Source organism: Styela clava, chromosome 10, assembly GCF_964204865.1.
Source record: "Styela clava chromosome 10, kaStyClav1.hap1.2, whole genome shotgun sequence".
Classification (NCBI taxonomy): Eukaryota; Metazoa; Chordata; class Ascidiacea; order Stolidobranchia; family Styelidae; genus Styela; species Styela clava.
Window position 1 is genome coordinate 17,282,930 of NC_135259.1, and position 72,089 is coordinate 17,355,018.

The window sequence follows — 72,089 nt, forward strand, 5'->3', positions numbered from 1 at the left end:
GCACATTCTCGTGTGAATATTCCCGAACGCTCACAAAAAATTACTCAAGATTATGCAGTATTTCGCTTCAGGCATATTTCATTTAAAAGAATGTAAGTTTACTACAAAAACGCATTGAAAAATATTGAAAAATAAATGGCTTTTTAATAGTTAGTCTTTGCTTCATTCTAGTAATTTGAAGAGTTCATCAAAATGCGGTGGTTCATTCTATTTTACACACAAATCAAGGGGATATTTTTGAAGTATCAGTACATTCTTTATATCACTGAAAAATATCAAAACAAGATATTTTTGAAGTAAAATGCGATCTCTACGCCTACGTTTATAAAGTGCTAAACTAATTAGTAAAATTTGAAGCGAAAGACATTTTGCGTTTAGAAAATACGCCTACATAGCCATTGTACAACATAATTGACTGATTAGAAATGATTAGAATTTGAATAACATCTTTACGACGATAATTTTCAGGTGTATTTGGTAAACACGTTCTATCAATAATTCAAACTATAAAAAGCAATATACATTATAGAGTATCAGTAGAGATTACGCGAGACTAACTCCCAATCCTTCCTCAATGCCTTTACGCTGATAGATCCGTATGCCTATAATGCAAGGATGCTATAGCAGAAATAAACATACCATACTATGCAATTCAATAGTCATGTAGCACACTAGCGCATATGTATTCTTGTACATTTGTGTTAGAGTGCAGCAGGACTCTTGAATAATATTATAGGGCGGTGCTATTTCACGTTTGATGCAATTTCCCGCGCTCGGTCCAGTAGTGCAGTTCCGGCCTTCTGGGTCGAGCGAAGTGCAGAATTCCATATAACATTCTAAATCGTTTATTTCGCAAACGAATTACTGAATCTGATAAACGATCTTACTATTTCATCATTTTAGACTCAATTCAAATCTTTAAATAAATAAATATGCTTATTCGTCCGGACCAGACTGGGTTTTGCTAATCGATTCCGCTCGCTCGTTTTGCTTCGTTTCGTCTTGTATTGTCAATGGAGGCTTTTTGTAATTTCATTTAAATTTTTACATTTAGTTGTATATTTTTGTCATTGTTTGTTACAGAGGCAGCCATTCACCAATAGCTATTTTTTAATTTAGCAGGTCTCGTTGACCCAGGTGATCTCTTTCAAAAATTTCCAAGTCTATCTTAACTATGAATGCGTTTTTTGCAAGCCGCATTTTGCAAAGCTTTGATTGTTGTCTTCACGGAATTGAATGCCGTGTCCAAGTTCATTTATCGCGTGCAAATCGGTTCCAGCGTTGAGTGGAATTTGGCACACTTTAAATCGTGTTAAAAGTGTTATCATCACCCAAAATAAAAACCTTGTGCAATATCGAGTCAAACAGGACTTGAATAGAAAAAATAAAACTAATTGCCTTTTAGCATCTTGTTTAAATTAATAACAGATAGAAGCGACTTTTCCCCCTAAAACACAACAACAACAATAATTTGACTAAACGACCAGTATTTACTCTTCGTTTCAAATAAACCTTTACATTTTCAAACTAACAATATGTATGCGCGCAGACTTCTGCTTCGACGAGCATGTGTATTCACATTTAGTTGTAGTACAACTATGCAATCGAGTACAATTTGCTACTTTTAGGAATTCGGCGGTAAAATGCACGACTGCGTTGTAATTCTGCGTATAAAATTGTATTAAATTACCGTTAAATAAAAGTTATTTTTTCAATTAGCCGTTTATTTTATAAGATGTAATTATACATATAACACCCTACTCCACCGTAGTCGATAGTTTTGGATCAGTTTTTGTATTAAAATAAAACGTTTTAAGTTGCATCAGCGTTTAATACAAAAGTCGTCTTATTGTTGTAACCAGTGAATAGTAAAAACTTACAAACAGTGCCCTTATTTTGCGATCCAGCCGGCCATCGATTAGAATATGACGTTACGACAAATCCTATAATGTAAGCAATTTATCGAAGAAATCCAAGTCGCAAGTACGTTTGTTCCATATAAAAAATGGGTCACGTGGTTATCGCATACTAAGCATGTCGTACTGGAAAATACATTCAATATCTTCGGCACACGATCGATCAATAGTGATCACGAGACACAAAAATGGCGCTCACTTGTAAGAGACGATCAAATTCCAAACTCGTTCGCGCACACGAAGTGTTAGGTTACGTCTAAATGGTGCTTCATTGACCGATAATTTGACAAGTGCTTGTAATAGTTATATAACTGCGCCGAAGCGTATAAAGCAAAAGTTTTGCAAACAAGGCAAATTTTAACCGAATGCTTCCGTTTCAGCAAATTAGGACAATGTACTTGTATGTATAGTGTTCAGTGCGCAGTTAGAACGTTATTTAATTAACACGCGAGGCTGTTCCGATCAACAATTTTATCGTTCAAAAAGTCTTTATATTTATACTGTCGTATCATCATTTCTGTAGAAGTATATTTACTCCATATTTTATGTGAAGTTTTCGTCGACTCGATATCGCCTGTCTGCAAAAATCATGCAACAGGAGCATAAAACAAAGTTTTGCGTACGAGGCAAATTTTATCAAACCTTTTCAGCAAGTTAACACAATGTTCTGGTGTTTAGTACGCAATTAGAGCAGTTATATAACTGCGAATAACTAACATGCGAGGCTGTTCCGATCAACATTTATTGCTCAAAAAGTGTTTATATTTATACTGTCGTATCATCATACCTGTAGCAAGTAGCCTACATTTATTGTATATTTTATGTAAAGTAAAGATTGTGTCGACACGATATTGCCTATCTGCACAAAGATCCGAGATAAGTCGTATTCTGATCCGTGAAAAGAATGAAAAGAAAAAGAAAATAAAAAATGCGAAGAATTCAAGACAAAGATTGCAAACGTGTTTTTTACTATCTGGGATATTTATCATCAACACACAGGCATGTATCGTGAATAGAGTTATTAAAATGATTTGCAGTATTGCAGACGGAAGGAGAAAATCATTATATCATACCTCTGTCACAATAGTGTCAAATGCGGACGCGTAGTTTATTACGCAACATCAAAATATAATGAACTTTCAACAACAAGCTACAGTCGTGAGATTAGTCAGTCAGGGCATTTGTTCTCATCCTTCAACTATAGGAATAGATTTAGGAGTGATCGCCTGTTATTTCTTTGTTCCAGGTAGCGTATTTTGTTACCAGTTCCTGGTCGTTCGTAATTATTCACACGCTCTGAGTCCTACTCTACTCCAAGTTTCGTATGTCGAGGTCACATTGTAGTTGCGGTTGTGAAAATGCGCATTAATTATGGTTCAGAAACATGCTCAAATGTACGTTCAAACTTAATTTATATTTATTGTTAAAAATTCTTACCTGTATTTTTTATTCTGGTTTCCATGTTCGGTTTTAAGCACTAAGCTTCAAGCCCCCTGTTCCAGGTAGTGCATTTTGTTACCAGTTCCTGGTCGTTCGTAATTATTCACACGCTCTGAGTCCTACTCTACTCCAAGTTTCGTATGTCGAGGTCACATTGTAGTTGCGGTTGTGAAAATGCGCATTAATTATGGTTCAGAAACATGCTCAAATGTACGTTCTTACTTAATTTATATTTATTGTTAAAAATTCTTACCTGTATTTTTTATTCTGGTTTCCATGTTCGCTTTTAAGCACTAAGCTTTAAGCCTCCTGTTCCAGGTAGCGCATTTTGTTACCAGTTCCTGGGGGACTGCCGTTCATAATCCCCAAATATTCCAACTGCTTGTTTGCTGTAGGTAAAGCAATTTAAATCACGAAAAGAATTTGAGAAGTTATTCAACCTGAAAACTACCTGGAGTTGTTAGTCGTACTATCTACGATTTACATGTCGTTGTCAGATTTGAGTTGCAGTTGTGAACTTGAAAGAAATTTGAAATGTATTTGACTTAACTTACGATGGGTTGGGAGATTTCATCAAATTCAATGCATCAGTCTGCAGAACAGCAATCAAAGAAGACTGCGCTCTTCAATTATTGTTTAGCAACATGCTTGAATGGACGTTCATGCTTTAAATTATATTTATTGTATAAAATTCTGTCTTGTATTTTGTATTCTGGTTTCCATGTTCGGTTTTGTGCCCTAAGCTTCAAGCCCCCTGTTCCATGTAACGCATTTTGTTACCAGTTCCTGAGGACCGTCGTTCGTAATCCCCAAATATTCCAACTGCTTGTTTGCTGTAGTTAAAGCGATTTGAATTACGGAAAGAAGTCATTCAACCTGAAAAGCGCCCGAAGTTGTTGATCGTACTATCTACGATTTATATGTTGATGTCAGATTCGGGTTGCAGTTGTGAATTTGAAAGATATTTGAAATGTGCAATTCAAGAGTCTTGCTGCATGCTAACACAAATGTATTTCTGTAACGTTTCGTCTGACCAAAATCAGACTTCCTCGGACAAGTGTGAGTTTGGTCAGACGAAACGTTACACTAATACATTTGTGTTATTGTGCAGCAGGACTCTTGAAATGCATTGTATGGTATGTTTATTTCTGCTATAGCATCCTTGCATTATACGCATACGGATCCACTAGCGCAAAGGCATTAAGAAAGGATTGGGAGTTGGTTTCGCGCAAACTCTACTGATAATTATATTTGAAATTACCTACGATGGATTGGGAGATTTCATAAAGTCTAATGCATCAGGCTGTTGAGCAGCAATCCAAGAATACAACGCTCTTTAATTATGCTTCATATTTTAAAATATATTTATTGTTGAAGATTCTTACCTTTATTGTGTATTCTGGAATCCATGTTCGGTTCTAAGCACTAAGCACTTGACAAAAAAAACGAGTTACGAAAAAATACGAACATTAGTGTATTAAGATTTCACGGTGTATATGCAACCATTGGAGTTATATAAAACGTGACATTCTTCAATATTTGCCATGTGTAATTTCATGACATTTATTAGAATATATATTTTTTATTGTAGATGTAGAGTATATTATATTCGTTGAGATATCAGAAATATCAAGAGCATATATATAACAATCTAATTTGTGGCATCTAGCGCTGTAATTTTGGCAATCCTGCGAACTATTATTACAGAAGGGGGCAGACAGATAATCGTAAATTCGTAATTGATACAAGTGTCGCCCAGCTTACTATAGTAGATGGTGATTCCGCACATTTGTGTTTTAGGCCAGTAGGTCTTGTGCATGCATCCCGTCTTAAATAATAATAATTATCTATTTATTCATTTCTCACTATTACGAGACGAATAAACATACATACATCTGTAAAACAATCATTAACCTATTTCCTGAATGTGATGAAGTGTTAAATTGGAAATCAAATTATCATTTTTGATTCCTGTGCGCCCATGTTTGATTCAACTTGAAACCTCCAAATGTGTCTAGAAGAAGACCGTTTCAGTGGATCAAACGTCGTTCCGGTCTATTTGGATATGGTAATTTTGGGCGGTTCCGGTATTTATGGGAATCGCTGAATTTGAACAAAAATCGAGTCTGCTTAACTAAGGTAAAATTCGTGCTTATCCTGGGAACGAAAGAACGGGCCAACTAGCTGAAATAAAATGAAAAGTCTGCGGGTCATTTTTATTTTGTATCGGCTTGTTTTGCTATTAGCTGAAATAAGTTTGATTTTGTTAATACCCTCATCTTTAACTCTCATCTTACTTCTGAACGGCTCAAAAATTGGCATATTTTGTTATTTTAGAATTTCTATGACGTTTCAAGTAATACGAAAATATGTCTGGTACAAGGTTTTACTAATGGAATTAGTCCAATAATTTGTCATAAGTATATATTTTTATTCGGAGTGATTCCCAAAAAAATCAGGTAATACGATAATTCAGAATTAGTCAAAACTTTTGAAAGTATGATAATATATTTTATCATTTCTGCGTATATTCAGCATGGAATGGAATTAATCAAGTAAAATCTCGGAATACATTTCTTAAAATAAGTTATGGGCACAACTCTTCTCGCGAATATAATATTAGAAGAAAATGATATTCACACATTTCGTCCAATGCCAAATACATAAATGACATGGAAATAACTTGGAATAAACTTGAATATTGATTAGAGATGATTGCTACTTGCATGCATACACTATTACAAGTGCGACTATTTTGCATACTTTTTAAGTTAACGAGCGCTAATCGCGAAATCTAATTCTGGGTGAATATTGTATTCAGAGACAGGACCTTGTCGGACATTTCACAGGCGTGGTATATGCAAATAAACCTACTAAAGGTTGTTGACGAAAAAATGTATTTCACGGAGATTTCAAGTCTAGCCATTAAAATAGTTCAACAAATATTTGTTGAAGCGAATTTTTTTTTGAAAAGAAGTGGTGGAACAACAAGTTTGTCCGTGACGGGTTTAAACGTCAAGGATTTGTCTACGCTCTACAGAATTAGTTTTTATACAAGATGTAGTGATATGTTTTTATCTTATGTAACGTATCTATCTTATTTGCCGTTTTCGTGAAAAAAATGATGTAATCTGTATAGCTTGCTATGAACGATTTGATAAATATAAACCTATGCAGCTTGTCTTGCAAGTTCATCGAGCTTTTTAATTCGTAGAAGTTTTGAGTTTTGGTCTCCTGGTGTAACTTAGTGGGCTTACCCTGGTTTAACTTATGAAATAAAAGAAGTCTGAGCTTTAAATCTTGGTTTATTTTTGTACAAACACGGACTATTTAAAAGTTGTTACCACTAATGTTAAACATAATCAAAGACAAAAAGGGAACTTCACTTCTAATCTCTAAATGTGGTTTTATTTTCATCCAAATAAGAATTCTTTTTAACTTATAAACTACAATAGTTTATAATTTGGTATCGTAATAAAAAGTATTTAGGTATTAGTTTTATATTTAGATCAGGTTTTGGTTCCTGAATTTTCTGAACATATCAAACCATGGTGAATAACCCGTGTATTTTAAGGAATTTTCCCGGATAAAAATTGTGATTTGCTAAGTGCTCCTATTGTATTTTTGTACAGCGCTTTTGGGAACAATAAGTAACGAGTTTAAGCTGATTTTTTCTTTATTAGGAACACTGTTTCAAACGAATGCAAGATACATACATTCGTGAATTCGATACCAAGAGGTTATTTTTACCCTAAATTAGTTCTCAGAAATAGTTTTGTTTTTTAATTTTCGTTTGATATAACATACTTCTGTATCAGTATTTCTTTTTTCATAAAGTTATATAAGTACAAAGTTATAAAAGGAACCTCATCATGACGAAAACTCTATTTCGTCAGAGATCATTGCCACAAAGTGTAATTGCTTATATTTTGTGTCTTCTGACTTGCGAGCATATTTGTAAGTAAGAGTATGTTATATGGTAGGCATGTTTAATAATATTACACTCCAAATAAATATCAACAAATACAGGTGCAGATAAATCCCAGTGCAGATATCGTATTATCGTATATTGTTAGGAGGTAAAACGAATATAACAATATCATTTCACCCATTTAAAAACGCCTTCGCAAAAAAACTAATAGTTTACTCGATCTGGTGCCACAGATGGAACAAAGAATAAGATATAGAAAGACTATAGTTACTTTATACTACGTTATTTTAAATGAGTTAATTTTGTAAAGTTTGATGTTTAGGCCAGGGCAGCAGATTATTTTCTTTGGCACGTTCGACTAAGCTGCTTTGTTTATATCGTTACTCTATGCGGCAACGTGAATTGCTGCCTCTTGCATTCCATGGCAGAATATAGTTTTATATGTCTCACTTTCTCTTTCCTGAAATTGTCTGCAAAAACGACTTACTAGATTTGCATATTTTAACTATATTTTCCCACGAATGCCATTGCTGCATACGTAAAACTACAAAATCTCCATAAATAGACATAAAATTATCGTGTCCATGGACCTCGTGCGTTTACGTATAGCTACGTTGTTGCGTCAAAATAGAATTTTTAAGTTATTTTTTAATCTCGTGACTAAATAACGTGATGTTTTCATCATTTTTAATTCGTCTGTATTTTTTGAACGTAGACCTGCATTGTCTATACGGCCGTGTTTAAAAATCAATGAATTCGACAAAAATTTCAAAGTAAATGCAATCAGTCATCAAAAGTAATAATTATCTAAGTATTTCCATCGCAATTCTCATTCTGAACGATTACTGAGAAATAAAACAGGTTTGCTTGGATACGATATAATTACGGCGTTTTATCAGCTGAATACACAGTAAAATTCAAGTTATATATGCGTTTTTTTAATAAGTATATTGACAAATGACAAATCGGTAATAAACCAGAGTAACAAACTATTTTTATTCTTACTTTGGCAATAGTTCTTGTTTCTCCCGCCTAAAGAGATTGCGAAAAAGAGGCAGTATAAATCTAGCGGTAATGAAGTATGCAGATAACTTGTGAAAGGATGTCATGTAGTAGGTAGAAAACGAGATTTATAATGCTGTGTTTTGTTCATGGTAATCGTATGTTTGAGCTTTTAACTGCAAGGTGGGATTGGGTAAAGACAGAATCTCGATTTGCTATGTATTGAGTACTCATCAATTGAAAAATCAAGGTTTCGTATATCCGCTGCATAGATTTATGAGGATATATTCTAATGCGCAGAATAATATTATAACAAATTAAACTATGGGACCTGATTCTCAGCTCAGTTAATTTAAAGGTTGTATTATAATTGTATGTGAATTGAGGTATTGTATGTGCAATTTGAAAGAGGCGATTGCGAGATCTTTGAATAAATATCATCAAAATATTTTAAACATATCCCATATCACCGCATAAGTTTAAAAAAAATTATTTGACTTGCTTTTCAATTCTCTGTTCAAACTTCTTCATATTAATGGTTTCGATCCCGCATTGGGCTTGTAGTTTCACATTCGGGACGGTGTGGTGTGGTGTGGGTTCGTGCCCACAAAACCGAGTCCGTCTACAATTTCAATTTGGTTACCTGATGGTTTTGTTCTTAACGTGTTAGCAATGAGGCATGTTCTATCTTTCTGAAATTTCCTGTTCAATTCCAAGTACTTCCTTTGTTCTAACAATCATCATTCATTAAGGTTCATTGACACTCAATTGATTGGTATTTATAAAGGTCACGAAATTCCGCGAATTGCACAAGCATTTGTACTGATATAGAACAAAGCAAGACTGCAGATCGCTTGCACTGTAATTCTGATTCCCTTCACCAACCTTACACAATATATAAAGTCTTTCTCATTTCTTACTCTACTCATAGGATACGATTTTGTATATACAGACAATACTGAGATAAAAAAGTTTGACTGTAAATAGTTCTAGTAAAACAATTGTTTGGCAATGTGTATATGGGGTGCATTAGGTTTCGACTCGTTCTCAACTTGTGATTGATTGTCTGTATTGTACAGGGGAGTCGCTAAAAAACAGATTATTGTCAAAAAACTCTTTATTTTTAATGAGAATAACTTTTACATTTTTTCAAGTCATATATTATATCACGCTCGAAAATTATCAAAATGCAGTCTGTGCATGTCAAAGCAGTGGGTTAATATGGAAGTCTAAGCTCGTGTAGCGTTTTGAAGCTTAACTTGTGGGATATCGTTCTAATTCAACCTATACCTATACGCATTTTATTCATTATCTCATCTGACTTGCAAATCTTCCGCTTTTGTTGCGACCACCCCGTATTTATTAGAATTGTTACTTTGACCAAAGTGTCTGCGTGAGGTCTACGCGTGCTTGTACTTGAATACATTTATCGAGTATCTCACAGGCAACTTACTGCGTATGTTGTGTGTGTTCAAATTCGCAATGTTTTACATAACTGTGCAGATTAGTCGTATCTTCAAACCCCCAAGTCGGAGTACAAATTTGGAATTCTTTTGAAAGAGAAGAGTAGATAATTTTAGACTTGTAAATGGTGATAATCGAATTCAATATCTTCTACAGAAATTCAAGAAGCTTTGGGCTTTTTAAATGTTCATAATAGTATAATAAAGACGGTCCGCACACTCAGTATCGTTTGTTTCATTATCGATTGTATTTTTGATATTTTTAATCTAATACGAGTTACAACTATGATCTCCCTTCTTTCTAGTGGCCGAAAACAGGTGCTCTTGCAAAAGGTCACCCTTGGGTATATACAGTTTCGAATGTCTTGTCTGTACAGACTTTCAATTTTGATAAATCACACGTCCGGTGTTCAATTTATTCAGTGACAAATATATTTGTTTAAGATAGCAGATAGTTCGATCGACAGATGAAAAGCTTGAGTTAGATAAAATGCAACTAATACGTTACTTAAAATCGATACTTCATTTCTACGTGACGTGCGGAAAACTAAAAAAAAGCATTGATTGATGCAAATGTAAACATTTCAATCTTTCTTGTCTAACATAACCATGGACATCAATTTTTGCATAAAATCATTTCTTGATGTGATTGCTAATACATCTAATTTCAAATATTTAGATTATATCTAACATTGCCTCTTCTGTCGTGTAAATAAGAGATCCACTTAATTTAACTAAACTTGATTTACATTTTAAATTTTTGTTCTAGTCTGAATGAATGCAGTGTGAAATTTTTAAACTCTAATGAAAAAACCGAAAGGTCCTGTCCACAGACACGATTTTATCCCAAACCTGCGTGGGTTCACCTGTTACTCTAAAAACTTACTGCAAATATTTTGCAAAACCCACTTTTTAAACAGAAAGGTAAATTTGGAATTAAATTCACAAAATGGTTGTATAATATATAGCAATGGCTGGTGTGTGTATTCTTATTACATGCGAGTACGGATCCATAGTTTTAATAGCTGTTTGCCGTACAATATTCTGCGTTGGTATAATATATTAAACCTTGAATGCTACTCTTTACTTTTAGAACCCGCAAAGAGCGCCCTGGTTTAACACCAATAAAGTCTACATTTGTTGGTTCTAAGTACGTTTAAATCGAACGAGATTTACAACATCCGTCTCTTCAAGTTTGCTTCATAACTTAAAATATTTACGAAGGATACGCCCTTAATGTACAATTATACTACACTAAATCTTTTCTCTGAGATTTTACACTCCCGCCTTTTATTCCATGAAATTGGCAGCAACTTCTCGTTACACAATGCTTGAACCTAATAAATACGTTCATTGTCAACTGAAGATATTTAATTTCATATTTGCAGTTTTATACAAGCTAATTTTTTAGGACTCGATTTCAAATAACTAGATAAACTTCATGAAGCATTAGCAACCAACCTAACAACAAAAGTTGTATTTGGCCGATCCTGTTTAAAAAGCGTCAGGCCTGTCTTTTTTTCGGGCCTAGCTTCTCCCTCTGATTTGATACTCAACAATATTAACTATTCCCATTCTTAAAATGGATGGAAGGCAAAAAAATTAATTTTAACAAATCTTCAATGACGACCACTGTGAACCCATCCATTTGTAGTTTTCAAAACTTAAGAACCAAAACTTAAAACTAAATAATGTTGCATTTCATGGAAGCGAAGTCTCAAATTCGTTGTCAAAATAGAAATATGTTACAACAATAACAATAGATGAACTGATGTCGAATTTATTTAAAAAATGTTTCATTCACTGATTTTACACGTTTTTGTTTGCTGATCATTATACGCCCCGTCGTTGCCCATCCCATCGCAGTAAAGACTGGTTATATAGCAAACACAAAGGTTTTTTAAATACAAAATTTTCAGACTATTCAGCTATTTCTATGCCTGTCATTATGAACAGTGCTATGATTTGTATGTAACTTGAAATTCTTTTCGATAGTCGAGAAAGGTTGAAGTAGTAGTACGCGAACGCGAGATTTATTGAAATGGCTGACATACTTTTAAATTATTTTAAATCATCAAGATTTTAGGGGATTTAAAGTTTATTTTGGGTCCGTAGTGGGTATACCGCAAAGTTGCTTGAACGACATTATATTACTGTGAATATCTTTTATTTATGTAAAGTGTGAATATTATTTGCTCTGCACGAAATGCATTCATTGAGAAGTGCCAACAACAATAAAAAATTAAGTCAAGTCAGGTTTATTTTTTCCAACCAGTATGAAAAGATTATCTTGGTAAATTTTAATAACCCTTACAAATTTGCTAGATCTACCTCATATTGTACCCTATTTTCATAATTAATCATATGGAGAACTACGGCCTCTCGTCCGGTTACCAGTCCATGTCGGGTATGGGTCTAGTTAGCCAGTTGTTTGTTTTCGGAAGCATGGACTTGATGGTGGAGGAAGCCGTGGCCGACCAGCGGTCACGTGAACCACCCTACGACGGCGAGGGGTCCAGAAATCTTCTCTCGCGTAAGGTTCTGCAATGAACGTAAGGTTCTCAACCAATAATACTACATTCACAGAATAGGTATTCAAAACATTCTTTGAAAAGACTTCTTAAACTAATAAAAATTTGGGGTAGTCACGGATTGTATAGTAATTCGAAATTTGCGTACAATAACAAGTTTAGAACGATAAACGTATGCCAGTCATGAGTTTATAATTTAAACAGGTAAAAGAGTAGCATAGAGTCCATCGGTTCCCAACCGCCGGTCCGCGGACCGGTGCCGGTCCGCGAAGCTTTTTTGCCGGTCCGCGAGAAAATTTCGGTGTTTTGTTGTTTATGCCGTCTAAATCGCTTTACCGAGGACGAGGTTGCGTTGGTTTATTACGCAATTTCTCTTCCGCCGTCATATTGCGACATCTTGGCGCCGAGTAATCATATTTTTAGCTTTTTCGGCTCCGTTTCATCTCGAATGCGCTCCCATCTCTTTACCGAAGACTAGGTTAATTTATTACGCAATTTCTCTTCCGCCGTCATATTGCGACGTCTTTCGCGACATCTTGGTGCCAAGGAATCACACTTTTTGCTTTTTCGGCTACGATTCATCGTGAATGCGCTCCATCATCATCTCGCAAGATTCAGAAACCTAAAAATTGGCACGCGTGCTTTTTCTGTACTGCATGCTTTTCCTGATTAATATGACCCTCCAAATAAAACGCTATGCATATTTCTTTGTTCAAATCAAAAAACAGTCGAGAAAAGTATAATGCTCCAGTAAAATATGGCAGGTGGTCACGAGGAGCGCAAAAAAGCATTGCCGCTGAGATTTTCTCCAGTATCTTGAGCAGACAAAGTAGGATTTTGAGCCTGGTGCCAAATTACCGACGACTTTGTCATTGTAATGCAAATTCATCCTGTTTGAAGCATGTATCAACTGCAGAGGGATTAATATGATAAACCCAATGAAAAAGCTTGATTCAAATTGTGATTCTACTTTACAGTCCAGATTTAAAAAAGAATCAATGTCACTATTTTGGATATCTCTTGATTACGAATACCCATCGTTAAGTAATCGAGATATCAAACTGTTGTCCGTATTTTCAACGAGTTACTTATATTTTTATTACTTATATATAAAAATATTTTCATCACTAGCTTTAATTAAAGCGGAGCAGGGAAATTGGCTGCACGCCGCTGCAGGGCTACGTGTTGCAGAAACTTCTTTGAGGCATCGTTTGCAATCCTATATTGGAAACTAAACAGCAGCAAAATTTTCACTAGAGTTAATAGCGTTTGTACATGATTTGGCATGTACATGTTTTTTATGTGAGATGTTTTATGTGTGCCTTTCTTACGCATAATGGGTAACCAGCACTGCATTTCATTACGCAAATATTTTTGGTCGGCACATTATTTGATAGTTTTTCTTCGTGTGAGCTGTTTTTGAGTGTGCCTTTTTTGTCTAGATGCATATTGAGTGCCCGACATTGCATTGTATTACGCAAATATATGTTATTCTTATATGTTCCGGTCATTTCAATTTTTGCCGGTCCGCGAGTACATTTAATTTAATTTTACCGGTCCGCCAGGGTAGAAAGGTTGGGAACCACTGGATAGACGATGACAAATGTACAAATACAATTAGCTAATCAATTAAATACAACCATGTCTAATCTAATTAATGTATTATTTTTCAGATGACAAACTTTGTTTCATTGATTACTACATATAGTTCATAACGACTGTCAGTTTTGTCATGACTATAGACTAGATTTATATTCAACATGACCGTCCTCACTATCGCTGTATACTTATCTTTATCACTGTGTATTACGTCAGCAACTTGGTCAGAACCTACGTCATATTATCAAAATGGTGACGTCATCATAGCGGGGATGTTCCCTCTCCATTTCAGCATTCATAGAGAAGATGATTACAGGTACTGCCGTCAGAATTGTTCTTTTTTTAAATCTTGGGGCAGAAGGAAATAATTTCACCAATTTAAATTGAATAATATTATGAGATACCTGGTTGTAAATTTCATTCTGATTCAAAAAGTGAAAATTGACAAATATGGGATTTCAAAAACAATCATTTTATAAGATTTCGCCCACGCTGCGCTCAGTCAATTTTCTAAACCACAAATATCTTGTTACTGCGATGGCCGCGAAATTACTGTTCCATTATCATTCTTTCAAATTGTGACCGTTTATTACAGTGTATTGCGTGTAACTGCCCTAAAAAAATCTGCTGTCTATTTGGTATCCCAGTAGCTTTTCTTGAAAGAGGTTCAAAATAGCAATTGGGACTACTCAACCATTTATATTCTTAACCCTTTTAATTTCAGTCTCCAATCAGAACCTACAGTTCCAGTTTGCACGAATTATTTCTTCCGCGGATTCAGATGGATGCAAGCTTTATTGTTTGCCATTGATGAAATAAACAACAGGTTAGAAGCTGAATCTAAACTATTTTCGGAAAAAAGTCCATCGCTGCGAATAAATAATCTCACAAATGCGATGCAGGTTTTTACGATTTATGCTAGAAGCAAGATCACATCACTCAAAAGAAAGCAAAACTGTTGGCGAAGCTGTATGGTAATTTTGTGGAAATTGGCTAATGTAATATATCCTGTGGGGTTCAAGAGATTTGCGCAAATCCGTTCTTGAAATGTTGTGACACTGAGCCAACCCATCATGAGCTGAAGACTAACGTTATATTTGGCGTTTCGTCGAGGTTTATACAAGGTGTTCATACGATCCCTTTAGCCTTTACAATTTCAAATTTGTTATGGAGTCAGTTCTTATATCTTATTCTTAACCGAGTTTGTTGTTTTTAATCAGTAATTGTTTAAGTATTTTCACTTCATTTAATACATCTATGAGAGCCAAAACAATATATATATATATGGTATCGATAAATTTTCTTTGCAATTTTGAATATTTTCATGCACGCCCTATATATATTTTAGATTGATTTAAAGCGTGCCATGGTAATGTAGCTTACATAGTAACATAGATTAGTAAATATGGTGGGTACTTCTGAAGTATGTGAACCAAAATGGCGGACACCAGAACGTAGTATGGGTACCGGATTAGGATTAGGGCATGGCTTCAGGTACAAATACGGGAGTCACTTGGCTAGACCCCGAACTCGTAATAGAACTAAAATAAAGAAAATTGGAATAAAATTATGGCCCAACCTTAACCTGGTACACATACTACGTTCCGGTGTCCGCCATCTTGGTTCACATACTTCGGAAGTACCATGTGGTGTATAGTTACAAGGCCATAATCGGCATGGTTTTCTGAAAATGCGCGAACGTGTTGTTTGTGAATTCTATAAAAAAAAAAAATTTCCCAAAATTTCGAATCCAACCATCACTGCATGTACAGTTATGATATGTTACAGATATGTTTACTAACTACTTCTCCGTCTTCTATGTTTTAGTTGAATTATGTATGTGTGTATGTGTATGTATGTGTGGTCAGACAAAAAGTTACAGAAATATATTTGTGTTAGTGTGCAGCTTGAATCATTTAGTGTTGTTGGATTAGTTGAAAAATCAAAATTAACAATCCTTGTTAATATATTTCAGTACGGATTTACTTAATGGAATAAATCTCGGATGGAAACTCTTTGACACTTGTGACACAACATCAAGGGCTGTCACACAAGCAATGACAATCGCCAGAGATCATGCAGGGAATACTACGTCTGGTGAGTATGAGTAAGGGAAATAAAATGTGCTTGACAGAAAATGATGCAATAAAAACACTCACAATTTTTTCGTTGAAATGTATTCCATTCCAATAACTTCGAGCTGTTCTTTTACATGCCGTGAGGATTGGGGTTCCATATAAAATATATGAAAACAGAAGCCAAAACAAAGTAGTATCGACTCTTTAACAGTACCGGTATTCTGACCACCATATCGCGGGAACATGTCACTTTATTTTAATTTTGATGACGTCATCACACAAAACTTCGAAGTAAAAAACAAATTTTATAGAGCCCACAGATATTTTTGAAATAAATAAGAGCGATCGCCTTCTAGCGACAACAACACGCTTTAGCCCAGGGGTTCTCAACCTGGGGTTCACGAGAATATTTCCAGGGGTACTTGGAGGGTAGTCGAGTTTTTGTGTGTTGCTGTTTTTTAATATCCTTTATTACTACCAGGGGAAAATGCGTGCCACTTGAAACGTAGATTTTCTTCGATCTTGCGTTGTTGTGATTGTGACGCAACAATGTGAAATTCACCGCTTTGCAGACAAACTGAAATCTCTGAGACAGCGTTCTTAGAGCACTGGAGAAAGCTAATATGCTTATTGAAACTTGGGAAAGATTTTAAGAATTCATTAGTTAGGCAGACGACAAGGGCAATAATACCAATGCGACGATTTAATTTGGTCAATAAATTGTTGTTGCAACAAATTGTTAGTCAATATATCACGATTGTTCGCTGCCTGATTACGGGATTTCGCGTTGATTGTTTCGTCGCTCTGGGGGGTACTTGACAGAAAAAAGGTCGAGAACCCCTGCTTTAGCCACTCAGAGCAATTGGTTCAGTAGTTAAAAAGAAAAGCAATTTATTCAAAACAACAATATAATAAAAACAAGGTCCATAGCTTCACTTCTTGTCCAAAAACAAAACATTGTAAAAACACTGAATTCGTGTCTTTATATTTTCAGGTGTAAACGTTGTCGTAGGACCCACAAGTTCAGATAATTCAGTCGCAGTTGCGAATATTTTAGGCGTTTTCGATATTCCACAGATAAGTTACGGATCAACCAGCAGAACACTGAGCGACAAAGTAAATTACAAGTAAGCCTTCCCAGCAAAATTGTATCATAGAATTCAACATATTGAGCAGAATATGGGTAAATTTCACTCAACTCTACTTGCCACGTTATTATGGGATTTGTGATACTTGTGTTGGGAAAAGTTTTGCATTTATGGTATATGCAATATGGAGCGCATTTGAGCGTATAATAATGGAAAAAGCGATGGAATAATATCTAAATTATTTAGGTTATATTTTCAAATTTTAAATCAAGATTTGGAATTCCATTTCATAAAGGGTAAATTCGAGATTATATTATATATTATTATATTCTACATATCTCCAGATATACTGATAATTTTGGACATGCTACATTTGATTAAAGTCTACTTTCTACCTCGCCTGTGATTTTGTCGTTACGACATAATATTTGGTATATTTCCAATTCTGAACACACACGACGTTAAAAATGACTACATATATGAAAGGGTACATGTGGTTAAAGTAAATTGTATGGCTTTACAACCGATTCATAATACTACCAATTCGCAATTTTTTATCGACTTTATCGCATGCTCCGCAAATATCCTTGTTTGTGCGAATATAATAATTCTACAATATTTGAACATTTATTTCAGCTCTTTTCTCCGAACCATACCCAATGATAACGAACAAGCAACGGCGATTGCCGACTTATTGGCGTACTATAACTGGACTTGGGTCGGTGCTATTGCTGGTGACGATGAATACGGGAGACCTGGAATTACAAAGTTCAAAGAGGAAGCCGGAAACAGAGGAATCTGCGTAGAGTTTGTCGAGTATATTAGTAAGGTAGGGTGATATTTATTGAACACATTATCAATTTATAATGATTCCAAAAAACGCATTATTCAACAAATAAAATAATTTAAAAAAAACATTTTTGATGCAAGTTTTTACTAGACTGAATTGATATTGATACCATTTAATATAATCAAGAAAAATACAGACAATAATATGAATAACCAATTCCTTCATTTTATTCAAATGAAATTTATTTTTAATTTATTTTATGACTAAGTACTTTTTCATTTGTCCAATAAACGGCTTTTCGTACTGATGGCCCCATAGCTTAATTGCCGAAACGAGTTATCAACAAAATTTAGACTCACGACTAAAAGTAACAATGTTACTATCAAATTAGAAATATTAGAAATCATTTCTAAGACCAATTTTCTTTTTAGGGAATGAAAGACCACGAGATACATGAAGTTGCTGAAAAAATTCAAAATTTCAATGCGACCGTGTTCGTCCTGTTTAGCAGTGGAGGCCATCTTACAAGGCTTGTCGCCAAATTAAAAGAACTTGGAGTCCGTGATAAAATTTGGGTCGCAAGTGAGGCTTGGGCAACGTCAAGAAAAATGTTGGAGACTGGAGGTAAGCTTCAATGATCAACAGACATAATATTGTAAAAATTTTTCCATATTCTATCTTTTGTATTACACACTCAAAAAATGTTTTCTAGTATATAAAAAACAATTGAACTGAATAGTTAAGTCATTGTGAAATTTTCAGTGAACTCAAGTGAAATAGCGATACAACTATTCGTAAATACCAAAGGCTTAGCCCGCGACATGGTGCCGCTGACCTAAGACTTATTAAGATGGAAAACGGTCGCAGTAATTTTCATATGTTAATATTTAAGCACAGCAACATATCAAATTTTTTTTTTGACGAAATAAATTACTACGTCTGCTAAATATACGTTTAAAAAAGTATTTACATTACTGCACTAAAAGCGCATAATAAATCGCGTATTCCCCCTTTTGAAGTGCGGGCAATTTCGATGTGACTGGAGCTGTTAATAGGGGTTGGTGTATTGGTTGGCTATTTACTGTTGGAATTCCCCGTTTTCAGGTTCAATTATGCACGGAACTCTTGGCATTACAACAAGAGGCGGACCGATGAAAGGATTTCGGGAATTCTTGGAATCGGTAAAGTAACGTATATTTTCTTTATCTGTTATATTGTTATTGTTTGTTTTAGAAAATCCATTCAAGGCTTTATAAAAATGTTTTCGTTACGATAAAACTCACTACAAAGTTTAATCAGAAATGGACGTTGGAAAGAAATGGACAGAAGTAAATAATTTTTGAACACTAACTTAATTATTGTTGTTGTAATAGGATTGTTGTTATTGGAAAAAAATACTTTTGTATATTTAACTATATATTGGACTAATCGATTTTAAATTTTTATTACTCAAAATCTTAAACTTACTTAAAAGTCAGTATATAGCAACTCGTAGTTCGCAGGCCTTACTGTACCGATAACGGTGGACACCTTTCGTGTCCACATATTTGTGCATCGTTCTCATGTTCGATTTATCATATCAAAATAGGATTAATTTTGAAAGTTTATAAATTGAATTATAAATTAATAAAACACCAATATCTTTAAAGCTGTTATGATCTATGAATACTGATGGGACATTCTTTAATTTTCGTGAACAAACAATATATGTAAAACATTGTCTGGTTTGAATATTACAGGTATCGCCATCAACTCAGCCAACGAATCCCTTCATTACGGAATTTTGGGAGAAAACGTTTCACTGTGCTTGCATGTCTGATGTTTGTACTGCACCAAAAGCTTCGAGAAAAAAGAGGGAAATTGGTAAGTAGGCCTATCCAGTAGTGGGATTCAGTCGGTTCGCACCGGTTCTATAGAACCGTCTCACGGAATTTTATGAGATCAGCGAACCGGTCAGCATTACTGGTTTATTACTATAAAAATATAACTTTTTGTAATAGAACCGACTGAAAAATATGACTTTCGTGATGGAACCGGCTGACAAAAAATTTGAATCCCACCACTGGGCATATCCTATATAGTCCATTTGGTCGAGGTGTTCCCTTAAAGCAGTCGACATTTCTCGACATTTCCGTTAAATTTATGCAAAAACGTGTGATGAACGTAATGACATACATTAGTAAATATTACGTACAGTGATATGACTATAAGTTCGGTATAAGTAGTTTTCCGAAATTAGGTGGTTAGCGCGTTTTTAGAATGTTGTAATATTAGGCGAAACGTTTTTTTGTTGTAGGCGTTGGACGACCGCCCCAAATAGGTAACGTGCATCGCACCTGACGACTAATATTTTTCGTTTTGAAAGTTATGTATTAAATTTATGTAAAGCATGCCATGTTAATGCAGCTTACGCATCGACATAACACATTTCCTCAAATGACGGAACCTGTTGTTCGTGGATTCGATACAAAAGGGAACCCGTTCCTAAAATTTTGAATCCCACCACTTTATTGAAATTATAAAATTATATTCAAACAGAAGTTACAACATCCCTGCCACCATGTACTGGCGATGAGGACTTCTCATCGGTGCCTGATAATCCGTATCTGCAATGGACAGAGAGTGAGTTGGAGAAGAGTTACACTGCTTATCTTGCAGTGTATGCAATTGCACATGCTCTTCAGAACATTAGATCTTGCATTAATGGATCTGGTTTAATGAAGGTGAATTTTTACAATCTGCTTGCATAACAGATGAATATACAGGGTGGTCGCTAGAAAAACAGAAAATTTGAATGTCAGACAATATCCCGAATGGATTGCGTATATATTTATAGATATAGTTTGAACGATATCTCACAAGTAACCTTTAAAATGCTAAAAAAGCTTGGACTTCTAGGTTAAGACACTGCTCCGAAGTGCACAAACGACATCTATAACCCTATGAGTGTATAATAACATATGCCTTTAAAAAAAATTGTAAAAATTATTCTTTGTAAAAATAGATAGCTATTTGACAGATTTTCTGTTGTTTAGCGACCACCCTACATATTATTTAGTATATTATTTTTGATATGATAACTAGTGAAAAAAATTAATTATATTTTAAAAAAAGTTTCATATAAACGGTAACACGAATTAAAGTTTTACCAACTGTTTCAGATAATTTAACAATGATTTGATGAAGGTAATTTTTAAATATAATCTGATAAATATTCCTTTAAAATTTAAATCAAGTTACAATTAAGGTAGTTCATAGTAACCTAACTAAGCATTACCCCATTTCTAATTTCAATTTTACTCGCAACTTTTCATAGGATGGAAAATGTCCAGATATCTCAACACTTGAACCTTGGCAGTTGTTGTCCTACCTGAAACAAGTTGAATTCCAATCACCGGGTCTGGACGAAATGGTAACATTCGAATTAGTCATTCTTTCGAAATCAATAAATGGCATAAACCAGAATACTTGTATGCCATGTGTTTCTTATTTAAAGCTCTTTTGTTTTGTAGGTTTCGTAATGTGATTTTATATAAACCCATGCTCTTGTATTCCCCATTGCTTCAATTGCAGATAATACTTATAATATTTATGACAGGTTTTTCTTGTTTTTTTGGAAAATGAGTTTCATATATTCTACAGTCTGTCATTTATACTGCGCCATGGAATTATATAGTAAATTTCAACATCTTTGAGTTAAGTATGGTATTAGAAGTTTTGTTCAAAATCATAATTTTTGGTATGAAAAAGTAACATTTTTTAATATATTTTTCTCTAGTTTGGATTTGATTCAAACGGAGATCCAAACGCAACATACAAATTAGTAAGTTGGGTACCAGTTCCGAATGGAACCTCAAAAGATGATGTTGAGTTCGTTCACGTTGGAAATTATTCTAAAAAGAAGTCGAACCCATGGTCACTAAACACGGGAGCAATTTTCTGGCATGATGGTAACGGAACACAGACGTCGGAGGTACTTTCTAGCTTATTGAATAGTGTAGTGGTTCTCGAACGGTGGGGCGCGCCCCACAAGGGGATGTAGACAATGTTTTGAGGGAACGTGCAGCTAATTAAAAATGAAAATATTTGTTAGATTTGATTTTGCCCGCGCCCTATTTTGGATATTTACATTTAAAAACTGTTCATTTATTTCATTATTCACGTTGCATCTACGTAACTTCACTGTGTTTTTTGAATAAAACTTACTTTCGCCTTACTATCTGTTATTTGTGGCTTAGTGTCAGCTAATTGTTTTTAGGGCGGGGTTGGGCGAGAGACCCGACAAATTCCAAAAAAGGGCGCGCGGCCTAAAAAGTATGAGAACGACTGGAATAATATGTAAGCTTTATCAGCTGATACGCTGCATGTCAAACTAGAAAACGGGTTACAGATCCGTGATACGAGATTGATTAATTTGCATATAAACCTGCAACTTTGTACTCTGTAGAAAACAATACAGAACTAAATGTCCAATCAAAAAAAAATTGTATTTACGACGATTCTCTTTATACAAATTTCAATGAGAATAAGAAAAAAAGCTAAAGATTAGATAGAATAATGGTCTCCAAGTACATACGTCTGTTGAACATTGTTTTCAGTTATTTTTGAACATATTGATTTCTGGGCGCTCCCAAAGTATGTGCACCAAGATGGCGCTTAACCCTAATCTGTTACACATACTCTGTTCAGATTGTGCGCCATCTTGGTGCACATACTTCTGGAAGTCCGATTTCTGAGTCGAAAAATGTTTTTCAAAGCTTTCAGGCGTCGTCTTTCGATAATCATATAAAAGTAGAAAATAATTCTGTTTTTATTCATTTTAGTAGAGTACACCTAGGATTTCAAAGTCCAAGAATTTGACCAAATTTAAATCCACCGACAATGGACTTGAATGCATTTCATTTTTTCATTATGAATATAATTATTTCATTTTTACAGATACCTATATCAATCTGCAGTTATCCGTGTGAGCCAGGATTTTATCGAGTCAAACTAGCTAGTGACTGTTGTCACAAATGTATTCCTTGTCCAATTGGCGAATACAGTAATTACACCAACGCTGATGTCTGTAACAAATGTCATATAACGGAAATGGCGAACGAAAACAGGACACGTGAGTACAACAATGTAAATATGACTATTTTGAGTACTCCCAAAGTATGTGAACCAAGATGGCGGACACCGGAACGTAGTATGTGTAAGAGGTTAGGGTTAGGCCATAATTATATTCCAATTTTCCTTATTTTAGTTATATTAGGAGTTCGGGGACGAGCCAAGTGACACCCGTATTATTTGTACCTGAAATTAGGGATTAAATCTAACCTGGTACAAATACTTCGTTCCGGTGTCCGCCATCTTGGTTCCCATACTTCGGTAGTACCCTATGTTGATTGTTTGTTCGGAATGAAGTCATCAAACATTAAAGAAGCCCTCTTTCGTTAATTAAAGGCTTTTTTGATACCATTACCAAAAAACTGAATGAAATTTTATAAATAAAATTGAAGTATATCGAACATCATTTCGTACGTTAAAATAAACTCGAAATTTACTTTTTTTTACTTTAGATTAGTGTGATTGACGATATATGTTCATAGCCAAAAGGAACAAATTTTTATCATATTGCAGTAAATCCAGCTTAATAAATTTTCAATCACACACTAAAATAGGTAATACCATTGTTATGAAATGGAATTTTCAGTTCAAAGAAAGTTCACAAATAAAGTTACGGGATATTGTACCTTAGGGTAAACACGCCTTTAGCTGGCATTCATTAGCTTTCTAATCTCAACATTCATATCTGATATTACGATATCAAACTAAGGCAAAGTAGAATCGTGGACGAACAATAATGAACTTATAATAATATTATTTAATTCAGATTGCGTGCCAAAGCCAGAGGACTATATGAAATGGGACGATGCTTATGGAATAACTTTTGCTTGTCTGAGTACATTAGGTGTTGCACTAACTCTATTCACAGCAGGTGAGATATCTTAATGTTTTTCTTGTCTTCGTCACTTACTAAGTGACAATCTTTTTTCCCTCCATCTTCTTCACGTGAGGGCGCCTCGAAGTGCGTGTTTCACTTATCCAGTTGGTTGCAATCAACGTTTTGAGTGAATTTTGGACTGGTACCCCGAACCAGCTGATGTGCTACACTAATCAGCATATCTTTGTGCAATAAATCCCACATTGTTTCTTACATAACGACAATCATCGACAGACTAAATTAGCGAAAGCTAAACTAAATTAGGTAATTGTAAATCTCAGCCTTCGAAACAAAAACATCAGTTGATCGCCTCTTGCGTGCAATTTTCCTATCACTCCTCCGTTTTTTGCTTTTTTAGATTGAATTTTTTAATTATGTACTCTCTTAGGCGTAATTAGCAGATTTTTCCTTTTTTTAATTGAAGGTATCTTTTTCTGGAAACGCCAAACTCCAATCGTGAAAGCAACGAACGTCGAAATTAGTTTCCTGTTATTTCTTTCTCTAATATTTTGTTTCGCCACACCGTTCATTTACATCGAAAAACCACAAGATTGGACTTGTCGTGGGAGGCAGGTTAGTAACTATATGTAAATATACTTATCAATTTGATGGTTAAAAGTAACAATCATAATCTAATAAATAATATGTTAGCTTTTTGGGTACTCCAGAAGTATGTGCCCCAAGATGGCGGACACTGGAACGTCGTATGTGTACTAGTTTAGGGCTAGGCCATAATTTTAGGTACAAATACTACGGGAGTCACTTGGCTAGTCACCGAACTCGTGATATAAATAACATAAGGGAAATTGAAATAAAATTATGACCTAACCCCTTTCCTGGTACATATACGACGTTCCGGTGTCCGCCATCTTGGTGCACATACTTCTGGAGTTTAATTATGGGATGCACATTAGACACCACTTATTAGATGCTTATATGACAGCTATTTTCTAACAAATTTGCCACCTACACTCATTTCGATTGACTGGTTATAGTACAATCATAATCTATCAAATAATTTGTTACCTTTTCGATTGGATGGCCAAGTAATTGACGCCCAAAATTAGGTGATGCACACTAGACACTACTTATTAGATATCTATGGCAGCTATTTTTGAATAAATTTGGCCATCCACCCACACGTATTTCGGTTGCCCACTCAAATTCAGAGAAATCCTTCGATTTGACTCAGTATTATTGTATTAATAATATTTAGGAGATAACACAAACCAAGTTAAATAGCCACTATCAGCAGGTATCGGGAAAAAAATAAAAGAATACAAGCAATATTGTCTACAATATTGTAAATTTTCATTGTAGCGCCTTAGTGGACAAAAATAAAAACCAGTTTACTATTTCCCACTTTTCCACAAATTTTAATTTTTTTTCTATATTTTTTTAGATATCATTTATTCTCTCATTTACCTTCTGTGTTGCATCAATCCTTGTTAAAACTCTTCGAGTACTGACGGCATTTCAGACAACTATGCCTTTGAATTTTCGAAAAGTAAGTATAAATTCATACTTTATAGTGTATGAAAAGTAAGAATATGATTAGAAATAGGGAGTGAAATATAATCAATTTTGACCTCTTTCTGGAATATTGGGGTAAGTCTTACAAATGTATTCTATCCTGAATAAAAAATGACGAAATAAGCTGTGATCGTAGAATTATGGGATATACTAGACTAGGGTATTGTGTATTGAACTGCAAGTCCTTCCTACTTCGGATCCGTATTTGTCAGTTGACTCAAGGATGCTTGAAAGAGAGAGTATTATGAAGATAAATAAGAATTAGGCACGAAATGATTCAAAACAACGGGGGCATGGTGATAACGCCCACTAAAATTATCGCCCTTTAGCAAAATAGACTAGATTTGGCAGTTTCTTGGAGCTCGTATTCATTCATACCACATAAACGATATCAATATTTTACAGAGAAGTCGATGGCTTGGTGAACATCTCCAAATTCTCGTCGTTCTTCTGGTAGCTCTAGTTCAAGTGGCAATATGTGTAACATGGCTTGTGGTCGACCCACCTGACGTCAAAGTAGATTACGTAAGTTAATAATTGGTGATCATCATGGTGCAAAAACACTCCTATATCATGATAATCAAACTTTTATTTTAATATTCCTGTCTTGGATACATCTCCTTGTCCACAACAATAATAGTTTAATTTATTTATTGCCTTCTGATCAAGATGTTATCGAATTCTTATGCTATTAGTCGTACAATAGTGATTCCTTGGCTTTCTTTACCTAAATAGTTTTGAGAGCAATTTAGAACAATTCCAGGGTGACCGTACCCGTGACCCTGGCCTCTCAAAACAAAAACAGAATTTATATGAATAAATACAAATAAAAATACAATTTTGTATTAGATAGCAGAGACTTCTGTGTCCACGATTGTTGTCAAATACCAAATAAAAGTTATATATGCGTATGAAATGAACCTAATTTTTTATCGCCTTCAATTCAAACTGTAATTACTGCCTTATTATCCAATCAGCTTTAATTGAGAGATTGATCTTTTAATTTGCTCGACAAACACGCTCGCATTCATTTTTAACAAAGAGTTATATATGTGCACAAGTTAAAGTTTTCGGATACCTTCAGTCGGTTGTTTGAAATGATTGCAGACCTTTGACTAGTTATTTTGAATGGCAAATTTGATTTTATATTATCATGAGTAACTGTAAATTACACCAAAAATTTAATGATTTTATGAATACTCTTAAACACACTCACATTTTCATTAACTTCAATTAATATCTAACCAGGACATTGATACTGGGATTCAACAAAATTATCCAAGAGTCACAGAAACGGTAACAACACCAATAAACTTGCTTTTGTTCTTTTCATTTCGAAAGTTATCGGTGTTTTATCGGATAAATTTCTAATCACATCCTTTTCCTATTAATCATCAACATTAAAACTTTTTTGGTGACATTTTTATGATTTTAGCATGATTATTTTCTTCATGCATACGGGATTTAATTTTTTAACCAGTCATATTATTGGCATAAAGATTTTTTTTTGAGAGTTCATGTTTTTATTTTTGATATGTTTTGCCTCTCATTCTAATATTTATCTACAGATGCATCTACACATTATTTGTTAAAATGTTAAATTTTCCCAATTTATAGTTCAAATATTAGTTTAATACCTAATCCCTGCAACCGTCCAAGTGCTCTCTGGTACTCTACTGTTTCCTGAAGAGTCTCCATGGGATTGTTCCAGGTACTTACTATATCCCTGTAGTGGAACAAAAACAGTGCATATACTTTAGATTTTTCTCTCAGTATTCTCTTAATTTTGTTGAGGACTTGTCGCCTTGCTTCAAACTACAGTAAATAACCCTCACTAGTATATCCATATTAATATTTCGAAGATATACAATAATGAGAGAGTTTGAAATACAATTCAGGGGGGAAAGGGGTAAGGATTCTTATTTCGTTTATATATCCAATTAGTGGAACTTCCATTATTTCATGTAAATTTGAAATAATCTCTTTCTATATCAAGATCCGGGGCATTAATTTTATTTTTCAAAACCCAACTAAAACCAACTTCACACAGGAGCTCAATTTTGACTCTATTTTTTATTTTCCCATGTCATCATTTTTTTATTTTTCTGTTTTTCGACTAAACATACGAAACATGCTTGGTAATTTAAGTTTAAAATTTCAGCTAACACATAAGGATAGATTGTATTTGTTAGGGGTAAGTATAACAAGGTGGCATGATTGTCGTTGGTGATAATTAATGCGTCAAACTTGTTTGATATGCTTGAAAATAGTACTTTACATTACTTGTATTGAAAGGTATGCCACAATACAGAAATCAAAAACTAAATCTTTCATTCGTTCATTTATGCAGTTTTGTAGAATAAAAACCAGATAAAACCAGTTGAAACCGCCTGATTTAGAATTTAGACTAGGAGTACCATAATTCCTCGGTTCACTCAATGCATTTGACTACGGATTTAATTTGAATATGATAAGTATTAACATTAGATTAGATTTTCAATTATTCCTTTTGCATCGCACAATATGACATCTCTAGGCATTCTGTTCATGATATTATCTTACCCTATACATACCAAGTCACTTGGAATACTATACCTACAGACAACAGGTGAAATTCAAATCTCATCTCTGTCATATTTTTTTCTTACAGGATCCATTTGACAGAATTCTGGTTGTCTGTGACCCCGGAAGTTTGGCGCTGATGATATGCTCCCAAGCTTATCTCGCTATTCTAGCTCTCATTGCCTTCATTCTTGCTTTCCGGGCAAGGAAGCTTCCGGAAAACTTCAATGAAGCGAAATTTATAACGTTTTCAATGTTGATTTTCTTCATCGTTTGGTTGTCCTTCATACCCGCGTATTTAAGCACAACAGGTAACTTTTTTCTAATACTGTAAAAGATAGCAAAGAAATATAAGAATCGGTGGTTTACCAGGAACAAATTTTCGATTCGAATCTATTTTGAGAAACTCTCATATTTCCTTTCTGCTAATCGATTTTGTAAAGTTCATCAGAGGAACCCTATGGGCATATTATAAGTTGATTCTAAATTGTCTGTCGCAAAAGACTCAACTTATTGAAAGTGCCTATTACTTTCATACCATACACTCGTCAAAAAAACTATAGAAAACATAGTAGAATAGATAGGACATACAATTATAACATATTTCTAGGCTGCGTTGCAATATTTTCAATGTTTATCTTATTGTCTAATTATACCCAAATGTCTATCGGAAACATAATTTATGGGGAAATAAACAAAATTATTGAAATTGATGATTCTTAGAAAAAATGCAAACAGTGTCTACAGATCATAAAAGTTTTTTTTACATATATGGATGTTTGACCAAAAGTTGACTTTAGTATTTTTTTTAGGTGTGATGAAGACGGCTGTTTATTGTATTGGAATACTTGCTTCCACGTTTGGAATACTTGGTTGCATATTCTTCCCCAAACTTTATATCATATTAATTTCTCCAGAGAGAAATACTACAGAGGTGAGATCTTTCATATCTTTGCATTATCACCCAATATGAGATGTAAAGTTTTTAACAGTAAATCGCAAAACATTATAATTACATTCTCCGATAATGATTTACGGAGTTCTCTTACTTTGTTTTCTTGATTCATTACTTATCGATTTTTATCGGTGAGTATGTTGATAGGTATTTGTCTGTCTGTCTGTCTGTCTGTCTGTCTGTCTGTATGTCTGTATGTCTGTTAGATGCACGCGATATCTCACGAAAGCGAGATTGCATCTGCTCCAGATTTTGCATGTGCGTTCATCTTATCTCGGACCAGAAGCCTATTGATTTTGGGCGAATTATGTCGTATAATTAGCGAGCTATTAATTAATTAGTGATGGGACACAAGATGTCACTATGGAGTAAGAGCGCTGTTTAGGGGATCCCCTAACTTTCGATCGATAAGTCTTCGGTCTCTGACCGATATTCTCGTATTTGTTATTGATTCAGGCCATACAAAAACAATTAAGTCTTATTCTTACTAAAAATTAAACGAGAATATCGGTCAGAGACCGAAGACTTATCGATCGAAAGTTAGGGGATCCCCAAAACAGTGCTCTTACTTCATAGTGACACCTTGTGTCCCATCACTAATTAATCAATAACTCGCTAATTATATGACATAATTCGCCCAAAATCAATAGGCTTCTGGTCCGAGATAAGATGAACGCACATGCAAAATCTGGAGCAGATGCAATCTCGCTTTCGTGAGATATCGCGTGCATCTAACAGACAAACAGACAAACAGACATACAGACATACAGACATACAGACAAATACCTATCAACATACTTACCAATTAAAATCGATAAGTAATAATAAACCGTTGATATGTACGATTAATATACGAATATACTCGGACACTTAACTATAGCTATGTTTATAGAAAATTTTATACGTCTTCCCACCAATAGCCAATTCATTTACGGAAGATCAGAGAATACATTTTCTCATTTTACGCTTTGTTTATTTCAGAGAGTACGAATGAACACTGTAACTCACGCATTCCGTTCAGCATCGAGATCAGTTATTTATCAGATCAACACACAGAAACAAAGTAATGGGACAGATTCAACATCTGCAGATTGTAAGTTTCAAACCTATTTCAAACAAACATTTTTTTCAAATTTTTCTGAAGTCAATAAAAGAAATGGTGGAACTGTGTTTAACAAACGCGTTTTGAAATATTTTGTAAAGCGTTTCGCATTAAGATTCATTGTCTTTCAAATATTTTCTTCCCAATATGACGCGGTAAAGATTCAGAATGCATTAATAATTAATCGGATCATTTTAAATATAAATCTGTACGATTTGGATTGAAAAAAAAATGCAAAAATACTTTTAGAAAGTATTGTATGCTTATAAAGTATAAATATTTGTGATTTTCCGTACAAACGTCATCGGCATTTTGAAGTTTGCGGATTAGTTCAAAGTTGAGTTTCAGCAAAATACAATTTAAGTCAAACTACTCCTTTACTAAAATCTGAAAAATTAAAATTTGTGTATAAGCCAATTTTACGCCAGTATTATTTGAGCATAGCCCAACTCAAATTTATATTTTTTTTGTTCAAAACTAAACTCAATTATTATTTTTAGCGCGACTTCGAACAGAATTAGATTCTACAATTTCAAAGTCGAGATCTACACCTTACACACCGTCCCCGTGTCTTTCAAGAGCAAAGAGGGTTAGTTTCGTTTTTATACCTATTTCATGTTATTTTTGTCTGAATAAGGATTCAAATTGGTTGAACTAGTTTTGAATCGGCACCAATTGGCACTTCATATTTGAAAACGATTGTCGAAGTTTTAGCAGAAATACAAGGCAAATACCAAACCCACTTGTGAGTTACATGATTGTTCTGAAGATTACTAAAATACGAATAGAAGTTTGGGCGTTAAATTTGTAATTCATTAATCATTCTTGTACAAAGTGAGTTATCGACAACCAACATTAGCAAAGTTATGAATGTATTTTTACAGAGCTGTTAAAATTTGAAACGTTTAATTTGGTTTAATATTTTACACGAGATTTCCATATTTAGCAGGCCACGTGCGACGATTCAAAGAAACGAACTCCTGCTTCAAAGTGGAGATCAGCAGTTAAGAAAAACAAAGAGTACAGCATAGAAATTAATGGCAAAATGACGTCATCAGTGACGTCACCTGCAAGGTGCACATATCAAATTCAACTACAACCTAATATAATTGGCAGTGAAATAATAAATGTATTTCTCATATTTTGACTATTGGAGCGCCCACCCATCTCCGATGAAATAATGGAAATTGCATTTCGCGCACCTTAATAATTTTCTCGGAAAACGCTCTTAATGCCCCTTTCAATCCAATTTCTTTCTTATAATCTGCGATCCCCGTGAAACAGTGTATTCTATGTTTCTTCAGAAAAAATAGCGGGAAAGAAAAAGAACAGGTGAAATCACGTTTCGACGTTACATTACAAGTTAATATCGCACCAGATTCAGAAGAGACTTCGTCCGAAGTTGAAACACCAAAGTACGTATATTGCAATGATATTGGTAGTTTATTCTCCTGAGATGTAGCTGTCTAGCTTATCTTAAGTCTAACTTTTTCATAAATGATGACGTCATATTCTATATCATGACGTCATATTTTATTATAACGTCGCTCCTTGTAAAAATTTTTCCTGCAAACTCAATTAAATATTTTAAAGCTGTTATCTATTTCGAAGCTCTGTTTTGAATTTAAATATGAAGTCACGTTTTATAGCATGACGTCATGATTTATCATAACGTCACGCTTTAAGAATTTTTTTATGCATTATCACCTCCGCTTTCATCATGTTCTAAAATAAGGTAATGTTTTATATTGTCTTATGCCCGATTTCTGTAGGCTAATTTTTTTAATTTGGTACAAATAGAAAACGAGGGAGGGTTTTTGTGAAAAATACTTGTCATTAGCACAATCACTGCTAGGTACAAATTACCTGATTTGCTGCTGTAAGTTGTATTTGATTATGGTGATGCAATCATTTGCATATTCATCAACGATTCAGCAACAATTTTCATTTTCAATCATGACTGCTTAAATGCTTATTGTGCATGAAACAGCTGCGTAATTGCTATAAAAAGAAAAGAAATATTTAGGAGTTGTTCTTTAATTTATAATGAAATTCAGATTATGATATCATATTGAACCATATAACCAAGTATATACATGTATTACTAGTCATTATTAGATAATTCATTAAATTACTGTTGCTCTAAGTCCGACCCATTCTGTATAATAATTTATTTAAATTACATGGTGCAAAGAAACATAAACAAAATCCTTACCCTTCGAAACCACGAGATGAAACAGACATTAAAATATTATCGGAAATTTGGATTACTGTTGTCAGATTTATTATTCTTTTCTCTGCTACAAACTTTACAGGCGCATTTATATTCAAAACCGAAACAATCGTAGTCGGCATTTGAGGACGCTCAGCTGAAATAAATTACCTAGTAAGGACATTGAGCATGTTTGATAAAATCATTCATCAATTCATTATCTCAAAATAATACAAATTTTGAAAGAACTAACTATTGGTGTCGGAATCATTGCATGCTTGGGCTATTATTCATTTTATTGGGTGATTCCTCATTTTCAAGGTTTTAAAAAGCTAATATGGGGTGTACTAGGTCACTGTGTATTGCACTGCAAGTCCTTTCGCCTTTTTCACTTTTTACTTCGGATCCGTATGTGTCAGTATTATAAAAATAAATAAAAAATAACACAACCTCCTTCAACGAAATAGCTAGTACTTATATTTCTCAGCTTTTGTTACATCATAGTTGAACGGCTTCAGACAAAACAAGATATGGCTTAATCAAATAGCGCACCAACTTGACTTACATTCACAAACGTTTTGTAATATTTCATTTTTTCAATTTCATGCGTATTGTCAACGACTATGTATGGTTTTGAATTCATCTTTATATATGACTAAACCCTTCTTTGTGATAATTTAAATTCATAGTTGAGTTACGCCGGAATTACATTTCATTTTATGCGGCCTTTTTAAGTTATGGCTAATGCTTATCATCTTCTACAACTGTTCTACTGTTATAGGACCCCTTTCACTTATTCAATATCATCGTTTACTCTTTTTGGTGAACCTTTTTTCCTGGCTACAAACTTATTTTTTTGATTTCATTTCTTCTCATTTTAATTTTTTATTAATAGCAACGTTGCGGAGTAACATGCGGAATCCGTGTTGCAATACTTTACATAATTAAGCAAAATAATTTGAGAATCAATGTTTCTGGTTATGATAAATGAATTTCTATGTAGAATACAGAAAATCTACGTCTAAAAAACACGTATGTCAAAACTTTATGAAGTTTTTACAAACATAATTTTACCATAATAATTAAGAAAATATCCGTTTCATGACAAATTCACATTTTTCAATAAGTTTATTAGTATTTAACCAATTGTTTAAATTTTGGTATTATCTGGTTTTTTTTTAGGATTTAGTTTTTGATTATACGCTTCGGTGTCGCCACAATTCCATTTTATCAAATATCATTTTAATAATCTAATCCACCTTTCAGAAGCGAGGACAAAATGCTTTCCGAGACAGACGAACAGAGCACAGACGAACACGAAGTCAAGCACAACAAAAAGAAAAACTATCAAAGAATTCCATTGAGTGAAACGTCGGATACCGGAAGTCGAAATTCTTTAAAAAAATCGGAAAGTTTCAATTTTTTCGCCAAACATATTCAAAGTGACGTCATAAACGATAACACGACAAATAAATTGAACGTTTATCATCACACAAGATCGTCGTCTGCGTGATTTTGCCGTCAAATCTCAATTTCTATTTTTTGAGGGTTTTGCACATTAAATCCTCAGAGCAAGTGTGCCAGAAATACATTTCACATTGACTAACGTTTCAACCTGGTCCTTAATTGTTTCCAATCTAAAATATTACCATATTTCAGTGAATTTATCACAGTATTCGGATTTGTCGGCCATTCCTCTCATTTTGTTCTTTTTTGGATTTTACATACAGAATTTCTGAACAAGTACGGCAGCAGTAAATTTCACATTGACCGGCATTCTAATTTGACCCCTAGTTTTTCCAGCTTACATTATCGGCAAAATTTCAATGACTTTTTTAAATACAGTAGTCAGATTTGATCGCCATATTGCATATAATTTAAAATGTGAATGAAATATGGGGAAATTCAATGAAATATATTACCCATTCGAGTCACTGTATGAGATGATATTTATCGCCTCTATTTTTAATGTAATTTACTTTTTTTTATCATTTGTTTTTGTTTTCATTTTTTGATTTTTAAACCTAATTTAAACTGAGGCTATTAGGATATCCACACAGTGGAATACTAATTCTATTTGGCTAGTTAGGGGAACGTTTTTGACTTTTGAATTCCTTGACACGATGAGCAGTGTTATTTTTTTATTCAAAAAGATAGAAATTTTGGGGGGTGGACAACGTTCCCTCTAAGAGCTTGCTTAGTTGCGCGGAATAGAAGGCCATGTGAGCTCCCAAAAAAAAAAACGTCTGCGCGGAACATCAAAAACAATAGAAAAGAACACAACATTTTGAACGAACCAAGAATTTATTTATAAACTCCAGTGCTTGGTAGAACGAAATTACTGCGCGGGGATTACGAGTATACGTATTCGAGGCGAGATTTACGGTAACTACTCGTCACATGCCTTCCTGAAGGTACACCTGCAAAATTTTCGATTGAATAAATGTTGCTATTAGAGCCATCCACATGAAGCGGAAGCTTTCATGTCTTCGAATACCTATCTGCAGCAAGTCAAGACTATTTTATGAGATTTTTGTCATCCTTATCAGCAACCAATGAGATGTGGAGAGCTATTATATCCTGAGGTTCCATTACATTTGAACCCACGTACAGTTGAACCCGTAATTTGAACCCACGACAATTGCACCTGCATACTATTGCATCTATGGGGAAACAATTTTACGTTTGTTTGAACCCATACTAGCACCCTCATATATATTGAACCCGCGAATATACGGGTGCAAATGTATGGGTTCAAATGCACGGTCACCATATCCTGAGTAAAGCTGATGATCTGAGATTTGAACTCGAGAAATTAAATGCAACTTGCATAAAGCTGAGATTGATTTTTCATCTAGTGCGTCCCCGCGATTATCCATGTTGTTACAAATAAAACACCAGAACTTCACTCGACAGTTATTTCATGATCTGTCTTTTTGTTATCACTTGTGTAAATTTTATTTTTCAAATTTTGTTAAAAATCAATGCCACTGCACCGCAAACTTTTTTAAGGTTTTTTTTACTGCTCAATATTTATTTTGTGATTTCGACTTTAATTTGTAAAATAAAGTTTCGCTATGCAATCAATACTTTGTCAGAATTGAAGCAGAAATATTGGGTGGGCCTTGCCCACTTCAGGAGGTACATCTCTTTTTTTGCGTGTGATTAAATCGCCTGGTACTCCCGAAGTATTTGAACCAAGATGGTGGACACCGGAACGTAGTATGTGTACCAGGTCAGGGTTAGCCATAATTCCTGGTACAAATACTATGAGAGTCACCTGGCTAGTCCCTGAACTCGTAATAGAAATAAAATAAGAAAAATTGAAATAAAATTATGGCCCAACCCTAACGTGGTACACATACTACATTCCGGTGTCCGCCATCTTGGTTCGCATAATACGTACCAACAATTATGTTGAACTGGGAGGATTTGAGTTCTTCTTAATTCAATAAATCGCTCCGTTGAAGCGGCTGCTGTTACATTAGAAATATGCTGACAAGTTTTACCCAGCTTTGTCGTCCATCGTGAGTCCATTTCATACCATAGCCAAGTAAAATTACCTGATGATGAATATTGTGGTATAAATTGTAAGTCTTTGATGTTGATTATGTGTAATTGATAACCATAATATTTTGATAGTTTTAAAAACGACCGTGCTATTTGGCACGAATGCTCCACCTAAACACTCTGTTATAAACAATATAATTGGTTGTATACTGATCCAGCAGTAATTTAATAGGATTTTCAGCATGCATTTTATAGAACTGTGGAGGAATTCCGACCTATTGCTAGGGTGACGTCGTGAAAAGCGATGACCCAACTGAGTTGACGTCGAATTTATAGTACTGGGTTCTACTCCCGCGATTGTTATTTTTTATTAATAAGGGATAGTTCAAAGACTTAGTTGGAATTAAGACGTAACACACTCCGTAAAACCTTCCTGTTATAAAAAAGAGTTCATTGCACGTCATCTTCGTAAGTTCGTAAAGATATTAAAAGTCATTCGTAATCACAAATCTGGACGTTTTAGTTCATTCGCTTCTTCTTACTTTTGTTTCCATCTTCGTGTGCTTGATGGTCTTAGCTTCTGAGTTTCTTCTAAATAGTTAAAAAAAATTCATACCTATCACATAGAAAGGAACGTTAGATATACAACTCAATCATATTAAGAATCGCGGCCTTTCGGACAAAAGTCCGAAAATAGCAGGGAAATCTGAGAAATCCTTTCATACGATGACTTTTTATCATATATAATCTTCTTTGAGCTCCTTTGAGTGATTGATTCGCCGAAACCATACCACACGACAATAACAATAATAGAAAACTGAGAACTATAATTGGATATTAAAGCCTATAGTGTCGCCACTAAATAGGAATGGTTGACTCCCAGCGGCTTCCATTCTCCAGTAAAACTGTGTGCTTACTTTTTTCTCGTAATTTGTGTTCGATCAATTTTTACTTGTTCAAAAAATAAAACTTAATTTGACTTGTAATAAATAAATCCATAATCTGGGAGAGTATAATATCATCCATGCGCATTATGACGCAAGTATGCGAGGACTAGGAAAATGAAAGACCAATCCCATGTCTTCAAGAACTGTACCACACTAGATGGCCGTTTTCACGTGCAGTACAAGTGTAGTACAAAGACTAATGTGGAACAAATATCGGGCAAGTGTGAGACAAACAGTACATTTCGACAAAATAGGTGCCTAAACTGTCGTGTATGCTTGACCCACTCCTCCACTTGGTATTCGCTTTTACGTATATATATTACAAGTGTGAGACAAGTAAGGCAAATATGGAAGAAGTATGGTACAGATATGAGACATGCGCGGCAAGTACAAGACAAATGGGACAAGTCCGGCATTTCAAGCAATTTTACAAGTAGGACAGCGGGCAAATTGAGGAAAGTGGGGAACGAGGAGATAACGAGATTTTTGAATTTCTCAAATCGAAATATTCCGGCAGAGCAGAACTTGTGGACTATTGGAAAACAAATTTTTGGGTTATCGATTCCCGTACTTGTAGCCAAACATTAATAATATTCCATCTCTTGTGTCCTGAATTCAATATTTAAATTTTAAGGTTTTTAGATCGCACGGGATCATATGCGGATAGAACTTTATTCTAACTCTACAAATGAATTGCTAAGAAGTCGAAAATACACAATGGCTACTCACAGTTCTTCTGCTGTAGATAAACGACTTTCCATTACTTCTATTCGTTTTTCTAGCATTCTAATGCGTTTCATGATGGAATATATTACAATCAGATCCAAGTTACCTGAAAGATTACGTTTAATAGAGTATGTATGAGTTGAATAAATATTAAAATGAAAATTGTTGAAGTTTACCAAATTAACTGTGATTATTCAAGAAACATTTTTTTTTAATATACATTCCTACTATCAGTGGGGGATCCTTTGTACAAAGTCGATGCCACGAATGAAAAAATGCGAGATTTGAAAAAAACACGAGATATGTGGTAAACGTACTCTCACGTTTTTAAGTTTTTAGCTCGCAAAGCGTTTAAAATAGAACTTTGACTCTGACAACAATTTCAGCAAAGATCGAAGTCAAGTTTTTTGACTGAAAAAGCAATTCTGGAGTGGTGAAAGAGAGCGACAGTCCATTTATTTAGAAACCCGATTTGAGATTTGGGTAAGGTGTTGAATTCTTGTCAATAAGAAGACAGGGTGAAATTTAATTTTACCTGCATCACGTTCTAAACTTCTTCTATCAGAAGAATAACCGTCGAAAGAAGTAAGCTGCGCAAAGTTAATTGTACTGAAATCATTGTCTTCATGATCACTTTGTTCTTCTACATGGAAATTAATTTGATTGTAATATCTTTGTATGAGGATACCTTTGTATAATAAGGTAATACAAGCTAAACGTTTGTTTTATGACAAAAAAATAACAAATTAGTTATTATCCAGTTACGGTTAGCGGTCGCAATGATTTGAAATTTGAATTTCCAGTGCAATCTGCTTTCTTCACCCAAACTCTGACTGCATAATCGCATTTGACCCGCAGGACACAAGTTGCGAACTCCCATAACACATTACATGATGGGACTAGATATCGTCGTTGCTTTGTATCTATGAATATTTTGTTTTCGCATTTGGCTAATTTATAGAGTCAGAGTAATATTTAACTCCGTTATCACGTCACAGTTATGTGCTGAACGTACTCTTACGTTCGTAAGAGTTTTAGCTTGCAAAGCGTTCAAAATAGAACTTTGACTCAGACAACAATTTCAGAAGAAAATCGGAGTTTTTTGACTAAAAAAAAACAATTCTGGAGATGTGTGAAAAAGCAGGACTTTATTTCTTCAGAAACCTGAGTTGGGATTTGGAAAAGATGTTGAAATTCTTGTCAATAAAAATATGGGGATAAAATTTTGTCTTTGATTTTACCTGCATCACGTTCTAAACTTCTTCTATCAGGAGAGTAGTCTCCGAAAGAAGTAAGCTGTGCAATGTTGATTGTACTGAAATCATTGTCTTCGTAATCGCTTTGTTTTTCTGAATGCAAATTATTTTGATTATATTATCTTTGTATGAGGATACCTTAGTATAAGGAATAGAAGCTGAAAGTTTGCTTTATGGGTCAAACTGAACTGTGGACGTTTGACATATTTTTGACATTATTGCAGTTGTTATGCTTTATTTTTTTGTTTTTTTTCTTTTGAACTACTTAATTAATTATTTTAATTATTACTATTCGCTAAAAAAATATTATTTTTCCATTATTCCTTGGATTTTCTGGGAACATTCCTGAACGTTTTTTTTGTCGATTCTGAGAAAACTGTTTAAAATCACGATGAATTAGCGGAAGATTTTTTTTATGCACGGTGAGTTAAAAATTTATTGTAATAAAGCGACTTTGTCGATTCTATTTTAGACGAAGAAAATACTTTGCTTCTCGATCCTTTGCATTAGGCTACGTACCTGATTCCCCATACAAATAAGTTGCGTCGTCATAGTTTGATGCAGACCATTTGCTAAATGTGAAATATAAATATACAAGTTTGCGTTTTTACATTCAAGACGTAGACTAGAGGATCGAAATTTCAATGGCATGGCCTCCTTAGCAATCTGGGGTTTTTCCCTCATGCCAACTATTTCATACATAATACCAAAATTCTACAGAGCCGAGCGTGAACGTATTAACCGTCTCGTGTAAATTGGTAACTATATAAATTATAAAACTGTCGGTGAACAGCTGGAACTGATATGGACAAACTACGACCTGTGGGTCAAATCCGACTCGTTGGGTAATGGCCCGCAATCGATATGGCCCGCATGATGCTGGCACAATCAAACTGAAACCAAATTTTGATGATTTAGCTAAAGAAAAAATAGCTCAAGGATATTGTTGAGATGGCGATTAAATTTATTTTTATCATCTGGTTCATTGTTTTTCATTTTCGCTTTTGTAACACTGTGAATATTGCTCATAAAATGTAACTTTTCACGTCACACTTACATGACCCGCCAGTTTCAGGTGGGAAATTTTTTTGTGGCCCCTGATCAAAAAACCTTGCCCGCCCCTACTAGAATCACGGGGGGTAAGCATAGTTTCGACCGTATATAGTATATAGTATTTTGAAATAATAAACAAACTTGGAAAACAGTTGGGTTATTTCTGAATATTAATAAAGATATTCCGTATTACTACCAAAAAACGGTAACTTGTTTTATCAAAAGTTATCAAAACATTGATAAATACTAAATGTGAATCAGAAAACATTAACCTGTTTTTTTTTAAACAGATAAATATCAGTAAATATTTCTCTCGAAAATACAGAGATTTGTAATTACGTTTCAAATACTTGTTTTACTCATTACCCTTACTGGTTTTGGTACTCCCGTAGTATGTATACCAGGTTAGAGTTTTTTATTCCGTTTTTACTTATTTTGGTTCTATTATGTGTTCGGGGACTGTCTGTGTTAGCCAAGTGTAATATCCCCCCCATCCATAGGTTCAAGTCCCTACAATCAACTTGATGTAAATAAAGTAGGCGAGCAAAATTAGTTACTTCCATATTGGTACACATAGTACTGGAGCGCCCTGGTTTCTATCACTTCTTTCTGCAAGGTTAGTAAAATCACAAGTTTTGACAATAAATTTTTGGTGTTCCGGAAACCCACATTGTACAATTTCTGGTATTTTCGAAAGAAAATTACTGGTTAAACTCCGTAAATTAGTTATAAAATTATTTTACAAAATTCCTCCCATACCTATTTTTAGTCTGTTCTTGATTGTCTCGTTGGGAAGCCATTTCTTTGATATAGGTTTGAGGTTCTTGACAAATACGGAGTACTGCTAGAATATATACTGAATGAGTCAAAATTGGGGTTACAGTTAACATAGAAACATTTAATGTTAACTATAATCCCATTTCTGACCAATCGGTGCTCCCGAAGTATATGAACCAAGATGGCGGACACCGAAATGTAATATGTGTACCAGGTCAGGGTTCGTCCAAAATTTCAGGTACAAATACTACGGGAGTCGCTTGGCTATTCCCCCAACTCGTAATAGAACTAAAATGAATGAAATTGAAATAAAATTATAGCCGAACCCTAGCCTGGTACACATACTACGTTCCGGTGTACGACCAATCAAAGGAAAGTTTTTATCAAATTAATTCTGATTCCTGTTTCTGGATTGACAAAAATTTAAACTTCGCTTTCTTGCACGAAGGAGAATTCGAAATTTTTGTACGAGCACTTGGTCTCTAGCGTCAGAAATTTTTATAATCTTATTTTCTAATTCCGGAGGTTTTGAAATCACGCAGAAAACCTTAAATTAACCTTGAAACCTTAAAAACAGAGTACCTGCGTAAAATCCTTATCCGCACTCCGGTTAACCATCGCTAAATACCATTGAACCTGCATATTGTTTCGTTTTATTTCTCTCTTACAGTGCGATATGGCGCTTGAGTCATGTCTGTTATTCAAATATTACATAAATAAATTGAATAAGTTGAATTTACTTGTTTTAGCGTATATATGATGATTTTCATATTGTTCCAACATCTTTATATTAATACTATTACAGCCCCATTTTTTTTTATATTGCTTTCAATATTTTATAGTTGATCGGCGGTGATAATCTTTGCTCAATAATGATAATATTAACCGCAATTTGTCACTGATTTTACTGATCGCATTTTTAAAGTATTGGCGCATCATGGTTTCCGTCTATTGTGAGATTATTGCAACGCTGCGTTGGCGATCTCATTGTAGCACGGGCGTCGGAACGTGTCAAGTCCCGTTGTGCACTTCCCTATATAATTACATATGCTAGTTCAGGTGCGTGTAACAGACGGCCCGCGGGCCACCACCAGGCCTGCCAAGCCGTTTAGTGTGGCCCTTCTTAGCACTCAAGTTTTTCCCCATTAAGTATAAAAATCATGATCAAAAGTTTGTTTAATAAAAATGCATTCACGTGGGTATAAATAGATAATGTTTTTTGCTCTTGCCGCTGCTTTAAACCATTGCCCGGTGCCTTTATTACTGTAAGGCTAAGCGATAGTCGCGTTCTCTATTATTGCGGTCCAGCTAGATTTTCGAATTTGGTTATATGGCCCGCTGACAAAAATGTTGCACACCCCTGTCTAGTTAGATTGTAAATCAATTATATTAGTGAATTTGATATTTGCGATATTAATATTATTAGCACAAAAATGTTTAAGAAACCAAGCATCGATCACGAGAATGAAACTTAATCTAATTTACTCTGAGAACTTATTCAACTTATCCGTGATCTAAAAACATTTTCGTAAGGCTGGGCATTGTCGACACACCATGTTTCATCACTTACAGGTCATATTTCAGAATTCCTTTTTTAAAATATGGCTTCAAAAAATAACTGAGCTATTCATCTCGACCTTTATCAGGTGGCAGGTCTATGTCAGATCGAATCAACAAAAACAATGCACAGAACTACTGTAGTATAGAAATGAATTTGTACTAAATTAGGAAACAAAGTATCTATCAACTTTTACACAGAATATCCAATTTTATTTCTTCTTTTTGTGATGATTGACCAGACCTATATGAAAAGAGCAGAAATTTGAAATATAGGAGATACGTGCTTCAGTCAACGCAAAACAAGTTTCCACGAGAAATCGTCTTTTTTAAAAACAAGACAGCGATGCTCGAATATATGGACACGGAGTAGTGAGGGTATACAGTCTGTCACAGTAGCCTACCCGTGACCGCAGTGTTCACGACTTCGTCTGACGACAAGGCCGAACTGCCTTAAAGAGCGTAATTTCTAATTTTGGTGACATCATCGCAGACAAAAACGTAACGCTCAGGGCCCACAGAAATGTTTGAGATAAATAAAAGTAATGAACTTTTAGGCGAAATTTTAGCCAATAAAAGTTTCAAAGCAATTGATCCACTAGTTAACGAGAAAAGCGATTTTTTATCATAACGATAGGAAGAAAAATTCTAACAACAACAAAAACATAATAAAAAAAACAATCTATATGTTCACTACGTGCCCCAAAATAAAGAAACCAGAATCAATTAACATTACATTTGTCTGGCAGAAACACTCAATATACATAAAATACAATCTCAGAGATTTGGACAAAGTCGATCAAACAATGATTTGACGCAAAGAGAGAAACTTGAAAATCCCCAAACGTCCCTAAAAAAAGTCCAAATGTTCTTTAAACTTGAAGCGCTTCCTTACACAGAGATTTGTTAAAAGCGAAGATGCGAGAAAATCATGAGGAGAACGAAAAGAATGTTTATTTCAATGAAATTTTCACTCGAACGAACCGTAGCAAACTTCAATCTTATGTTAAAGATACTATCTCAAACTTTTGTCGATATTATTTAAGATTTTCAACGAAAGAATGTATTTCGTTGACACCTTGAGGCTATGAAACAAAACTTTCAGTTGCAGACAGTATAGCATCAGGATGAATTGAACGTCATAATTAGTCGTAGACCGATCTAACAGAAATGGTAATTTGATTTTCCACGGCTTCACCACGTAGCGAAGTAACAGTCATTTGTTATTTTTGAAAAATAATAAAATGAATTCAATGTTTTTATATTGCAAAGCTTTAGCAAAGCAGGCTCTACTTTTATAGATTTCGCATTGCTTTTGCAACTCATGTACAACCCGCCGGATGTCATAAAATTATTCATCACACGAATTTCAAACATAAAGATGCTAGAATTGCATAGTCAAACAGGTCAATTTAAAGATTTATAATTTAAAGAAGTTCGTCACTCAGGTCTAACAATAATCTATGTGTTTGTTTCAAAAAGATCATATATTATACATAAATCTGTCAAAACCACGAAACATTTCATCAACGTACAAGGGTTCCACAATTTCATGAAATACGCCATCCATACAAATGTAAGTATCGTAATATATGTTTATGAATCAGGCAGTGCTTTATGCTTTGTTGTCTACATTCAATATCAGTAAAGGTACACCGACTGGGCCTTATAGTTCGGCGCGCCCGATGTATTAAAAAAAATATAAGCTATTTATTGACAGTGCACTTTATAATCAGGTGCGCTGTATGGTCCGCACAATACGGTACGTTTTCTTCAAATCCTCTTGAACCCGAAATTAAAATGGAAATTTTGCTGTTCTATTTTATATCATGGAACACTGTTTATGAAATATGGGACGCTTGTCTACCACCCATCTTTTCAGTTAACTGCGGTGCCTTACCGTACCGGTACCGATGCGCGATCTTCGTATCTATATATTATAGCATTACACTCTTGTCGTAATAAATTATCCCCGATAGCGTTCACAGTAACAAAACGATGCAGTTATTGTATTCTTGTAAAAATTTCCACATTATCTTTTAAACATTATCGTATGAATTTATATTCAAATGATTAAAAATAAATCAAAAGTTGAATATTTATTTTTTGCCGCCATTTTTCTCAAACTATGTTTGGTTACAGGAAAGGACTTAAAACCTGCTTATGGTGTTGTTTATGTTGTTTTCCGTTTCCCATTGTTGGATTGGAGATCTTTATACTTGGAATACTAATTAATGACACTGACACATTTGAAACGGTGGGTGGAGCTGTCGGCTTTATAACTCTTTCCATTATTTATGTTTGTGCTGCATGTTGTATCGTCTATTGCGATATGAGAAAACAAAGAAAAACAAAACAGCGCTCTAATATACAGAGCGTCAGTGAAAACTTTCAAAATGGCAATCAGGAAATGCAAAATACTGCGCCAGATCCTGAAAACATTGATGAAAAATCCATGGCACTCACGCCTTTGCCAAATGCCTCAAGTCACCAAGCATCATCTTCACCCAGCAACAGTGTAAACTCATTGACAATAAACTCTAGCAGATCTAGTACAAATCTCTATGATCTGCCACCACACGATTGTACGTATGTCACGCCACAAGTTGAAAATATTGATGCCACCATAGAAAACGACGTAAATGGATATCCACAGCAGACTTCAATTGCTACCCAACCCTGTATGCATGTACCAGAACCAGTGTGTTTATATAAAGATATGTATTCCCCTTGCTCAGAACAAGAACGTAGTTGCAAAATCACATCGTCAAAAGATGAATATCCCAGCATGCCACCACCACCCTACTGTCTTTTTGTCAAAAGTTGCATAGAGGATATAAGGTTCAAGGAATCACGGGAATCAGCCTCTTCCGAAGAACAACAAACTGGTTGCTCAGTATCGCAATCTAGTGGTAAAGACCCTCCTTGTTATGACGTAGCTATTTTGATGTAGAAAATGTTCCGTCAACGATGAATTTTTTGAAATATACATTTTGTTATATATTGTTGAATGATCCCCATACACACCTCATTATTAAAATACGACATTGACTTTGTTTAAAAGAGTGGTTCCCAACTTTTTCGTTAAATTCCTCCGTTTGACTATTTTGGAACTGTTTATTCCTCCCGCATCGGGCATAAAAATCCCTTTATTTAATCAGTCCTCATTGCATCCTTAACTAGTGCTATGCGCGAGTCGCTCTGTCGCTTTCGTACAGTTTGTGTAGTCTATAATGTGGGATGTGTGCATAAATAGGTAATATAGTAAAAATAAAGTACTAAAGAATATTAGTAATACAACAGAAAATATAAAACTAAATTCCTCACTGAGGAGAAAGTCCTCTTGGGTGGCGAGACGTGGGTAAATATATTGGTATTAGCAAACCTCAATGAGACGTTTCAGTTAAAATTCTCGTTGTTATTTCGATTTTTTGTAAACATGATGGCATACATATAATATTAAAAATGAAACTAGTGTCCCATTTTATCTGAAGTTGAATAAGGCAAATAAGTATATATCAGTTTCTAACCAACTCGAATTGTTTTATTAAACACCATTGCACCATGCACCATTGAAAATTCGTCTGTGAAAATTTCTGTGTTGCCCTGTTTCTCCTGGTGCTCCAAGCACAATATGTTCTCCAACTTTTTATTTCAGGGCGGGGGTCAAGAAGGGAGGGTATTATTTTGTTATTAGCGATAAAACGGTACTCCTGAAGTATGCACACCAAGATGTCGCACAACCTGAACCCTAACCTGGTACACATCCTAAGTTCAGGTTGTGCGCCATCTTGGTGCGCATGCTTCAGGAGGTCCGATAAAACTATGTATAATTTATGAAAATGTGTTTTGTATTTATTTGACTGATCATCTGCAATAGAATATGAGCCTCATTTTAATTATTCGAATACATTTTTATTTAAGAATCAAGGTATTTGAAATTGTAGAGTGGTGTTCACCCCTATAGGGGAAATCCCTGCCTTGGCAAGTGCTTATTTTGCGTAATGTTTAATTCATCGTTGGTTATCCTGTTTTTGTTTTTTCCGCAACAAATGAACCAGCCTATTTTGAATTCTCAGTGTTTGAAGGTGGAAAAAGCCGCCAGAAAGCAATTTTTTTACGTAATACTTGTCTTTTTCAGCAAACTTGAGGATCTTATTGTTTTTTAAGTTACCGGTTACGATGAGCTACCTTCGTGTCCATATATAAGGTGTCACAAAATAAATGAAACCTGTATTTGAGCATTACTCTCTCTCTCTCTCTCTTTATTTTTAGTTTTTGAAGGTAAACGATCATCATGAATTCCCGTTTATTCTCAAGTCATTGTCGAAGGTGACAGTTGCACTGTGCAAGATTTTTTTAAACTTTATTCCACGCGCATTTTCACCAGAGCAACCTTTCGCGGGCCGAATAAAATTCCAAATGGCGAGTTGTTTGCACAAAAAACCCGGTATAATATATTCGGTCTATATTTGCAACGTCGAAAGTATATTTTCAATAGCATTATCGAAAAGGTATGCAAAATAGAAATTTTTGGCACTCCATTTAAAAGCTATTGCAAACGTAAAAAGCGAATGCAATTTGTGTGCTACTTTGATATATGATCTCAGTGGTTTTAGTTAGGGTTGAGATTAGGCGTTACGCAATTGAGATCGCATACCAAAGTTGCCTCGTAATTTATAAACCGATCTATTGTTTAATATTGCGACAACACATATATTGGTCTTAGGACCCTGTTACAGGTAGTCTTATATACCGTGATACATTTTCACATTTATAAAATAAAAGTATTCGTGTCTATATCGAGATATTTTAAAATAAATTTTGAAACTATAAGCATAAACTCTTCTAAGTAAGAGTTTTCCAAATAAACTTTCTACCTCGTAAGCATAGCCATTATATATACATGTATATATTTCAAAATACGTGACATGAAATTAATTGAAAATATAAATTAAAAGCTTCGTCCCCAAAAACTTTGTTTACTTTTTCAAATTATTGTCTGATTTATAAGTTTTTTTTTCATTCGTCAATACGAGCGAATAAAAAGTAGGGGTGTGGACTCGTCTTCGCCATCTTTTCCCGATTGGTGTGACGCAAATTCAGTTCCAGCGTTATTCGAATTTATTTCGTCATAGTCCAATGTTGTTTCCGAACTTATAGTACTTCGCCAATTCATTTTTTCGTCCACTTTGGATTTCAAATTCTGACAAAATGATTTTAGTCTTTTGTAACAAATGCTGGCTCTTTCAAAGATATTGCATGTTAAGTTGTGTACATGTATATAAGCGACGGTACAGAAAAATACAACTAGGAACACAAGAGCCAATCCAACACCCATGAGCGTTACAGTTTCCCTATTGAAGCCAGCAATTGTGGTCGTTGTAACAATCAAGGCCAGATATACAATGATAAACATTGAAAAACAAACAACCTTTCGACCTGAAATACGAAAAAAACAATATATATTAAAATATATGAGAGCGATGCTAATATATAAGAGTATAATGGAGTGGTACGCGTATACAGTTACAGTCTTACACAGTATGCTGCCGGTACCCGCAGTGTTCACAACTGCAAGATCGCTAACTCAAAGATGAAATCGCTACAAGAAGCGCTATTTTTAAATTTGATGACGTCATCACATACAAAAAGCGAATCTCTTAGACTCTCAGAGTGAACGAATCTGAAAATATTTTGTGCGTACCTCGTTCGTCAAAATGCGGATATTCACACTCTGATAGGAAATAACTTATGTTATGATATTCATAATCAATAAATATTGTCATCTCCTATTTTAATTTAATATTTCCTTTAATTGAAAATTTGATTACAGAAACATGGTAAAATGCTACTTCAAAACGAGAGAAAAATTGACAGTTTTTTAGGCGTAATACATACGTCTCCAAACATATTGCTCATACTCGTACTGAGCCTGAAGCTCGTCATATTCTTCCATGGATTGTCCAACCATTGTATTGCAGTTCTTTATTCCACACTACCTTCCAAGAGAATTATGTTAAAATAATTGCATTTGCGCGCAATCTGATGGAATATTTGGATTAGAAAAGGTGTCCAAATGTAACCTCCGCCTAAATACATTGCTAAGATTAGATATATAGAGGCTTACCATACGTCCCGCTTTAGGCGGTACAGTCACGTTTTTTAGCGTATTGTCCCGTCGTCCCGAAAAGACGGCCAAAAGTCCCGCTTTGGCGTTCGGCCATTAAGCATTTATGCATAATACACTGAGGGAGCGCAGCGCTAGCCTACTTACTGAATGCGTTATTTGTTTGTTACGTTGGTTCCCGCTAACACTGTCAGCGAACGTATCACGTGTAAAATCGGTACTCCCGGAAGTCAAGAAGTATGCGTACAACCTGAACATGGTATGTGTACCAGGTTAGAGATCAGGTTGTGCGCCATCTCGGTGCACATACTTCTCGGGAGCGTCGTGAAGTCAAAACTAATTGGTCTTGTTCTGACGTTTACGAAATGTAACATTAAACAATGTCTTTTCTGAAGTACTTTTTATCTACAAAAAAAACATGCTTGTCGGGCAAATAAGTAAATTCTCAATGCTTCAAAACCACAGACTATTTCATTATCCTTTCTTCCTTTCGCTGTACATAAAAAATCTAAATTCGGAATATTTGTATCGTTAACGGCAAGTCTTTTTCATTTTTCGAACTGAACCCGATATTTGGACAGAGAATATGCGCATGAATTCTCGATGACAATATGATCAACGAAGACAGCCGGGATGGCTTTAAATGTAGGCCTATGTGATAAAATCGACAAATGTAAAGTTACAAAATCACAGGCAAGGGATCGTTTGTCTTTGGCGTCCCGCTTTGAAGTCACAAAAATATGGTTACCCTAGATATACAGGGTGTCCAAAAAGTCTTAATTTTTTTAAAAATTGCAGAGGTAACTTATTGATACCATATATTGTTTTGGCCCTCACAGATGTATTAAAATTTAATGAAGAAAAATACTTGCAATTACTAATTAAAAATAAATTCTGGTTAAGATATATTGAGAACTGACTTCATATCAAAATTGAAATTAAAAAGGCACTTTTTATGGACATTGAGTATAGTATATCATCAAACCATCCAAAAAATGCTACCACTCAACATATCAATCACCCTGCTTCGTTACCTCCAGCACTTAAGGTGCTTCAATTCCTCGCTGAATAAAACCTATTTTTTCTTTAGTTATTTGTGAAATTGCCTCTATCGTGGTTTAACAGTGTCGTAGAATAAAGCTAGCAAAAGCCTGGTCTAGAACGAAAAGCGCAATGAATGAGTCCGACGCAATACATTCACAACAGGAAAAAAATAGTCTTACTATAGACAAATAAATATGATGAACGTAATATGCTATTCACTATATTAAACTAGCATACAAAACGCTCCGAACTAGTAATCTACTCCCGAATATCTATCGCCCATGCAAAGAACACCAATATTATTTCACCATTTATTAAGATTTCCAACGTAAGCGTGTGTTTCTTTAACTTGACACCTTGAGGCTATGAAACAAAAGTTTCAGTTGTAGACAGTATCAGAATTAATTGAACATTATAATTTTACGTGGACCGATCCAACAGAAATGGGTATTTGATTTTCCACAGCCACATCACGTAGAGAAGGAACAGCCATTTATTATTTTTAAAAAATAGTAAAATGAATTAGATATTTTCATATTGCAAAGCTTTAGCAAAGCAGGCTCTACTTTTATAGATTCCGCAAAACGAACACTTTTATTGTCAAAACACATTGATCATTGTTAATTATCGATCTTGATCGGTAAGAATGTTGATAGGTATTTGTCTGTTTGGCTGTCTGTTTGTTTGTTAGATGCACGTGATATCTTACGAAAGCGAGGTTGAATCTGTTTCAAATTTTGCATGTGCATTCATCATACCTCGGATCAGAAACCTATTGATTTTTGATGAATTATGTCGTATAATTAGCGAGTTATTAATTAATTAGTGATAGAACACACGGTGTCACTATGGAGTAAGAGCGCTGTTTCGAGGATCCCCTAACCTTCGATCAATAAGTCTTCGGTCTCCGACCGATATTCTCGTTTGTTTGTTTGTTTGTCTGTTAGATGCACGCAATATCTCACGAAAGCGACAAATTTTGCATGTGCATTTATCATATGTCGGACCAGGAGCCTATTGATTTTGGATGAATTATGCCGTATAATTGGCGAGTTATTAATTAATTAGTGATGGGACACGCAATGTCGCTACTGAGTCTAAGCAAAGGATATACGCCGCTAGATCGATTATACACGCCGCTAGATCGATAAGTCGGCGGTCTCTGATCGCTATCTCGTTTGTCGTTTATCAAGTTAAAATATGCAAAAACCACAAAAAAACTTCTGGAACGTGCGAAAATCCTACCATATCTACATTTAGTGTAAGATTTCAAACACTTCATAACGGAGAAAGTGTCATAACGGGAAAAATGCCGTTTTAGATTGTCATCGACACAACTTGCACGCATATTACAAGTATTGTGGTACTCCCCCTCCCATATTCAGTCAAAAATTTGTTCAAATTGGTCAGCTTTCTTTTCAAACTCATGTTTACAAAATACCTTACAAGTAACTGCAGATTAAACTGATTACCGAATTTTACTAAATTTGAGATACAGGAGGGTAATTACCAAATTTTCTGACATATAGGTAGCATTTTTTGTAATACTGTTTAGGCTGGTTGCAAAAAACACCAGACAGGAACTATATTGTTCGTTCATTACAATAATATTTAGTTATCAGACATAGCCAACCTATAGTCACGCTAATAACCGAATTGCGTTGCGTAAGTCATTTTTGGCGATTTTGAGTTTTTTTTTATAAAATAGGTATTTATGTAATGCTGCGCACCTGCCAATTAACTCAGATTTTATTTTAATTCCGAAACCCATAAAAATGGAGATTTAGTATGACATGCACATTTTTGCAATTGTTTCGTCATAATGAATTATCATTGTTACCGCAGTACTATTGTGACGTCACAAAGGCAAAATAACCTCTGCGACGTATTTTCGAGTTTTTGCATCTCGGATTCTAGCTTAGCACGTATTAATTTGAATTTATACTACAGTATAGGAAGACGTGCACTTGTGATATTGACTGTCCGAGTCCAATTCACCTTGGTTGGTTTATATATTGGGTGCATTGCTGTTTTATTCTTTATATTTAATCTTAGTCTTATTTCAGTGGGTGTGCAGAACGTGTTATATTGATGAAATATATATTTTTAAACATAAAAAATAATGTAATTGAAACTGATTAGCTATTTTGGGGATTAGACATTGTAGATACTAAGAATTACATTCGTTTTTGGAATGTTTAGTTTTCAGGACTGGTGCATGTAGTAAAGTTGCAAAATTGCGTATGTCCCCAATTCATACCCACATTTCTGCCTAAGTCACAGTGCGCCATTATGACGTCAGTTAACTGCGTCATACAAATTAAATTAAATCCGGCTACGATCAAAAAATTGAATCATGGCATATTATTGACTCTCAATGGCATAACAATATCATTAGGAAGGTTTTTTATGTTTTTCTCAAAACTGCGCAATGACTTACGCAATTCGGTTATTAGCGTGACGCTCTGCTAATAGATTCCTCATTCGATTCTCAGTTTTTTATGAAGCTTATTTTGTTAGCAGATATTTCCGACAAAAACAATAAAAAGCCAGTTAACAATTTAGACTAGCCAAACACATTATTCAACTTCACTAGTTGCCTCAGCTAGCCATAACACTAGTCAATTCAGTGACATTAGTGACGTAACAATATGTCAAAAGATTTTTCTGGTTATTTTTATGACGAAAAACATCAAATGCCATTTTTTGTTTACCCTCGCGCAAATGCGACGCGGGCCACAGATAATGAAGCGGCTGGCCACATGTAGCCCGCGGGCCTGGGTTCGATTTTTTATCATAACGATAGGAAGAAAAATTCTAACAACAACAAAAACATAATAAAAAAAACTATCTATATGTTCACTACGTGCCCCAAAATAAAGAAACCAGAATCAATTAACATTACATTTGTCTGGCAGAAACACTCAATATACATAAAATACAATCTCAGAGATTTGGACAAAGTCGATCAAACAATGATTTGACGCAAAGAGAGAAACTTGAAAACCCCCAAACGTCCCTAAAAAAGTCCAAACGTTCTTTAAACTCGAAGCGCTTCCTTACACAGAGATTTGTTAAAGCGCTTCCTTACACAGAGATTTGTTAAAAGCGAAGATGCGAGAAAATCATGAGAAGAACGAAAAGAATGTTTATTTCAATGAAATTTTCACTCGAACGAACCGTAGCAAACTTCAATCTTATGTTAAAGATACTATCTCAAATTTTTGTCGATATTATTTAAGATTTTCAACGAAAGAATGTATTTCGTTGACACCTTGAGGCTATGAAACAAAACTTTCAGTTGCAGACAGTATAGCATCAGGATGAATTGAACGTCATAATTAGTCGTAGACCGATCTAACAGAAATGGTAATTTGATTTTCCACGGCTTCACCACGTAGAGAAGTAACAGTCATTTGTTATTTTTGAAAAATAATAAAATGAATTCAATGTTTTTATATTGCAAAGCTTTAGCAAAGCAGGCTCTACTTTTATAGATTTCGCATTGCTTTTGCAACTCATGTACAACCCGCCGGATGTCATAAAATTATTCATCACACGAATTTCAAACATAAAGATGCTAGAATTGCATAGTCAAACAGGTCAATTTAAAGATTTATAATTTAAAGAAGTTCGTCACTCAGGTCTAACAATAATCTATGTGTTTGTTTCAAAAAGATCATATATTATACATAAATCTGTCAAAACCACGTAACATTTCGTCAACGCACAAGGATTCTACAATCTCCTGAAATATGTCATACAGATGTAATTATCGTTATATATGTTTATGAATCAGGCAGTGCTTTATGCTTTGTTGTCTACACCAAAATCAGTAACGGTACCGGCTGCGCCCCTAGTTCGGCACGACCGATGTATAGAAAAAAAACCTATAACCAATTTATTGACAGTGCACTTTATAATCAGGTGCGCTGTATGGTCCGCACAACACGGCACTTTTCTCCAAATCCTCTTGGACCCGAAATCACTATGGAAATTTTGCTGTTTCATTTTATATCATGGAACACTGTTTATGAAATATGGGACGCTTGTCTGCTTCTGTAGTGTCCATCTATATTTGCAGTTAACTGCGGTGCCTCTCTAAAGCCTTACCGTACCGGTAACGATACGCGACATTCGTGTCTATATATTTTAGCAATACACTCTTGCTGTAATAAATCATCCTCGATAGCGTTCACAGTAACAAACGATACAGTTATTGCTTTCTTGTAAAATTTTCCACATTACCTTTTAAACATTATCGTATGAATTTATATTCAAATGATTAAAAATAAATCAAGAGTTCAAATGTTATTTTTTCCCGCCATTTTTTTCAAATTATGTTTGGTTACAGGAAAGGACTTAAAATCTGCTTATGGTGTTGTTTATGTTGTTTTCCGTTTCCCATTGTTGGTTTGGAGATCTCTATACTTGGAATACTAATGATGACCCTGGCACATTTGAAAGGATGGGTGGAGCTGTCGGCCTAATAACTCTTTTCATCTCTTGTTTTTGTGCTACATGTTGTATTGTCTATTGCGATCTGAGAACCCAAAGAAAAACATCGCTCTAATATACAGAGCGTCAGTGAAAACGTTCAAAATTGTTGAAACAAAACGTTGAAAATATTGATGCCACCAAAAAAAACGACGTAAATGGATCTTTACAGCAGACTTCAATTACTACCCAACCCTGTATGCATGTATCTGAAGCAGTGTGTTTATATGAAGATTCCTCTTGCTCAGAACAAGAACTTCGTTGCAAAATGACAACATCAAATGATGATTTTCCTAGCATGCCACCACCACCCTACTGTCTTTTTGCCAAAATTTGCATGAGGATCGAAGGTTCAAAGAATCAGTCTCTTCTGAGGAACAACGAACTGAATGCTCAGTATCGCGATCCAGTGGTAAAGATCCTCCCTGTTACGAAGTAGCCATTTCGATGTAAAAATGTTCTATCAAAGATGGAATTTTTGAAATATATATGTTGTTATATATTGTTTAATGATCTTGATTTCAAAATCCCCATAGTGGTTCCCAACTTTTTTCTTTGAATTCCTCCGTTTCACTATTTTGTGAAACAGAGAGGGTTGGGAGACTTGACCTAATTACTCGTCACATGTCTTCCTGAAAGTACATTAGCTTAATTGCTTCGATTAAACCTTTTTATACCTTTTAGAATAGAAACGCTCATGTCAAATCGCAGGGTTTGGTGTACTCAAGTTATGTTGTTCCGTTTTCTTTCTGTACGATTCACTGAGGTGTGACACTGAAACAATCTCAAGACGGTTGTGCGTAAACACAGGGCCTGACTGTTACTGACACAGTACAAAGCATTTAAATAACAGCACATTTTATAACATTTTTTTTTACATAAAATTTGTACACATAATTTGTTCTTGCTTGAAAATACGCATAATTTCTGGTATCCACAACTCGCTTATTGTATGGCAGTCAAATAGGTTGTTACGGAAAAAGAGACCTCATTGGTAATTTGAAACTTCGGTACACCCGAACTATGTGAACCAATATGGCGGACACCGGAATGTAGTGTATGTACCAGGTCAGGTTCGGCCATAATTCAAGGTAAAAATACTACGGGGTCACTTGGCTAGCACACGAACTCGTAATAAACTAAAATATAGAAAAAAAAATGGAATAAAATTATGCCCTAACCTGATACACACGCTACGTTCTGGTGCCCGACATCTTGGTTCACATACTTTAGTCCGGCAGATAAGGGGACCTTTGTGGCCCAGGTTTGATTTCAGACATAAAGTTTCTTTTATTTGTGATTATTCATCTTGAGTTCATTGCCCATCATTTCTACATGGGTGTGGGAGTTTGCAGCCTTGAGCAATTTTTTTTACGGCTCGATATTTGTATTTGTGTTTTTTGTCAAACCTGTGCATGATAATGACGCACAACCTGAACCATAACCTGTTACAATAATATGTTCAGGTTGTGCGCAATCTTGGTGCACAAACTACGCAAGCACCAAATTTACTAGGAAATAAAATCAATAACTTTTAGGTATTATTATTATTTATAACATGTGCATCATAATGACACACAACCTGAACCATAACCTGATGCAATACTATGTTCAGTTTGTGCGCAATCTTGGTGCACAAACTACGCAAGCACCAAATTTACTGGGTAATAAAATCAATAACTTTTAGGTATTTGTTGAGCCCAGCTTTGAGTCGCGACTCATCAGTATACTGTCGAAACATACGCGTAAAATGAGGAGTACTATTTCAAAATACCCGTTTTTGTTGCAATTAACAATACAAGCCTGCTAATGCAGTCGACAGTGGTTCAAGTGGATGATATACACCAGGTGGAGAACAGTCAATTATTTGTTAGCGAGAATTGTTATGCAGCGGGATGATCACGACGACGCAGTGAAAGATAATGATATCACGAGAACAAGAATGAGAAAATTGCTACATTTTATAGTATATCCCTGGGAAAGAATGTAGTTCATTCTTATGTTCCATGCCAATGCTTTTCAAACTACCAAAGACTCTCAACACTTTTTCTTCTTCTCTTCTATAAAAATACATTGTTATTATATATTCGCATTTCCATCTGTTTGTTCGTGCTCCCAGATAACCGATCAGCGGCCAAGGAGTCCCCTTTTAAGAAACCCTGTCATAAACTAAAAGAGGCGACCGTGCTTCTCTTGCCTGTTGTCATGCTGTCCCTGGAATTCAGCTACAACGAAAATTTCACGAAAACGGATTTTCAAATTTTATGATTTTAATAATATTCTCAATAATGATGATATACGGGTGGTAAAATGCCAAGTTATTCCAACAACATGATCATGTTTTGCAATTTACAACCAATATTCTGTATGTAACTTTGTTGGACAGAGCCCCAAGAGCTCTAACTACAAATATCAATAATGTGAGGCCAAAAAAGTCACACTACAACATTGTCAAATGTGCTGTATTTACGATAGATCACAGGTTTACCAAAAAGAATTACATGAAAAATGGTAAAATAAAGATCAATTCAGCAATATCTACTTGGTGATATGCATCTGTTGATGATTTTAAGTCTTTGTTTCGAGAGTTTAATAACAGAATTAATTGTGGTTGTTGGGGATGTTTTAAAAAAAGGTTGCATGGAAAAAAGTTTTCACAAAACGTCAAGGTTTGATAGTAGTAGAGAAGTAGAAAAAATACTCCCATGTTTTTTTTTCATTTGATAACCACGCCACAGAACTTCCCCGATAAGTATACGCAGCAATTGCGAGAAGCAGAAATGCCAAGATGAGATTTCATCGCATATTAGCAATTCTTATATATATTCGCACATTCCCATCTGAACAGGTGGAAAAGATTATACCCATCTACACACTTTAAGAACTATGTCAGATGAGCGTCATATTATCGAATATCAGTAAAGGAATAGTGCAGTGGGAAAAGACATATAAGGCGGAACTTTCAGTAGTATGCAGTCATATAATCTTATTATAGAATATATATATATTTAAAAACATTTCGTCATGCCAACTGCATTCCGAAACTTTTTGTCTCTGGCTGAGCTTAGATAACAATTGGCACTCGTGTAAACTGGTAAGACTGTAAGAGGCACGCAATGAGCAGATACTAAAAGTATCCATCCCCCAGCTGTCATTTGAGTGGGTACTGCTGTTTTTATTGCAGATGTTACTGATCTTTTTGTGTTAAAGATTTACTGGCATCACCGATTTAAGGATGTTGGAAACCAACACGCAATATTACAAAACTTACCTTCAACACGCGGTTTGAATGAATGAAAAAGCTGGAATTCTTTAGAACAGCATACAAATTCTATGGAATGAAATCATACACAAAAGCTCCTCAAAAACCTATAGCTCAATAATCAAGTGGAATTTGATGCGTGTGCGCAAAAACGTGCGCGTTACTGCGTACAACCGAAGCACGCAGAAAAATGTGTGTGATGTACTAGTGTTTAAAATGTTTGACACAACTATGTTGGCATAGCAGGTGCACATCTCGGTTTCGCATACGCATACCTTCTATCTCTACAAGGATATATCAATTTGGCCAAAGTCAATGCTGCACCTGAAAGGTTCCGGTTCTTCCAAAAGAAAACACGTTACACATCGTTAGATACCAGTGCATGGTTTTACACGGCCTTGTTCGGAGTGAAAGACGAGGTCGAATATTCCCATCCAACTAATAAAATATTTCCCAAGTCCCTAAGATTACTAGGAAAACGAAATTCCCGCGGCAACGCAAATGTAATTTGAAGAACGCAAAAGAAAGTGGCTAGATGCCGTCGATAGATCTTGGCTTGTATTAGTGAAATAAACTACCATTTATTCTACTAAATTTGAATTTCTGACATTGTAAGAAGATTCAATGTTACTATGTATGCAAAACTAACCGATGTAGTTATGAAATAATTGTTTTTAACAAAAAGATGCTCCTGAAGTATTCGTACCAAGATGGCGCACAACCTGAACATTGTATGTTTTACCAGGTTAGGATCCAGGATGTGCATCATCTTGGTACGAATGAAGTCGATGTCGGGGTCTTTAACCTCGAGACCGAATTATTTCACAAATTTCTGAATGAAAGGTTTGGGTTTAGTTTAGCGAGGAGTTTCGGCAACTAAAGAGCTGGAGGTGACGTAGCAGGGTAATATGTTTAGTGTGTTGCATTTATTTAGATAGGTTGATAATAAGTGCCTTTTCAATTTCAATTCGTTATGAAGTCTGTTCTCAATATATCTTAACTAGTTTTTATTTTTAATTAGTAATTGTTCAAGTATTTTTACTTCATTTATTACATCTGTGATGGCAAAACAATATATGGTATTAATAAAATACCTTTGCCATTTTTAAAAGACTTAAGACCTATATTTCTAATTTTAGCAATGCATTTGGGCGAGATTTGCATTCAGACCCCTTTTCTAATTCAAATTTTCCTTCAGATTGTGAGCACATTAAATTAGCGTGGAGTAAAGACCTACTGTACAATGGCTGGAACTTCCATGGAAGAATATTACGAGCTTCAGGCACAGTACGGGCATGGGCAAGCTATTCTGAGAAGTATGTATTACGCTTCGAATAATTTTGTTTCTGTTCTTTTCTCCTGCTTTGAAGTAGCATTTAACCATGTTTCTGTAATCGAATTTTCAATCATAACAAACTATGAGATGACGAAATATTTATTGATAATGAATATCATAAAACAATTTATTTCTTATCAGAGTAGTAATATCCGCGGTATACGTTCAAAGCATTGGTTTCCTATAATGGAAGAGTGGGGAATATCGTGTTCATAGATATTGTATCAATTCTTATTTTCGTATTTCAGGTCGAAAATTGACAACAGGAAATATAATTTGCCTCGTACTGTTTATTTTATTAGCACTGGCCTCGATTAGTGCACCAGCTATAATTAGTGGCTTCGATAGGATAACTGTAGCGATCATGGGTCTCGGATTTGCTCTTGAGTTTATAGTTGTATTTGTCTACATGGTCGCTTATATGCATGCACACAAAGTGAACGAAAAAAACAAATCGTCAGAATTTCCACAAAATGAAATTCGAACAAATTCATATCTAAATGTTGTCTCAAACCAACTACGCCCCTTCCCAACTCTTCGTCAGCCATCTCGTTCTCATTCATTGGACTTGCCACGATGTAGCAATATAAGTACTATAAGTTCGGAATCACCATTGGACAATGAAGAAATAAATTCGAATAACGCTGGTATTGCGTTTGCCATGCACCAACCGGGAGAAGATGACGAATGCATGACGATACAACATTCAGATATAAGCCTGACTTCAACCAGCATTCGTATTGAAGACAACTGTTTGAGCAGAATTTTAAGAAGCACTGATAGCAACTGTATTCAACAACAAAGTATCTCAAAGGATCTCAGCCCCGATAATACGCCATCTTACGACTAGGGCTGGGCATTTCGAATCAAATATTCGAATAGTAAATTATTCGAATCGGTTCAGGGCAAAATTTCGAATCGCCACCATCTTGTTTTTTTTTTACTTTCTGCCAATGGTCGAGGTGAATTTCTCAATTTTTTTTATTGAAGCCATATTTTTTCTAACGCCATTGTGACATATGACTATTTTCTGTAGTGAGTTATTGATAAAACGTTTTTTTTTATAGAGTATGGACGCTCAGTAATTCGTCTGAGTAATGTATTCTATGTTTTCCGTAATTCATTTGTTGACAGGTCCAATTAAAATAAAATAGTTGCTTACTATTATATATTTCCCAAGTATTCGAGATTCGATTCGAAAAAAAATATTCGATTCGATTCTGAGATCACCAGGTATTCGAAAATGCCCAGCCCTACTTACGACAACCTTGAACTTACTGATGTCGTGTGTGTTGACTCAGAAAAGTCGTCCATCTTCTTTCAACGCAAATGGCTGGAACCTACTTTGAGTTCTAACGAATATATATACACTGCCTCGTTTACACCAGCAGAAATTGTCAGCGAACAAAATATCGCCTACGAAACGTATGAATCTACTCCTCCTTCCTACTTCGTATTTGCTCGTGTTGGGAACGAAGCTTTTAGTTTATTTCTTCAATTAATTTCACGCCACGCATTATGAACTATAAACATACAAATATAAAGGCAAGACTTACCATGTAGAAAGTTTATTCGGCAAACTCTTAATTAGACGAGTACATGCTTATAGTTTCAGAACTATATTATAAAATATTATGTACTTCCGTAGTATGTGAACTAAGATGGCGGGCACTGGAACGTAGTATGTGTTGTGTACCAGGATTGGGCCATATTCCCAGGTACAAATACCACGGTAGTCACTTGGTTAGTTTTCAAACTCGTAATAGAACTAAAATAAGAAAAATTGGACTAAAATTATGGCCTAACCTGATACACATACTATGTTCAGGTGTCCGCCATCTTAGTTCACTTACTGCGGCCAAATATTTGTATATAGACGTGAACACGTTTATGAATGCGTAAATATATCCATATATATATAACTACATGTACTGGGTCCTAATACTATAATATGTGTTGTCGCAATATTAAACAATAGTTCAGTATGCAAATTACGATGCCACTTTGGTATGCGATCTCACTTGCGTAACGTTTAATTTCATGAAAACATTTTTATAGAATTAAATCTTAAATAAATTACCGAGATCACACAATCGCATACCAAAGTAGCACATAAACAGCGTTCGCTTTTCACGTTGCAATAGCTTTTAAATGAAGTGCTAAAAATTGTTATTGTACATACTTTTTGACAGTGTCATTGAATATATACTTTTGAAGTGTAAAATTTAGATTGTGCCCCAATTTTATGCCCAATGAGGGAGGAATAAAAAGTTCCAAAAAAGTCAAACGAAGGAATTCATCGAATAAAGTTGGGAACCACTTTTTCAAACAAAGTATATGCCGTATTTTATTAATAGGGCGCGTATGGGAATTTTGAAATCAAGCTTATTCAACAATATATAACAATATATATATTTCCAAAATTTCATCGTTGGCCGAACATTTTCTACATCGACATAGCTACTTCGTAACAGGGAGGATCTTTATCACTTGATCGCGATACTGAGCATTCAGTTCGTTGTTCCTCAGAAGAAACTGATTCTGGCGATTCCTTGAACCTTATATCCTTAATGCAACCTTTGGCAAAATGACAGTAAGGTGGTGGTGGCATGCTAGGATTATTATCCTTTGGTGGCGTGACATACGTGCCAACGTGTGCTGGGGGATCATAGAGATTTAGACTAGAGCTGCAAGAGTTTATTGCCAGTGAGTTTGTACTGTTGCTGGGTGAAGATGATGCTTGGTGACTTAAAGCATTTGGCAAAAGCGTTCGTGCCATACATTTTTCATCGATGTTTTCGAGATCTGGCGCAGTATTTTGCATTTCTTGATCGCCCTTTTGAACGTTTCCACTGACGCTTTTTATATCAGAGCACTGTTTTGTTTTTCTTCGTTTTCTCAGTAGGCAATAGTCGAAAAAACATATACCACAAACAAGAGAGCTGAAAAGTGTTATAGGGGTGGCGACTGTACCCACCCATTCAAGTGTGTCAGGGTCATCAATTAGTATTTGAAGTATAAAAACCACAAAATAAGCGAGGGCAAACGGAACTAATAATAAACAACACCCTGAACAGGCTTCTTTAAGTCCTTTCCTGTAAACAAACATAATTTGAGAAAAATGGCGGAAAAAAATAACATTTGGTCTTTTGATTTTTTTTTAATCATTTAAATATAAAGCCCTACGATAAAGTTTAAAAGATAATGTGGAAAATTTTACAAGAAAGCAATAACCGTTTTGTTTGTTACTGTGAACGCTATCGGGGATAATTTATTACAACAAGAGAGTAATGCTAAAATATATAGACACGAAGATTGCGCATCGGTACCGGTACGGTAAGGCACCGCAGTTTGCTGAAATAATAGGTGGGCACTACAGAAGCATACAAGCGTCCCATATTTCATAAACAGTGTTCAAAGATATGAATAAAACAGCACAATTTTTATTGTAATTTCGGGTCCAAAAGGATTTAGATAAAAAGTATCGTATTGTGCAAACCATGCAGCGTACGTGATTATAAAGTGCACTGTCAATAAATTGCTTGCATAGATTGTGTTCTTTTTCATACATTGGGTACGCCGAACTATGAGGTCCAGTCGGTACCGTTACTGATTTTGAGTGTAGACAACAAGCATAAAGCACTGCCTGAATTATAAGCATATATAACGATACTTACATTTGTATGACAAATTTCATGAGATTGTAGAATCCTTGTGCGTTGACGAAATGTTACGTAGGTTTGACGTATTTTATATAATAATTATATATAATCCTTTGAAAATAAACAAATAATTTATTGTTAGACCTGAATAATGGACGCCTTTACTCTTCATAACGATCTCTTGCAGTTCTGTATATGCAATACATATTTATACATAAACCGCATTTTGCATAATCTAACGACTACATGCGGGCTGTTCAGGAGTTGCAAAGGCAATGCGGAATCAATTAGGGTAGAGCCTGCATTGCTAAAGCTTTGCGATATGAAAACATTGAATTCATTTTACTATTTTTCGAAAATAAATGATTTCCTCTGCGTTGTTCAGCTGTGGAAAATCAAATTACCAATCTTGTTGGATTGGCCTACATCTAATTATAATGTCCAATTAATTCTGATGCTGTACTCTCTGCAACTGAAATTCCAAATCTCTGAGATTAAAGTTTATGTATATTGAGTGTTTCTGCCAAACAAATGTAATGTTAACTGTTATGATTTATATTTAAAATGAAACAATTTTTTCGTGGAACCTTGTATCAAATTTCTTATATTTCAAAGGTTTTTTTTTCTTTACATAGCCCTGGTCAATCACCACAAGCACGAAAAATGAAATTGGATAAAAGATCCCAATGCTCCTTGATTCATTGTAGATCTCTTCCTATACTATTAAGAATCTATTTGACATTTGCCCTCATGATTCTATGTATTGCTTTTGTTAGTTTGATCTGACATAGACTTGCCACGAAATAAAGGTCATTTTAAATATGGAGCCTAAATCAAGCCAAATTATGGTATGACGAGGGCTGGGCATTTTGAATCGAATATTATGTTAGATCATCGGTTCTGGACCAGAGGGCCATGGCCATACATTTTCACATGAGCCAAAAGGCTATAAAAAATTGCTGGAGTTATTGATGAATTTGTATAATTTGATTGAAGTAGCAATGAATGATGATGCTTTTTTGAAACTGTGTAGAAATTTTCCATTTGATTGAAAAAACTGGCAGTGTCTATTTTTGCGGAAAGTATTTTGGTACTCCCGAAGTATGAGAACCAAGATGGCGGACACCGAAACGTAGAATGTATACCAGGTTAGGGTTAGGCCATATTTTTTTTTCAATTTATTTTATTTTAGTTCTACTACGAGTTCAGGGACTAGCCAAGCGACTCCCGTAGTTTTTGTACCTGAAATTATGGCCATTCGAGATTCAATTCGAAAAAATATTCGATTTGGGTCTGAAATCATCAAGTATTCGACAATGCCCATGTTTATCGCGGATGAGTTTTCCGAGTATTTTAGATTTAGTTTTATTACCTTGTTGGATGCTCGGTTTCATAAACATTTTTGTCTATTCTGTTGCTTTTTTAAAGATAATAGTAATATCGCAAAACATCAAATTCATTATTATATTGGCATAACAGTTCAACGAGAATATCGGTCGGAGACCGGAGATTTATCGATCGAGCGATAATTAACTAATTAATAACTCGCTAATTATACAACATAATTAACCTAATCTATAGGCTTCTGGTCCGAGATATGATGCATGCACATGCAAAATTTGGAGCAGATTCAAGCTCGCCTTCGTGAGATATCGCGTTCATCTAACAGACAGACAAATACCCATCAACATACTTACAGATCTTAAGATCGATAAGTAACTAGTTACTTGTATATATATGGGAGTGCACAACATGACTTGAGATCGTAAACGCTGCGTTGCAATAATTGCACAATAGACGGAAACCATAATGAGCCAATACTTAGCAATCAGTTAAATCAGTGACAAATTGCGGTTATTAATATCTGTTCTGTTCTGAAACATGAAAATGGACGCAATAGTTAGATGATATTAAATGGAAGTTGTTTGATTATCATATTTAAATTTATTTACATTTCTACTGCGCTTCTTTGACTGCTAACTGCTGAACACTTGTCGAAATGTACATAACGCAATAATGCATCGATTATGATATGAACCACAACTAAAATAGTTTTGTAGAAAAATTACTCTAAGCTTCATGGTCGATAAATAGTGGAGGCTAGATTACTAGTTTGAAGCGTGTTGTATACTAGTTTAATATAGTGAGCTGAATAGCATATCGTCACGCAGACAACTAAATTGCGTAAGTCATTTTACGAAATTTTGAGAAAAACGTATAAAAAACTTCTCATGAAATTGTCATGCCATCGAGAGTCAATAATTTCCCACGGTTTAATTTTTTAGTCGTAGCCGGATTCAAATTAATTTGTATGACGCAGGTATGTGACGTAATAATGTCGCACTATCACTTAATGAGAAATCTGCCAAGTGCACACTTTCCTATGCTGTAGTGTCAATTCAAATTTATAAGCGCTAAGCTAGAATCTAAGGTGCAAGAATTCAAAATTATTCTGCCGGTGTTATTTTGCCATTGTGAAGTCACAATTGTCTTGCTGTAATAATAATAATTCAATATGACGAAACAATTGCAGAATGTGCATGTCACACAAAATCTCCTTAGGTTTCGAAATTCTTGGGTCAAAATCAGAGTTAACAGACAGGTGCGCAGCATTACCTAAAAAAAACTATTTTATATAAAAAAGGTTAAAATCGCCAAAAAAGAAAAAAGCAATTCGGTTTTCAGCCTGACGATATTACGTATATTATTTTTATTTGTCCATAGTGGGATTTATATTTTCATGTTGTGAATGTAATACGCCGGACCCATCCTTGTGCTTTTCGGTCTATAGCAGGTTTCCCAATCTGTATACTACGACACTGCTATACCTCGAATAAGCGCGGCAAAAATTCAGTGTTAATAATAAATGCTTACACTTAGGAACTCAGCCTCGATAATCCACCATCTTACGATAACCTCTATGAACTTACTGATGTAATTAGTGTTGATTCGACGCAAATGGCGGGAACCTTCCTTGAGTTCTAACAAAGATTATATATTCTGCTTATATTATATATTCTGCTTTGTCTACACCAGCAGAAATTGTTAGCGAACAAAAGATCGCCTCTTATTGATCCTTACTTAAAACTAAATATAATTTTTGGGAGCGAGACTTTAAACTTCCATTTTTAATCAATTTCAAGTCACGTATTTCAAACTATATATAACGCCCAGGCTTAAAAAGTAGCACGTTTATTCGGAAAACTCTTAATTATGAAGAGTATCTGCTTATAGTTTCAGAACTATACTATAAAATATCTTTATATAGACGTGTTAATATAAGTATGTCGAAATGCATGTAGGTGTCTATGACCACCTGTAACTGGGTCCGAAGACCAATATATGTGTTGTCGCAATATTAAACAATAGATCAGTATACAAATTACGATGCCACTTTGGTATGCGATCTCACTTGCGTAACGTTTAATTTCACGAAGACATTTTTATAGAATCCAAACCCTAACCAAAATCACCGAGATCACACAATCGCATACCAAAGTAGCACCTATATAGTATTCGCTTTTTGTGAGGCAATAGCGTCTAAAATAAAGCGCTAAAAATTGATATTACGCATACATTTTCGACAGTGTCATTAAAAATATACTTTTGGCGTTCAAAATTTAGAATGAGTATATACTAGGTTTCTTGTGTCAAGAACTTGCCATTTGCAATTTTATAAGGCCTACCAAAAAGCGTGCGCGTGGGAAAAGTTTGGGAAACTCTTGTATAGTACCCTTGACTAATACTGCTTTGAGTGTAGGCAACAAAGCGTAAAGCAGTGTCTGACCATATATTAGGCACACTGGATTATAATGTACACGATCGATTTTGAGAAAAGTGATTTTGAAGTGTGGTGAGTAAAATACGGAATATACCCAAACATCCATCAACAAAACCACAATTTAGCGAATCAATCCATATGTACACTACGTATCTATAATTATGGTTCTTGACAATGCGGCGAAAATACACGATAAATGCATTATTGGGAATCCAACCTATTCCATTCAAAACAGATAAAACGATACTTACATTTGTATGGCATATTTCATGAGATTGTAGACCCCTTGTACGTTGGCGAAATGTTACGTAGGTTTGACGGATTTTCTATATAATATTATGATCTTTTGAAACAAACAAATAACTATTGTTAGACCTGAGTAATGGATGCCTTTACTCTTCATAACGATATATTGCAGTTTTGTCTATGCAATGTCTATCTATAAACTAAAATCGTTTTTTTGTATAATTTCATGACCTCACGCGAGCTGTACAGAGCAAAGGCAATGCGCAATCTATAAAAGCCTAGCCTATTTCTCCACAGCTTGAAAAAAACAGCAAATTCGTTTCCTATTTTCCAAAAATTACTGATGGCTGTTACTCCTCTGCGTGGTTTAGTTGTGTGAAATCAATTTCTTATTTCTGCTAGATCGGTCTACATATAATTATAATGTCCAATTCATCCTGATGCTGTCTGCAACTGAAAGTTTTGTTTCATAGCCTCAAGGTGTCAAGTCAAAAAAAATACACTTTTACTGGTAAAAATACTGGTAAAACTAGAGATAAGATCTTTCACAAGAGATTGAAGATTGCCAAAGTTAGTTCGAGTGAAATCTTTGTTGAAATAAACATTTTATAAATATTCCTATTGATTTTTCTCGCTTCGTTGGTCATTCACGATTAAGGGGAGATTTAAGGGTTTGTAGGGAATTTGCCAGTTTCTCTCTTTGTGCTAAATCATTATCAGCATCACTTAAACAAATTTTATTGTGTTGTGGCACATCAGTGAGGTCTAAATGTTGATGAGGCACACATGAAATAAAGAACAATTTCACGCTATGTTCATGTCCCGAACGACGAAAAAACTGAGTGAGAGGGATTCACAATATACGTTTAACTTCTGCCCACTGCCCTAAACTGTTATTTAACACGCTTCGAACTATAGTAATCTACTCTCGCCTATATCTAACGCCCATGCAAAGTACAGCAATAGTATATCACCAAATCGCAAATAATTTCATAATTATACTTCACAATAAATAATCGAGCTTTTTAGCAGCAGACAATAATCTAACAATTTACGGTAATCAAAATACCTCGAGGCTTTGTCTCAATATCGAAGAAAAAACGGCTAAAAACTCATTTAGTTGTGGTTCAAATCAGAGTCGATATATTGCGTTCGACATTTTAACTAGTGTTTATCAGTTAGCAGTCAAAGAAGCGCAGTAGAAATGTAAATAAATTTAAATACGATGATAAAACAACGTTCATTTAATATCATCAAGCTATTGCGTCCATTTTTATATTTCAGAACTTTCTTCTAAACGCAAGTGGCATTGGCCACGCAATGAAAGTCGATAGATTATAATATTTTTGGCTGTCTTAGTTGTTTAATAATATATATTACCTACGTTACATCTGAAATTAATGGTGTAATTTTAATAATATGTCAGTATAGCATAAAATCCTTAAGAATTCTGCTGATTACCGATGCCAACGATTGGTGGACCCGGCGGAATTCATGATACGCATTCGAGGCAACAAGCGGACTGGAGTCGGCAAGGTATGCTTATAAAAATATCTAGTTTGTTCGTGTTCAGAACTGCTTTGTAATTAATTATTATAATTTAAACTTGATCGAAGTTTTTTTCTTAACAAAAATATCAAACCTGTATCCAGTGGTGAGCTGTAGCCGGAACGGCGTTCCGGTTGTTGGACATTTCACTGCATTTGCGTTTCTGTTGTTGAAATAAAATTGTGGTACAAAAAGTCTAGTTTCTCTGGTAAACTTAGTTATTAATTTATGTTTTGTTAAATCATAATTCTTAATCTTTTTACGTCACATCACGCAAATAAGTAGTACAGCAGTAAGGTGTAATAGATGTTTCGCCGACCTTTGACCACATGAAAATTCATTCAATACCTTTCTAATAGTAAGATTTGTATTGAATTGCTATGAATACTCTTATAATTTTACACAAACATATTTCATATTATAATTTCTTCGCAGTTCATTGCAGTTCTTTGAAAGTCCGCGTCGTGTTGTGAATATATTACAGTTTTGCGAATTAGGTGCGTTCCGGTTGTTAACGATTTTTTCAGCTCATCACTGCCTGTATCTACCTACTGCTTGATACTAGGTAGCGAATTGTCGAGTAAGTCATCGGTGCTGATTCGTTCAGTTGTGATTTCAGAAATTAAACCTGCTCTTGCAATAGGGTAATCCACTGACTCCGGAGATCGTTTCATTTAGATTCAACAATTGGATCTCCGCTCGATGAGGCCCTTATTGTCAGTAGGCCTTTAAGTCCGTCTGTCTGAGACAGTTCTGAATGAAATTTCTCAAGTGGGTTATCCTATCACCCTAGTATTGTGCGTTGCAGTGAAAATTCGAAATAGTGTTTTGTTCCATGGCAGCAGTAAAAATGCGCGTCGATTGTTGGAAAATTTCGAATTTACTCTTACGTTTTGCCAATTTATGGTAAACGTGGACGAAAATTAAAATTCCGGGAACGCTACCCCTTGCGGAATAAACTACTCTTTCGAACAAGTCCTTCATCATCTCGATACGCCATAAATTGGGGAAGCCTTAGGGTTTTCAGTGAAAATTATTTCATTTGTTATACTCCAGTATACTATATCACTCACTCGAGAACGTCAACGTAACGCGCAGTGCTCAAAGTGAACTGGCAATTTCGGCGACCTGCTCACTTAATAACGCTGCCGTGCTAGATGCGCAAGTTTCTATGGATGGTAACCGGTCGCCTGTGTGAGGACTTCAACTACCAGCAGAGATCCTGGGCGCCTACCAGCTTGTTTATGGATGTATGTCACTGAAAGTTTCTTTTTCATTTCAGGTGAATGCGATACAAAAGAAACATCTTGCATCTTGTGTGGGTTTCTCCATTTATACGGTGTTTATTTTTCTGCCAACTATGATTTGCGGTTTTAACGTGGGAACTATTATTATACCCTTTTGGAACTTGTTTATATTGTTAATAGGAGTTTTTTGCGCCATTGGTCGTAACATTCATGATAAATGTGCGCAAAAAACTCAAAGTTGAAAATTATTTATTGTTTGTATTGGCACAATTACAAGCAAACGGAATTCAAACCAATGCATCTCCTACTGCTGCTCGATTCTACATACGTGCTATCTCATATCCTCCCCGGCGCTTTCATACAGGTCCCGGGTCTTTAGAAGTGAATCCGAGGATTTTTAAAATAAATGCTATAAGTTCGGAATCAACACAAGAAAATGAACATATAAAATCGAATAATGTAATTACTCGGTTTGCCGAACCTAAACCAAGCGAAGCTGATGGAAATCATTCGGACGAAAAAGTGATTAGAAAATGGAATAGTATTTGTACAAAAGATGATCCTTCTTCGTCAAGAAGTTCAAGCAGAAATTCATGTAGCATTGATAGTAACCGTCGTCCATTGAGAAGCTCTATCGAATTAATTACATCGAATCTCAGCCCCAATAATCCACCTAAATACGACAACCTTGAAATTACTGATGTCGTGTGTGTTGATTCAGAAAAGTCGTTCATCACATTTCAACACAAATGGCTGGAACCTCCCTTGAGTTCTAACGAAGATATATACACTGCCTCGTTTACACCAGCAGAAATTGTCAGCGAACAGGAACAAAGCATCACCCCAGATACTAATGAGTCGAGTCCACCTCCGTACTCATCCTTAGAAAACTGAAAATAACAGAAAACGAAAAAATACTTATTGATCAGACAACAATTTTTTTAAAGAAACTTTTAATTACTTGTTTTCAGTATGTAAATACTAAGCCATATTTTTTCAACGACATTGTGACATATGACTATTTTATGTAGTGAGTTATTGATAAAACGTTTTTCTATAGTGTATGGACGCTCAGTAATTTGTCTGAGTAATGTATTCTATGTTTTCCGTAATTCATTTGTTGACAGGTCCAATTAAAATAAAATAGTTGCTTACTATTATATATTTCCCAAGTATTCGAGATTCGATTCGAAAAAAAATATTCGATTCGATTCTGAATTCACCAGGTATTCGAAAATGCCCAGCCCTACTTACAACAACCTTGAACTTACTGATGTCGTGTGTGTTGACTCAGAAAAGTCGTCCATCTTCTTTCAACGCAAATGGCTGGAACCTACTTTGAGTTCTAACGAATATATATACACTGCCTCGTTTACACCAGCAGAAATTGTCAGCGAACAAAATATCGCCTACGAAACGTATGAATCTACTCCACCTTCCTACTTCGTATTTGCTCGTGTTGGGAACGAAGTTTTTAGTTTATATTTTCAATTAATTTCACGTCACGCATTATGAACTGTAAACACACATATATAAAGGCAAGACTTGCAATGTAGAAAGTTTATTCGGCGAACTCTTAATTAGACGAGTATATGCTTATATACAGAACTATATTATAAAATATTATGTACTTCCGTAGTATGTGAACTAAGATGGCGGGCACTGGAACGTAGTATGTGTTGTGTACCAGGATTGGGCCATATTCCCAGGTACAAATACCACGGTAGTCACTTGGTTAGTTTTCAAACTCATAATAGAACTAAAATAAGGAAAATTGGACTGAAATTATGGCCTAACCTGATACACATACTATGTTCAGGTGTCCGCCATCTTAGTTCACTTACTGCGGCCAAATATTTGTATATAGACGTGAACACGTTGTGATGAATGAAGTGCTAAAAATTGTTATTGTACATACTTTTTGACAGTGTCATTGAATATATACTTTTGAAGTTTAAAATTTAGATTGTGCCCCAATTTTATGCCCAATGAGGGAGGAATAAAAAGTTCCAAAATAGTCAAACGAGGGAATTCATCGAATAAAGTTGGAAACCACTTTTTCAAACAAAGTATATGCCGTATTTTATTAATAGGGCGCGTATGGGAATTTTGAAATCAAGCTTATTCAACAATATATAACAATATATATATTTCCAAAATTTCATCGTTGACCGAACATTTTCTACATCGACATAGCTACTTCGTAACAGGGAGGATCTTTATCACTTGATCGCGATACTGAGCATTCAGTTCGTTGTTCCTCAGAAGAAACTGATTCTGGCGATTCCTTGAACTTTATATCCTCAATGCAAACTTTGGCAAAATGACAGTAAGGTGGTGGTGGCATGCTAGGATTATTATCCTTTGGTGGCGTGACATACGTGCCAACGTGTGCTGGGGGATCATAGAGATTTAGACTAGAGCTGCAAGAGTTTATTGCCAGTGAGTTTGTACTGTTGCTGGGTGAAGATGATGCTTGGTGACTTAAAGCATTTGGCAAAGGCGTTCGTGCCATACATTTTTCATCGATGTTTTCGAGATCTGGCGCAGTATTTTGCATTTCTTGATCGCCCTTTTGAACGTTTCCACTAACGCTCTTTATATCAGAGCACTGTTTCGTTTTTCTTCGTTTTCTCAGTAGGCAATAGTCGAAAAAACATATACCACAAACAACAGAGCTGAAAAGTGTTATAGGGGTGGCGACTGTACCCACCCATTCAAGTGTGTCAGGGTCATCAATTAGTATTTGAAGTATAAAAACCACAAAATAAGCGAGGGCAAACGGAACTAATAATAAACAACACCCTGAACAGGCTTCTTTAAGTCCTTTCCTGTAAACAAACATAATTTGAGAAAAATGGCGGAAAAAAATAACATTTGGTCTTTTGATTTTTTTTTAATCATTTAAATATAAAGCCCTACGATAAAGTTTAAAAGGTAATGTGGAAAATTTTACAAGAAAGCAATAACCGTTTTGTTTGTTACTGTGAACGCTATCGGGGATAATTTATTACAACAAGAGAGTAATGCTAAAATATATAGACACGAAGATTGCGCATCGGTACCGGTACGGTAAGGCACCGCAGTTTGCTGAAATAATAGGTGGGCACTACAGAAGCATACAAGCGTCCCATATTTCATAAACAGTGTTCAAAGATATGAATAAAACAGCACAATTTTCATTGTAATTTCGGGTCCAAAAGGATTTAGATAAAAAGTATCGTATTGTGCAAACCATGCAGCGTACGTGATTATAAAGTGCACTGTCAATAAATTGCTTGCATAGATTGTGTTCTTTTTCATACATTGGGTACGCCGA

The 72,089-nt window shown here is 35.0% G+C and overlaps 5 protein-coding genes across 11 annotated transcripts in view; 1 reads left to right on the top strand and 4 right to left on the bottom strand.

Moving 5' to 3' along the window:
• The first annotated feature begins 13,956 nt into the window (after window positions 1-13,956).
• LOC120337697 (extracellular calcium-sensing receptor-like) lies at window positions 13,957-34,246 on the top strand. Of its 5 annotated transcripts, XM_039405572.2 has the most exons (25): window positions 13,957-14,198; window positions 14,607-14,708; window positions 15,858-15,979; window positions 16,955-17,087; window positions 17,685-17,877; window positions 18,270-18,462; window positions 18,943-19,019; window positions 19,578-19,701; window positions 20,377-20,561; window positions 21,155-21,250; window positions 21,617-21,811; window positions 22,777-22,951; window positions 23,717-23,821; window positions 24,252-24,400; window positions 25,230-25,334; window positions 25,766-25,885; window positions 26,609-26,656; window positions 28,011-28,233; window positions 28,735-28,856; window positions 29,859-29,970; window positions 30,480-30,568; window positions 30,926-31,053; window positions 31,284-31,394; window positions 32,295-32,365; window positions 33,458-33,597. In XM_039405572.2, exons 1-24 carry the CDS (start codon window positions 14,044-14,046, stop codon window positions 32,350-32,352), a joined length of 3,120 nt encoding a protein of 1,039 aa, XP_039261506.2. In that variant the 5' UTR covers window positions 13,957-14,043; the 3' UTR covers window positions 32,353-32,365; window positions 33,458-33,597. The 5 variants fall into 5 exon arrangements, with proteins under 5 accessions (XP_039261506.2, XP_039261502.2, XP_039261503.2 ...); XM_039405568.2 differs by lacking the exon at window positions 32,295-32,365 and having other exon boundaries at window positions 33,458-34,246; XM_039405569.2 differs by lacking the exon at window positions 32,295-32,365 and having other exon boundaries at window positions 33,461-34,246.
• Window positions 34,247-35,180: 934 nt separating this feature from the next.
• On the bottom strand, window positions 35,181-41,086 carry LOC120338056 (uncharacterized). Of its 3 annotated transcripts, none has more exons than XM_078116854.1 (6): window positions 40,443-41,086; window positions 39,150-39,202; window positions 38,616-38,723; window positions 37,910-38,062; window positions 37,378-37,480; window positions 35,181-36,292 (listed from the first exon to the last, which is right to left on the bottom strand). In XM_078116854.1, the coding sequence occupies exons 1-6, from the start codon at window positions 40,571-40,573 to the stop codon at window positions 36,226-36,228; spliced, it is 615 nt and encodes a 204-aa protein (XP_077972980.1). In that variant the 5' UTR covers window positions 40,574-41,086; the 3' UTR covers window positions 35,181-36,225. The 3 variants fall into 3 exon arrangements, with proteins under 3 accessions (XP_077972980.1, XP_077972981.1, XP_039261918.2); XM_078116855.1 differs by having other exon boundaries at window positions 37,910-38,014; window positions 40,443-41,085; XM_039405984.2 differs by having other exon boundaries at window positions 37,910-38,017; window positions 40,443-41,080.
• Window positions 41,087-46,938: 5,852 nt separating this feature from the next.
• Window positions 46,939-48,092, bottom strand: LOC120338401 (uncharacterized). The gene is made up of 2 exons (XM_039406387.2): window positions 47,919-48,092; window positions 46,939-47,459 (listed from the first exon to the last, which is right to left on the bottom strand). The coding sequence occupies exons 1-2, from the start codon at window positions 47,989-47,991 to the stop codon at window positions 47,047-47,049; spliced, it is 486 nt and encodes a 161-aa protein (XP_039262321.2). The 5' UTR covers window positions 47,992-48,092; the 3' UTR covers window positions 46,939-47,046.
• Window positions 48,093-59,964: 11,872 nt separating this feature from the next.
• On the bottom strand, window positions 59,965-62,047 carry LOC120337845 (uncharacterized). The gene is made up of 2 exons (XM_039405741.2): window positions 61,964-62,047; window positions 59,965-61,381 (listed from the first exon to the last, which is right to left on the bottom strand). Exons 1-2 carry the CDS (start codon window positions 61,981-61,983, stop codon window positions 60,733-60,735), a joined length of 669 nt encoding a protein of 222 aa, XP_039261675.2. The 5' UTR covers window positions 61,984-62,047; the 3' UTR covers window positions 59,965-60,732.
• An 8,295-nt stretch (window positions 62,048-70,342) lies between these two features.
• LOC144428372 (uncharacterized) overlaps window positions 70,343-72,089 on the bottom strand; it is a 1,917-nt gene continuing 170 nt past the window's right edge. Inside the window, exon 2 of the mRNA XM_078117497.1 lies at window positions 70,343-71,601. Coding sequence (XP_077973623.1) covers window positions 70,953-71,601 — 649 coding nt within the window. The 3' untranslated portion in view covers window positions 70,343-70,952. The remainder of the gene's footprint in view (window positions 71,602-72,089) is intronic.

What these genes read in the sequence shown, in the direction of transcription:
- LOC120337697 (XM_039405568.2), top strand. Translation starts at nt 14,044, where the DNA reads ATGACCGTCCTCACTATCGCTGTATACTTATCTTTATCACTGTGTATT. An exon ending in TTGTCGAGTATATTAGTAAG is followed by an intron (nt 17,878 to 18,269) that starts GTAGGGTGATAT and finishes TTTTCTTTTTAG; the next exon opens with GGAATGAAAGACCACGAGAT. An exon ending in CTGACGTCAAAGTAGATTAC is followed by an intron (nt 25,886 to 26,608) that starts GTAAGTTAATAA and finishes ATATCTAACCAG; the next exon opens with GACATTGATACTGGGATTCA.
- LOC120338056 (XM_078116854.1), bottom strand. Translation starts at nt 40,573, where the DNA reads ATGTTAACTGTAACCCCAATTTTGACTCATTCAGTATATATTCTAGCA. An exon ending in AAGTTTAGAACGTGATGCAG is followed by an intron (nt 38,063 to 38,615) that starts GTAAAATCAAAG and finishes TATTATACAAAG; the next exon opens with GTATCCTCATACAAAGATAT. An exon ending in AAGTTTAGAACGTGATGCAG is followed by an intron (nt 37,481 to 37,909) that starts GTAAAATTAAAT and finishes GTAATCTTTCAG; the next exon opens with GTAACTTGGATCTGATTGTA.
- LOC120338401 (XM_039406387.2), bottom strand. Translation starts at nt 47,991, where the DNA reads ATGGTTGGACAATCCATGGAAGAATATGACGAGCTTCAGGCTCAGTAC. An exon ending in TGAGCAATATGTTTGGAGAC is followed by an intron (nt 47,460 to 47,918) that starts GTATGTATTACG and finishes TTCGTATTTCAG; the next exon opens with GTCGAAAGGTTGTTTGTTTT.
- LOC120337845 (XM_039405741.2), bottom strand. Translation starts at nt 61,983, where the DNA reads ATGAAATTTGTCATACAAAT. An exon ending in ATGAAATTTGTCATACAAAT is followed by an intron (nt 61,382 to 61,963) that starts GTAAGTATCGTT and finishes GTTTGTTTACAG; the next exon opens with GAAAGGACTTAAAGAAGCCT.